Source organism: Staurois parvus, unplaced genomic scaffold, assembly GCF_062004578.1.
Source record: "Staurois parvus isolate SC_StPar_1 unplaced genomic scaffold, SC_StPar_1.0 ptg001459l, whole genome shotgun sequence".
Lineage (NCBI taxonomy): Eukaryota > Metazoa > Chordata > Amphibia > Anura > Ranidae > Staurois > Staurois parvus.
Genome location: NW_028319255.1, coordinates 53,496 through 125,584, shown reverse-complemented (window position 1 = coordinate 125,584; position 72,089 = coordinate 53,496). Strand labels below are relative to the sequence as shown.

The 72,089-nt window shown below is 50.2% G+C and overlaps 1 protein-coding gene across 1 annotated transcript; it reads left to right on the top strand.

Moving 5' to 3' along the window:
- The first annotated feature begins 23,873 nt into the window (after positions 1-23,873).
- Positions 23,874-68,939, top strand: NECTIN4 (nectin cell adhesion molecule 4). The gene is given in 10 exon segments (XM_089662356.1): positions 23,874-23,892; positions 24,007-24,360; positions 35,267-35,424; positions 35,426-35,558; positions 35,662-35,773; positions 54,283-54,434; positions 59,776-59,923; positions 60,802-60,880; positions 61,198-61,266; positions 65,017-68,939. Coding segments are annotated over 10 exon segments (1,524 nt in total). The 3' UTR covers positions 65,317-68,939.
- The last annotated feature ends 3,150 nt before the right edge of the window (positions 68,940-72,089 follow it).

The following is a 72,089-nucleotide window of genomic DNA, read 5'->3' as shown; positions in this document are numbered from 1 at the left end:
GTGCAGGTAGTATCTCAGGTACAGGTTTTATCTCAGGTGCAGGTAGTATTTTCAGTATAGGTAGTATCTCAGGTACAGGTAGTATTTTCAGTACAGGTAGTATCTCAGGTACAGGTAGTATTTTCAGTACAGGTAGTATCTCAGGTGCAGGTAGTATCTCAGGTACAGGTAGTATCTCAGGTGCAGGTAGTATTTTCAGTAGAGGTAGTATCTCAGGTGCAGGTAGTATTTTCAGTACAGGTAGTATTTTCAGTACAGGTAGTATCTCACGTACAGGTAGTATTTTCAGTACAGGTAGTATCTCAGGTGCAGGTAGTATCTCAGGTACAGGTAGTATCTCAGGTACAAGTAGTATCTCAGGTGCAGGTAGTATCTCAGCTGCAGGTAGCATTTTCAGTACAGGTAGTATCTCAGGTGCAGGTAGTATCTCGGGTGCAGGTGGTATCTCAGATACAGGTAGTATTTTCAGTACAAGTAGTATCTCAGGTACAGGTATTATTTTCAGTACAAGTAGTATCTCAGGTACAGGTAGTATCTCAGGTCAGGTAGTATCTCAGGTGTAGGTAGTATTTTCAGTACAGGTAGTATCTCAGGTGCAGGTAGTATCTCAGGTGCAGGTAGTATCTTGGGTGCAGGTAGTATCTCGGGTACAGGTAGTATTTTCAGTACAGGTAGTATCTCAGGTACAGGTAGTATTTTCAGTACAGGTGGTATCTCAGGTGCAGGTAGTATCTCGGGTGCAGGTAGTATCTCAGGTACAGGTTTTATCTCAGGTGCAGGTAGTATTTTCAGTATAGGTAGTATCTTAGGTGCAGGTAGTATTTTCAGTACAGGTAGTATCTTAGGTGCAGGTAGTATTTTCAGTACAGGTAGTATCTCAGGTACAGGTAGTATTTTCAGTACAGGTGGTATCTCAGTTTCAGAAAATATTACCTGCACCTGAGATACTACCTGTACTGAAAATACTACCTGCACCTAAGATACTACCTGTACTGAAAATACTACCTGTACCCGAGATACTACTTGTAGCTGAGATACTACCTGGACCTGAGATACTACTTGTACTGAAAATACTACCTGTACCTGAGATGCAGGTAATACTACCTGTACCTGAGGTGCAGGTAGTATCTCAGGTACAGGTAGTATTTTCAGTACAGGTGGTATCTCAGGTGCAGGTATTATCTCAGGTGCAGGTAGTATTTTCAGTACAGGTGGTATCTCAGGTACAGGTAGTATTTTCAGTACAGGTAGTATCTCAGTACAGGTAGTATTTTCAGTACAGGTGGTATCTCAGGTGCAGGTAGTATTTTCAGTACAGGTGGTATTTTCAGTACAGGTAGTATTTTCAGTACAGGTAGTATCTCAGTACAGGTAGTATCTCAGTACAGGTAGTATTTTCAGTACAGGTGGTATCTCAGGTACAGGTAGTATTTTCAGTACAGGTAGTATCTCAGGTACAGGTAGTATCTCAGTACAGGTAGTATTTTCAGTACAGGTAGTATCTCAGTAAAGGTAGTATCTCGGGTGCAGGTAGTATCTCAGTACAGGTGGTATTTTCAGTACAGGTGGTATTTTCAGTGCAGGTAGTAATTTCAGTACAGGTAGTATCTCAGGTACAGGTAGTATCTCAGGTACAGGTAGTATTTTCAGTACAGGTAGTATCTCAGGTACAGGTAGTATTTTCAGTACAGGTAGTATCTCAGTACAGGTAGTATCTCAGGTGCAGGTATTATCTCAGGTACAGGTAGTATTTTCAGTACAGGTAGTATTCTCAGTACAGGTGGTATCTCAGGTACAGGTAGTATTTTCAGTACAAATAGTATTTTCAGTACAGGTAGTATCTCAGGTACAGGTAGTATTTTCAGTACAGGTAGTATTTTCAGTACAGGTAGTATTCTCAGTACAGGTGGTATCTCAGGTACAGGTAGTATTTTCAGTACAAATAGTATTTTCAGTACAGGTAGTATCTCAGGTACAGGTAGTATCTCAGTACAGGTAGTATCTCAGGTACAGGTATTATCTCAGGTACAGGTAGTATCTCAGGTACAGGTAGTATCTCAGGTACAGGTAGTATTTTCAGTACAGGTAGTATCTCAGGTACAGGTAGTATCTCAGGTGCAGGTAGTATCTCAGGTACAGGTAGTATCTCAGTACAGGTAGTATTTTCAGTACAGGTAGTATCTCAGGTACAGGTAGTATCTCAGTACAGGTAGTATTTTCAGTACAGGTAGTATTCTCAGGTACAGGTAGTATCTCAGGTACAGGTAGTATCTCAGGTACAGGTAGTATTTTCAGTACAGGTGGTATTTTCAGTGCAGGTAGTATTTTCAGTACAGGTGGTATTTTCAGTGCAGGTAGTATTTTCAGTACAGGTAGTATTTTCAGTACAGGTAGTATCTCAGTACAGGTAGTATCTCAGGTACAGGTAGTATTTTCAGTACAGGTAGTATCTCGGGGACAGGTAGTATTTTCAGTACAGGTAGTATCTCAGTACAGGTAGTATTTTCAGTACAGGTAGTATTTCGGGGACAGGTAGTATTTTCAGTACAGGTAGTATCTCAGTACGGGTAGTATTTTCAGTACAGGTAGTATCTCAGGTACAGGTAGTATTTTCAGTACAGGTGGTATCTCAGGTGCAGGTATTATCTCAGGTACAGGTATTATTTTCAGTACAGGTAGTATCTCAGTACAGGTGGTATCTCGGGTACAGGTAGTATCTCAGGTACAGGTAGTATTTTCAGTACAGGTAGTATCTCAGGTACAGGTAGTATTTTCAGTACAGGTAGTATCTCGGGTGCAGGTAGTATTTTCAGTACAGGTAGTATCTCAGGTACAGGTAGTATCTCAGTACAGGTAGTATCTCAGGTACAGGTAGTATCTCAGGTACAGGTAGTATCTCGGGTGCAGGTAGTATCTCGGGTACAGGTAGTATCTCAGGTACAGGTAGTATCTCAGGTACAGGTAGTATCTCAGTACAGGTAGTATCTCAGGTGCAGGTATTATCTCAGGTACAGGTAGTATTTTCAGTACAGGTAGTATCTCAGGTACAGGTAGTATTTTCAGTACAGGTAGTATCTCAGGTACAGGTAGTATTTTCAGTACAGGTAGTATCTCAGGTGCAGGTAGTATCTTGGGTACAGGTGGTATCTCAGGTACAGGTAGTATTCTCAGGTACAGGTAGTATCTCAGGTACAGGTAGTATCTCAGTACAGGTAGTATCTCGGGTACAGGTAGTATCTCAGGTACAGGTAGTATTTTCAGTACAGGTGGTATTTTCAGTGCAGGTAGTATTTTCAGTACAGGTGGTATTTTCAGTGCAGGTAGTATTTTCAGTACAGGTGGTATTTTCAGTACAGGTACTATCTCAGGTACAGGTGGTATCTCAGGTACAGGTAGTATCTCAGGTACAGGTAGTATCTCAGGTACAGGTAGTATCTCAGTACAGGTAGTATCTCAGGTGCAGGTATTATCTCAGGTACAGGTAGTATTTTCAGTACAGGTAGTATCTCAGGTACAGGTAGTATTTTCAGTACAGGTAGTATCTCAGGTACAGGTAGTATTTTCAGTACAGGTAGTATCTCAGGTGCAGGTAGTATCTCGGGTACAGGTGGTATCTCAGGTACAGGTAGTATTTTCAGTACAGGTAATATCTCAGTACAGGTGGTGTTTTCAGTACAGGTAGTATTTTCAGTACAGGTAGTATTTTCAGTACAGGTAGTATCTCGGGTACAGGTAGTATCTCAGTACAGGTAGTATCTCAGTACAGGTAGTATCTCAGTACAGGTAGTATTTTCAGTACAGGTAGTATCTCAGGTACAGGTAGTATTTTCAGTACAGGTAGTATCTCAGGTACAGGTAGTATTTTCAGTACAGGTAGTATCTCCGGTACAGGTAGTATTTTCAGTACAGGTAGTATCTCAGGTACAGGTAGTATTTTCAGTACAGGTAGTATCTCAGGTACAGGTAGTATTTTCAGTACAGGTAGTATCTCAGGTACAGGTAGTATTTTCAGTACAGGTAGTATCTCAGGTACAGGTAGTATTTTCAGTACAGGTAGTATCTCAGTACAGGTAGTATTTTCAGTACAGGTAGTATCTCTGGTACAGGTAGTATTTTCAGTACAGGTAGTATCTCAGGTACAGGTAGTATTTTCAGTACAGGTAGTATCTCAGGTACAGGTAGTATTTTCAGTACAGGTAGTATCTCAGGTACAGGTAGTATTTTCAGTACAGGTAGTATTTTCAGTACAGGTAGTATCTCAGGTACAGGTAGTATTAGGTCACCTTTTCTCAAGCACAGAGAGTATTCCTCCCGGGAAGTTGTGATCAGACGTCCTCATGGCGATGTTACTAGAAAACTTCTCAGTGGGTTATGTCGCTGGGCGTGGTGCCAAGGGCGGGGCCAGCAGCCTTTCTTCAGTGATCAGCCAATAAATGGTGACGGTAATTATACAGTCAGGCGTCTGTCAGACTCCCCATTCTCCGAACCATCAGCTTGCCTGGGAAATGGGAGAATTGCCCAGCCTGGTGAGACAGCCAATCACAGGCATTGCTCACTGGGAACACGGACAGTTCAGCTCTTCAATAATAGTGACTTCTGTAACCTTCCTATCAGATATGAAAAAGACCGGAGCTCTCCTTTAATCTCACAGACCTATGGATGGAGCTTCCCTTTAATCATGCAGAAATCAGGGTGGAGTTTCCCTTTAATCACGCAGAAATCAGGGTGGAGCTCTCCTTTAATCTCACAGACATATGGATGGAGCTTCCCTTTAATCATGTAGAAATCAGGGTGGAGCTTCCCTTTAATCATGTTTCTACATCAGGGTGGAGCTCTCCTTTAATCAAACAGACATATGGATGGAGCTTCCCTTTAATCATGCAGAAGTCAATGTGGAGCTCTCCTTTAAACATACAGGCATCAGGGTGGAGCTTCACATTAATTATGCAGGTGTCATGATGGAGCTCTCTTTTAATTATGCAGACGTTGGGTTGGAGTTTCCCTTTAATCACACAGACATCAGGGTGGTGCTCTCCTTTAATCATGCAGACATCAGGGTGGATTTTCCCTTTAATGACACAGATGTTAGGGTGGAGCTTCCCTTTAATCACACAGATGTCAGGGTGGAGCTTCCCTTTAATCATGCAGAAATCAGGTGGAGCTTTCCTTTAATCATGCAGATGTCAGGGTGGAGTTTCCCTTTAATCACACAGACGTCAGGGTGGAGTTTCCCTTTAATCATGCAGATGTCAGGGTGGAGTTTCCTTTTAATCACACAGACGTCAGGGCAGAGCTCTCCTTTAATCACACAGACGTCAGGGTTGAGCTCTCCTTTAACCATGCAGATGTTAGGGTGGAGCTCTCCTTTAACCATGCAGACGTCAGGGTGGAGTTTTCCTTTAACCATGCAGACGTCAGGGTGGAGTTTCCCTTTAATCACTCAGACGTCAGGGTGGAGTTTCCCTTTAATCACGCAGATGTCAGGGTGGAGTTTCCCTTTAATCACACAGCCGTCAGGGTGGAGCTTTCCTTTAATCACACAGACATCAGGGTGGACTTTCCCTTTAATCACTCAGACGTCAGGGTGGAGTTTCCCTTTAATCACGCAGATGTCAGGGTGGAGTTTTCCTTTAATCACACAGACGTCAGGGTGGAGCTTTCCTTTAATCACACAGACATCAGGGTGGACTTTCCCTTTAATCACTCAGACGTCAGGGTGGAGTTTCCCTTTAATCACGCAGATGTCAGGGTGGAGTTTTCCTTTAATCACACAGACGTCAGGGTGGAGCTTTCCTTTAACCATGCAGATGTCAGGGTGGAGTTTCCCTTTAATCACACAAACGTCAGGGTGGAGCTCTCCTTTAACCATGCAGATGTCAGGGTGGAGTTTCCCTTTAATCACGCAGACGGCAGGGTGGAGATCTCCTTTAATCACGCAGACGTCAAGGTGGAGCTCTCCTTTAACCATGCAGATGTCAGGGTGGAGTTTCCCTTTAATCATGCAGATGTCAGGGTGGAGTTTCCCTTTAATCACACAGACGTCAGGGTGGAGCTTTCCTTTAACCACGCAGATGTCAGGGTGGAGTTTCCCTTTAATCACGCAGACGTCAGGGTGGAGCTCTCCTTTAACCATGCAGATGTCAGGGTGGAGTTTCCTTTTAATCACGCAGATGTCAGGGTGGAGCTCTCCTTTAATCATGCAGATGTCAGGGTGGAGCTCTCCTTTAATCATGCAGATGTCAGGGTGGAGCTCGCCTTTAATCATGCAGACGTCAGGGTGGAGCTCTCCTTTAACCACGCAGATGTCAGGGTGGAGTTTCCCTTTAATCACGCAGACGGCAGGGTGGAGATCTCCTTTAATCACGCAGACGTCAAGGTGGAGCTCTCCTTTAACCATGCAGATGTCAGGGTGGAGTTTCCCTTTAATCATGCAGATGTCAGGGTGGAGTTTCCCTTTAATCACACAGACGTCAGGGTGGAGCTTTCCTTTAACCACGTAGATGTCAGGGTGGAGTTTCCCTTTAATCACGCAGACGTCAGGGTGGAGCTCTCCTTTAACCATGCAGATGTCAGGGTGGAGTTTCCCTTTAATCACGCAGATGTCAGGGTGGAGCTCTCCTTTAATCATGCAGATGTCAGGGTGGAGCTCGCCTTTAATCATGCAGACGTCAGGGTGGAGCTCTCCTTTAACCACGCAGATGTCAGGGTGGAGTTTCCCTTTAATCACACAGACGTCAGGGTGGAGCTCTGTAACTCTGGAGATGGAGGAGGATGAAGCGGGAGCCGCACAGCCGCCATGACAGTCTTCTCAGTGTAGTAGTTGGAGGATCCACAAGAGGATGGAAATCCCAGCAAGATGGTCCATTGGACTGCCGGGCTGCACTCTTACCAGTCACATTGTCCCCAGTTTGCTCTCGGAGGACTACAGAACACCTCCCTCTGTGTCATGAGAAGGGGAAAGGGGGGTGGTGTCTGTAGCCTGAAAACAATTCCTATAGTATAGTGACAACACTGCTTCTCCATATAGTTCAGTGGGGAAGGGTTGTCACCCCAGGACAGGAAGAGTGTTACTGGCAGGATCACCAGGTGAAAGAAGTAACGAATGCAGCCGCCACACCCAATCTCTGACATTTCTGTTCTGGGGAATTCTGACCGTCACCACAGACAGTCCAGATGATGGGAATACAATGCAACCAACAGCAGAAGGTGATCCATTCTAGACTCCAGAACAGGGACTGTCCCAGGGCGTCAGGGACTAGGAATTGGCACAGTTCTGGTCTGTGGTCCCCGGAGCTCCCAGGTCCCGGCTGAGATCAGTACAGAAGGAGCTGGGAGGGAAAGAAAAACACTCAGCAAAAATCTGGCCGATCAGGTTTGTTGTCTCCCTTCTCACGCACGTCTGCCAGGGACGGGAAACAACAAGGCGTGCTGACCGCGTGTGTCATGTGAGCCCAGGTCACCCCAACACTGCCAGCCAATAGAATGCAAGGACACACAGAGAACAATCTATATCAGAGTGGTCCTACATGGGGTGCTATCAGTGGTCCTACACGGGGTGCTATCAGTGGTCCTACACGGGGTGCCATCAGAGTGGTCCTACACGGGGTGCTATCAGTGGTCCTACACGGGGTGCTATCAGTGGTCCTACACGGGGTGCCATCAGAGTGGTCCTACACGGGGTGCTATCAGTGGTCCTACACGGGGTGCTATCAGTGGTCCTACACGGGGTGCCATCAGAGTGGTCCTACACGGGGTGCTATCAGTGGTCCTACACGGGGTGCTATCAGTGGTCCTACACGGGGTGCCATCAGAGTGGTCCTACACGGGGTGCCATCAGAGTGGTCCTACACGGGGTGCCATCAGAGTGGTCCTACTCCAATCTAGGGGGTACCAGCACTGGGACATGCACTGACCTTCCAACAATCTATGGCAGTGCTCAGTGCATTGAATCCATTTAAAGTGAACCACAGCTGCCATCTTTCTATGTTGAAATGTTAACTTTGCTCCCGAAATCTTCCTTCAGTATTGAATTCCTCTTAAAAATATCACGTGTGCCTCCTGTGCCTAGGCACTCCTGTGCCTCCTGTGCCTCCTGTGCCTAGGCACTCCTGTGCCTCCTGTACCTAGGCACTCCTGTGCCTCCTGTGCCTAGGCACTCCTGTGCCTCCTGTGCCTAGGCACTCCTGTGCCTCCTGTGCCTCCTGTGCCTAGGCACTCCTGTGTCCTCATAGCTGTATACCTACAATGTGACATCATGAAGGGTACTGCACCCTCTGACTGCTGATCTCCCCAGATTTGGAGTGAGATTTGGTGATATCGTTACTGTGCTGAAATCTGTACTCCTTGCTGGAGAGGAAGGTGTACCTGTCCAGCTACATTGGAAGGATCTCCCTGCTTCCTCCACCTGTATCATTACCCCTCCAGTCATCAGGAAAGGTAGAAGCTCTGAGATGAGGAAGCAAAGCCCTGCCTCTACCAAGATGGCTGCCTCCATACAAGGACACAGGGCAGAACAAGTCATGATCATTCAGTAAGGGGGAAGAGATCATCTGCAGAGAGACCTTACAGACCATTTGCTGATCTTTCCTGACAAATGTTTCCACAGTTCATGTCTTTATCTTTTCAGATCTTTGAAAAAGGAATAAATCTGCCTAAATATTGTGTGAAGTAACTATATGGGAGAATTATACCAATAATTGTGACATTGTGGCATCCATATCAATTTCAACATGTTACCCCCCCCCCCCCACTATGGTCAGAAGTAGTTTGCACCAGTGTTTGCATTTAGCTTTGAATTTTGCAAGAAGTCATACAATTACCGTTATTTACTCAACTAGATTTAAGGAGGCTTGGATCCCCAGATTTATGGAGGCTTGGATCCCCAGATTTATGGAGGCTTGGATCCCCAGATTTATGGAGGCTTGGATCCCCAGGTTTATGGAGGCTTGGATCCCCAGATTTATGGAGGCTTGGATCCCCAGGTTTATGGAGGCTTGGATCCCCAGATTTATGGAGGCTTGGATCCCCAGATTTATGGAGGCTTGGATCCCCAGATTTATGGAGGCTTGGATCCCCAGATTTATGGAGGCTTGGATCCCCAGATTTAAGGAGGCTTGGATCCCCAGATTTATGGAGGCTTGGATCCCTAGATTTATGGAGGCTTGGATCCCCAGATTTAAGGAGGCTTGGATCCCCAGATTTATGGAGGCTTGGATCCGCAGATTTATTAGGCTTGGATCCCCAGGTTTAAGGAGGCTTGGATCCCCAGATTTAAGGAGGCTTGGATCCCCAGATTTAAGGAGGCTTGGATCCCCAGATTTAAGGAGGCTTGGATCCCCCGATTTAAAGGAGGCTTGGATCCCCAGATTTATGGAGGCTTGGATCCCCAGGTTTAAGGAGGCTTGGATCCCCAGATTTAAGGAGGCTTGGATCCCCAGATTTAAGGAGGCTTGGATCCCCAGATTTAAGGAGGCTTGGATCCCCCGATTTAAAGGAGGCTTGGATCCCCAGATTTAAGGAGCCTTGGATCCCCAGATTTAAGGAGGCTTGGATCCCCAGATTTATGGAGGCTTGGATCCGCAGATTTATTAGGCTTGGATCCCCAGGTTTATGGAGGCTTGGATCCCCAGATTTAAAGGAGGCTTGGATCCCCAGATTTATGGAGGCTTGGATCCCCAGATTTAAGGAGGCTTGGATCCCCAGATTTAAAGGAGGCTTGGATCCCCAGGTTTATGGAGGCTTGGATCCCCAGATTTAAGGAGGCTTGGATCCCCAGGTTTAAGGAGGCTTGGATCCCCAGATTTATGGAGGCTTGGATCCCCAGATTTATGGAGGCTTGGATCCCCAGGTTTAAGGAGGCTTGGATCCCCAGATTTATGGAGGCTTGGATCCCCAGATTTATGGAGGCTTGGATCCCTAGATTTATGGAGGCTTGGATCCGCAGATTTATTAGGCTTGGATCCCCAGGTTTATGGAGGCTTGGATCCCCAGATTTAAAGGAGGCTTGGATCCCCAGATTTATGGAGGCTTGGATCCCCAGATTTAAGGAGGCTTGGATCCCCAGATTTAAAGGAGGCTTGGATCCCCAGGTTTATGGAGGCTTGGATCCCCAGATTTAAGGAGGCTTGGATCCCCAGATTTAAGGAGGCTTGGATCCCCAGGTTTATGGAGGCTTGGATCCCCAGATTTAAGGAGGCTTGGATCCCCAGATTTAAGGAGGCTTGGATCCCCAGATTTAAGGAGGCTTGGATCCCCAGATTTAAGGAGGCTTGGATCCCCAGGTTTATGGAGGCTTGGATCCCCAGATTTAAGGAGGCTTGGATCCCCAGATTTAAGGAGGCTTGGATCCCCAGGTTTATGGAGGCTTGGATCCCCAGATTTAAGGAGGCTTGGATCCCCAGATTTAAGGAGGCTTGGATCCCCAGGTTTATGGAGGCTTGGATCCCCAGATTTAAGGAGGCTTGGATCCCCAGATTTAAGGAGGCTTGGATCCCCAGGTTTATGGAGGCTTGGATCCCCAGATTTAAGGAGGCTTGGATCCCCAGATTTAAGGAGGCTTGGATCCCCAGGTTTATGGAGGCTTGGATCCCCAGATTTAAGGAGGCTTGGATCCCCAGATTTAAGGAGGCTTGGATCCCCAGGTTTATGGAGGCTTGGATCCCCAGATTTAAGGAGGCTTGGATCTCCAGATTTAAGGAGGCTTGGATCTCCAGATTTAAGGAGGCTTGGATCTCCAGATTTAAGGAGGCTTGGATCCCCAGATTTAAGGAGGCCTGGATCCCCAGATTTAAGGAGGCTTGGATCCCCAGATTTAAGGAGGCTTGGATCCCCAGATTTAAGGAGGCTTGGATCTCCAGGAATGTGAAGGTAGTCAATATCGTTACGCTGAGCAGCACAAAGCCAAAAGGACCGATTTGTCTCAGTTAATAGAAAAACCTGTAAATTTACCAAAATGAGTTCTATATGACATGGGAGATATCACCCAGCAACTGTGACCCCAGGCTGTCTATGATCTTGAGGAGTCGCTGAACCTTGTTTGCAACACAAATTGGCCTTTTTCTCGGTATTATACACTATTTCTGATTGGCCATGAATTCCCATTGACAGTCCCAGGCTATGAACAGCTTTTCCCTGAAGCTTTCAGATCATTTTCCTAAAGTTATGTTTAAATCAATGAAAAAATAAAATGTAAAATGATCTCTTCACAAGAGTTCCTGACCCTAAATTGAGGAACGACTCTACTACAGGTCCTGTGTGCACAACGCTACCTAAACCCTAACCTTACATTGAGTTCTGACCAAAAATCCTGTCCTGACCCAACCCCAAGTCCCAACCCAACCCTAAGATTCTACACTTTGCACCAAATCCTGCATTAGGTCCCAATCCAACACCAAGACCCAACCCCCAATGAGCCTACAATCTGCACCAAATCCTGACCCTGCATTAGGTCCCAATCCAACACCAAGACCCAACCCCCCAATGAGTCTACACTTTGCACCATATCCTGACCCTGCATTATGTCCTAATCCAACACCAAGACCCAACCCCAATGAGTCTACAATCTACACCAAATCCTGACCCTGCATTACGTCCTAATCCAACACCAAGACCCAACCCCCAATGAGTCTACAATCTACACCAAATCCTGACCCTGCATTAGGTCCCAATCCAACACCAAGACCCAACCCCCAATGAGTCTACAATCTACACCAAATCCTGACCCTGCATTAGGTCCCAATCCAACACCAAGACCCAACCCCCAATGAGTCTACAATCTACACCAAATCCTGACCCTGCATTAGGTCCCAATCCAACACCAAGACCCAACCCCCCAATGAGTCTACAATCTACACCAAATCCTGACCCTGCATTAGGTCCCAATCCAACACCAAGACCCAACCCCCAATGAGTCTACAATCTACACCAAATCCTGACCCTGCATTAGGTCCCAATCCAACACCAAGACCCAACCCCCAATGAGTCTACAATCTACACCAAATCCTGACCCTGCATTAGGTCCCAATCCAACACCAAGACCCAACCCCCAATGAGTCTACAATCTACACCAAATCCTGACCCTGCATTAGGTCCCAATCCAACACCAAGACTCAACCCCCCAATGAGTCTACAATCTACACCAAATCCTGACCCTGCATTACGTCCTAATCCAACACCAAGACCCAACCCCCAATGAGTCTACAATCTGCTCTAAATCCTGACCCTGCATTAGGTCCAAATCCAACACCAAGACCCAACCCCCAATGAGTCTACAATCTGCTCCAGATGCTGACCCTGCATTAGGTCCCAATCCAACACCAAGACCCAACCCCCAATGAGTCTACAATCTGCACCAAATCCTGACCCTGCATTAGGTCCCAATCCAACACCAAGACCTAAACGTCCAATGAGTTTATATTCTGCACCAAATCCTGACCCTGCATTAGGTCCCAATCCAACACCAAGACCCAACCCCCAATGAGTCTACAATCTGCACCAAATCCTGACCCTGCATTAGGTCCCAATCCAACACCAAACCTAAACGTCCAATGAGTTTAAATTCTGCACCAAATCCTGACCCTGCATCAGGTCCCAATCAAACACCAAGACCCAACCCCCCAATGAGTTTAAATTCTGCACCAAATCCTGACCCTGCATCAGGTCCCAATCCAACACCAAGACCCAACCCCCCAATGAGTCTACAATCTGCACCAAATCCTGACCCTGCATTAGGTCCCAATCCAACACCAAGACCTAAACGTCCAATGAGTTTATATTCTGCACCAAATCCTGACCCTGCATTAGGTCCCAATCCAACACCAAACCTAAACGTCCAATGAGTTTAAATTCTGCACCAAATCCTGACCCTGCATCAGGTCCCAATCCAACACCAAGACCCAACCCCCCAATGAGTCTACAATCTGCACCAAATCCTGACCCTGCATTAGGTCCCAATCCAACACCAAGACCTAAACGTCCAATGAGTTTATATTCTGCACCAAATCCTGACCCTGCATTAGGTCCCAATCCAACACCAAGACCCAACCCCCAATGAGTCTACAATCTGCACCAAATCCTGACCCTGCATTAGGTCCCAATCCAACACCAAACCTAAACGTCCAATGAGTTTAAATTCTGCACCAAATCCTGACCCTGCATCAGGTCCCAATCAAACACCAAGACCCAACCCCCCAATGAGTTTAAATTCTGCACCAAATCCTGACCCTGCATCAGGTCCCAATCCAACACCAAGACCCAACCCCCCAATGAGTCTACAATCTGCACCAAATCCTGACCCTGCATTAGGTCCTATCCCAACACCAAAACCCAACCCCTCAATGAGTCTACAATCTGCTCAAAATCCTGACCCTGCATTAGGTCCTATCCCAACACCAAAACCCAACCCCTCAATGAGTCTACAATCTGCTCCAAATCCTGACCCTGCATCAGGTCCCAATCCAACACCAAAACCCAACCCCTCAATGAGTCTACAATCTGCTCCAAATCCTGACCCTGCATTAGGTCCTATCCCAACACCAAAACCCAACCCCTCAATGAGTCTACAATCTGCTCCAAATCCTGACCCTGCATTAGGTCCCATCCCAACACCAAAACCCAACCCCTCAATGAGTCTACAATCTGCTCCAAATCCTGACCCTGCATTAGGTCCCAATCCAACACCAAGACCCAACCCCTCAATGAGTCTACAATCTGCTCCAAATCCTGACCCTGCATTAGGTCCCATCCCAACACCAAAACCCAACCCCTCAATGAGTCTCTAATCCTACACTGATTCATGACCCTGCATGAAGACCTGACCCAACACCAAGTCTCTGGCAGAACATTGGGCTCTGACCCAACACCGATAAGTGACCCAACTCTAGGTCCTGACCCTACAAGAGTTGTGTTGATTGACAAAGCTTTCAGTAATGTGGGAAATGTATCCTGGGATTTGGAACAAAGAATATACATTTTTAGAGGACACAGAGTGCAATCTTCTCTTTTTCCTTTGATGTTGCTAAAGCTTGGAACAGCCTAAATCTGCCGCCGGTCTGGCTATACATGGACAGACCGGGTTATATCGTATACATATCCCATCCCAATACTTCACCAACACTTGACTACACATTCCTGAACAAGGGACACACAGGTGCAGTTGAGCAGAATCATGAGTTTTGGAAGGTCATCATTCCTTTACCATTCCTCACCATATATAATTTCATGAGGAAATCACTAATTGCATGTGACTGGTGAGGTGTAATTAGAGAAAATCGTCCATTATTAGAGACTATAAGAGGCTAGTGTCAGAAATGTCTCATCACATCAGAGGAGAAGACTGCACTGATTGTCCTGTACGTGGTGGCCACACACACATATCATCCCAAGATGGGTACTCAGGAGTGTGAGTGTCGGGAAAACACTGTGAACAATGACTATAAAAGGTTTATGAGTAGGCAGCAGGCCTTGTGAGGCCTAAATATATATTCCAACAAAATGACAATTATCTTTTAGATTTTATTATAACAGGAAATGGTCACTACAGGGATGTCTGACTGTCAGAGCCCAGACTCAGTCCCCGCTGTACGGCTTCACCCTTCCCAGAGAAGAAGCACGAAAAACAGAACTTCTTCAATGGCCTCAATGTGTTTCACATTATTACATTGCCAGAACGTCACAGCTACTAGTACCAAGCATACTCCAAGTGGCCCACCGCTGTGCCTGAGCCCAGATCTGTAGAGATGCCTTAGAGGCTTCAGCCAAAGGAGGACAATGAAAAGATCTGTGCTGATGGGTGCAGCACAGCGATGGTGTCCTATGTGCCCATAGACAATTATCATGAGTTCTTCCTAACCCTTTGTATATCATCCATGTAACATGTATACATGATCCTGTGTATGTCATCGGAATAGTTCTGGTCCAGTATATGGAGACGCTGTACCCTGCTGCCAATTATCCACTCTGGACAATGAGCACAAGTAAACCATCCATGAGATGCACCCTTGTTTGTGACCAGGAATGGGGGAAGCAGATTGTGTCCGGTCCATTCATCTGTGCTGTGTGCGTCTGAAGACTCCTATAAATTTCATCTTAGTGTAAAAAAATACTTTTAAATATCACCATTTATTTTTAGGGTTAATTCCTCTCTAACTTGATACCTGGTATATCACGAGGTTTCCACAGAAGAACTACATGAGAACTTTTCTGCAATCACCCTGACATACCTGACCCAGAAAGTAGAATCAGTCCTACTTCCCCTTTACTGAACTGTGCATAGGCCACAGTAAAAGGCAGACCCACCTTAGTCCTTGATATGAAGCTCAGAGGGAAACGTTAGCACCTCAGCCACCTAGAAGGAACCAAAATCAGTAGCATAGACAGGGGCTCTTCACTGTAGCCAGACTCTGGATCCCATCCTATCAGGTCACCTAAATGAGGACTGGATGCCATTGTAACTTGATTCACTGATGGGGATATGGGGACTAGACCTGCCTACCCATTGTAGGGTTCCAACCTGGTTGGCATTTTACTTGCCAAGCCACTAAAAATGAGACGTGTTGCCAATGTATGATAGTGCCAGAGATGTGGCAACCAATGGTGGGTTCCAGTTGTGAGGATAAATCAGCAGCAGCTTCTGAGTATGTGTAATGCATAGGCCCCAGACTAGCATGACCCATCACCAGTGGGATGCGGGGGAACACAGTTCCAGCACCTCCAGCACTGAATGTATGTAATAGCAAAGGGTGCTGGTGTGTGCTGGAGGGTCTATTGATGCTGGCTGAGATCTATTGTCACTAGAGGGGATCTATTTTTGCATGGTAGTCTATTGTTGCTAGAGAGGTATCTATTGTTGCTTGGAGGTCAATTGTTGCTGAAAGGGATCTACTGTTAAGGGAAAGATCTGTTGTTGCTGCTGGGGGTCTGTTTTTTTCCCTTGTTGGGGTGGTATATTCTTGCAAGGCTCCATTGTTGCTGGTTGGATCTATTGTTACTGGGGGAGGCTATTGTTACTGGTTGTAGGAAATCTATTTTACTGCCTTTCTTGTAATCATTAACAAATTCCATACAAAATGATACTTGGCTGTGTATTCTCTAAAAGGAGCAGTACGGGAAGGTGGGTAGGGGTAGGAGCCAAGGGTCGGTGCTCGGTGGTGGGTAGGGGTAGGAGCCAAGGGACGGTACCTGGAGGTGGGTAGGGGTAGGAGCCAAGGGACGGTGCTCGGAGGTGGGTAGGGGTAGGAGCCAAGGGACGGTGCCCGGTGGTGGGTAGGGGTAGGAGCCAAGGGTCGGTGCTCGGAGGTGGGTAGGGGTAGGAGCCAAGGGACGGTGCTCGGTGGTGGGTAGGGGTAGGAGCCAAGGGTCGGTGCTTGGAGGTGGGTAGGGGTAGGAGCCAAGGGACGGTGCTCGGAGGTGGGTAGGGGTAGGAGCCAAGGTACCGTGCTCGGAGGTGGGCAGGGGTAGGAGACAAGGGACGGTGCTCGGAGGTGAGTAGGGGTAGGAGCCAAGGGTCGGTGCTCGGTGGTGGGTAGGGGTAGGAGCCAAGGGTCGGTGCTCGGAGGTGGGTAGGGGTAGGAGCCAAGGGTCGGTGCTCGGTGGTGGGCAGGGGTAAGAGCCAAGGGACAGTGCTCGGAGGTGGGTAGGGGTAGGAGCCAAGGGTCGGTGCTCGGTGGTGGGTAGGGGTAGGAGCCAAGGGTCGGTGCTCGGAGGTGGGTAGGGGTAGGATCCAAGGGTCGGTGCTCGGAGGTGGGTAGGGGTAGGAGCCAAGGGTCGGTGCTCGGAGGTGGGTAGGGGTAGGAGCCAAGGGACGGTGCTCGGTGGTGGGTAGGGGTAGGAGCCAAGGGACAGTGCTCGGAGGTGGGTAGGGGTAGGAGCCAAGGGTCGGTGCTCGGTGGTGGGTAGGGGTAGGAGCCAAGGGTCGGTGCTCGGAGGTGGGTAGGGGTAGGATCCAAGGGTCGGTGCTCGGAGGTGGGTAGGGGTAGGAGCCAAGGGACGGTGCTCGGAGGTGGGTAGGGGTAGGAGCCAAGGTACCGTGCTCGGAGGTGGGCAGGGGTAGGAGACAAGGGACGGTGCTCGGAGGTGAGTAGGGGTAGGAGCCAAGGGTCGGTGCTCGGTGGTGGGTAGGGGTAGGAGCCAAGGGTCGGTGCTCGGAGGTGGGTAGGGGTAGGAGCCAAGGGTCGGTGCTCGGTGGTGGGCAGGGGTAAGAGCCAAGGGACGGTACCCAGAGGTGGGTAGGGGTAGGAGCCAAGGGTCGGTGCTCGGTGGTGGGCAGGGGTAGGAGCCAAGGGACGGTGCTCGGAGGTGGGTAGGGGTAGGAGCCAAGGGACGGTGCTCGGAGGTGGGTAGGGGTAGGAGCCAAGGGACGGTGCTCGGAGGTGGGTAGGGGTAGGAGTCAAGGGTTGGTGCTCGGAGGTGGGTAGGAGCCAAGGGACGGTGCTCGGAGGTGGGTAGGGGTAGGAGCCAAGGGACGATGCTCGGAGGTGGGTAGGGGTAGGAGCCAAGGGACGGTGCTCGGAGGTGGGTAGGGGTAGGAGCCAAGGGATGGTGCTCAGAGGTGGGTAGTGGGGTGGAAACAAGGGGTGACTCAGAAGGGGGGAGTTCCTGCATCTATTCTCTGAGAAAAAAAAGCCCTGCCCATCACAGTAGGAATCCCTGGCCATTTCAGGATGCCAGATGAGTCTGTAACCTCCTCGGAGTCTATAGTATTTGTATCTCTCAGCTGACAATCAGGATTATGTGTATTGAAGGATAATTGCAGAGTGTTCTTGGAGCTGGTCCTCCTCACTCAGTATCTGTACTTCCAGCCTGGCCCATGGTGAATAATCAATGATTAACCTCTTACTGGCATGAATCAGGTCCTTGGCTGTCTGCATACCGCCAGGTGCACTTATCTAGTGCAGAGCAGTTATCTGGAAAATCGCTGACTAGTCTCTCTGCACCCCTTTTTCGGTTTTGACAGCTCCTTTGGCAGAAGGATTAACAAGTTTTTGCATGATGCAGCGACGGTGCAATAAATGGAATCTGGGCCAACAGGTTTTTCCTGAGCAAAATACTTCAACATTTTCAGCTTCATTTGGCTGATTGGAAATCTAAATGCAACTGATTGCTTTCTCAGCACACCCAGCCAGGAAACTGGTTTCACAAACAGCCGGTCATGTCCTTACTCATGAGAGGTTTCTCACGAAATGCATCTAGAAATTCCATTTCTACAAAGATCAAGATTTATGTCTGTGAAAATATAAGACAGGCCATTCACAAAGAAGACCATCCACAAAGAAGTCCACCCACAAAGAAGACCATCCACAAAAAAGACCATCCACAAAGAAGTCCAGACCACCCACAAAGAAGTCCATCCACAAAGAAGACTAACCACAAAGAAAACCATCCACAAAGAAGTCCATCCACAAAGAAGTCCATCCACAAAGAAGACCATCCACAAAGAAGACCATCCACAAAGAAGTCCATCCACAAAGAAGACTAACCACAAAGAAAACCATCCACAAAGAAGTCCATCCACAAAGAAGTCCATCCACAAAAAAGACCATCCACAAAGAAGTCCAGACCATCCACAAAGAAGTCCATCCACAAAAAAGACCATCCACAAAGAAGTCCATCCACAAAGAAGACTAACCACAAAGAAAACCATCCACAAAGAAGTCCATCCACAAAGAAGTTCATCCACAAAGAAGACCATCCACAAAGAAGACCATCCACAAAGAAGACCATCCACAAAGAAGACCATCCACAAAGAAGACCATCCACAAAGAAGACCATCCACAAAGAAGTCCATCCACAAAGACCATCCACAAAGAAGTCCATTCTTAAGGAAGACCATCCACAAAGAAGTCCAAACACAAATGGCTAACCACAAAAAAGTCTATTCTCATCAGTTAGCACCTCATCAAATCCATTTTATACCCACAGTTCACAGTCATTATTTAATAGCTTGGGCTATGTCCCCACTTATCTCTGTATAGCTAAGAAAAATCAATCTACAAATGTCCCGATTCATTTGGGAAAAGATGAGGAAGGAAAGGAGTAAAGGCAAAGGGGGAGAAGAGGAATGAAAGGAGAGGTGAGAAGAAAGGAGCAGAGTGGAAAGGAGAGGATAGACATGGAAGAAGGAGACAAATTCAGAAGAAAAATGTGTGTTATTTGCTCAAATAATGGGTGGACACCAGTATTAGGAGTGGAGACCATGAATTGGCATTAATCACCGGATCACCAGCGTCCATATTGTATCACCACAACAGCCGAATCTTTTCACACAAGTCAGACAAAAGTCTCCTCTAAAAATAATCCAGCAGTCTAGAGACTATAAATGGGCCAGCAACATTCTTGATTTATACAAGAGCATGCTTCTGTGATGACGAGACAATGAAGACTCTATGAATACAATAGATGCCATCACAGGGCACCTTCTTATATAAGAGACTGGCAGCTTCTACTGAGCGCAGCCAACAATGGGAATGGGGACAGTTCCTGAGCATAGTCCTTCATACTGGTCAGACGGCTTCCACAAGCCCTAACCTGCTCACCTGCACTACCCCCTCCATAGGTGTGTACCACACTCTCCTTTAATGATCCCTCTCTTTGTTACACACTTAGCCACACAAAATACAAGGATTACTTCCTGCCTGACACCTCTCACACAACCACTTGAAAGCAGGTGAAATGTAATTACCCAACCTATTATTATCATCCTCCTAGGATTCCCTGTATAATGTGTAGAGAGTAAACAGGAAATTGTCCAGTAAGTGAGGAAAATCAGCTTAGAGTGGGAGAGCAAGTGATAATACTGGTAGGGGGCCAGTAGAAAGTAAGTAGGGAGGGCAATCACATGAGCCAGGTCACCTAGACCAAAGAGGAGAACCCTGTGTGAAGGACCATGTGTGAGGGACCCTGTATGACGGACCATGTGTGAGGGACCCTATGTGAAGGACCCTGTGTGAGGGACCCTGTATGAGGGACCCTGTGTGAGGGACCCTGTGTGAAGGACCCTGTGTGAGGGACCCTATGTGAAGGACCCTGTGCGAGGGAGCATGTGTGAGGGACCCTGTTTGAAGGAACATGTGTGAGGGACCATATGCTGGGCCCAAACCTGCATGAACACAGTCTGGAACTGAGGCTTCACAACATTTCCATGTATGAACTCACCTCCTGTCTTGACTACCTGTCCCCAATCCCACCAATATCCCTACTGGGAGGAGATCTTCTCTCCCCCACAATGGTTGGGAATGAATGTTTAGATGAGCAGAACATACTTCAGGCAGAGGCAGTGAGTCAGTCTACAGTAAGTGAACATGAACCTGCTTGGGACTATCAAAGATCTATACAAAAGGGATGGATTCTATGAACTTGGACTTTGGTTGCCCTATTACCTATTTCTACCTTTCTAATTGTAGTGTAACTGTTGTTTTCTTTACATTTTGCTCTTTGGGTATATGGGTGCTGTTTGTTTTTTATGGACTAGTACAATATGCTGGTAACACCTTATAACAACTGAACTTATGGTGCTATGTAAATCACCAATATTCAAAGCAATAAATGCAAATACAAAAAAACACCAGAATGACTTACCTTTCTTCTGTTCTACCCCAACTACTCATCACCATGCAAAATATCACCTTCATCCATTGTCATTCCCTTATCAAGTGTACCCGACTGTCATCACCTCCATCCACCGCCATCTCCTTCCCTATTGTATCTAGTGTACCCGACTGTCATCACCTCCATCCACCGCCATCTCCTTCCCTATTGTATCTAGTGTACCCGACTGTCATCACCTCCATCCACCGCCATCTCCTTCCATATTGTATCCAGTGTACCCGACTGTCATCACCTCCATCCACCGCCATCTCCTTCCCTATTGTATCTAGTGTACCCGACTGTCATCGCCTCCATCCACCGCCATCTCCTTCCCTATTGTATCCAGTGTACCCGACTGTCATCACCTCCGTCCACCGCCATCTCCTTCCCTATTGTATCCAGTGTACCCGACTGTCATCACCTCCATCCACCGCCATCTCCTTCCCTATTGTATCCAGTGTACCCGACTGTCATCACCTCCGTCCACCGCCATCTCCTTCCCTATTGTATCTACTGTACCCGACTGTCATCACCTCCATCCACCGCCGTCTCCTTCCCTATTGTATCCAGTGTAACCGACTGTCATCACCTCCATCCACCGCCGTCTCCTTCCCTATTGTATCCAGTGTACCCGACTGTCATCACCTCCGTCCACCGCCGTCTCCTTCCCTATTGTATCTAGTGTACCCGACTGTCATCACCTCCATCCACCGCCATCTCCTTCCCTATTGTATCCAGTGTACCCGACTGTCATCACCTCCATCCACCGCCATCTCCTTCCCTATTGTATCTAGTGTACCCGACTGTCATCACCTCCATCCACCGCCATCTCCTTCCCAATTGTATCTAGTGTACCCGACTGTCATCACCTCTGTCAACCGCCGTCTACTTCCCTATTGTATCCAGTGTACCCAACTGTCATCACCTCCGTCCACCGCCATCTCCTTCCCTATTGTATCCAATGTACCCGACTGTCATCTCCTCCATCCACCGCCATCTCCTTCCCTATTGTATCAACTGTACCCGACTGTCATCTCCTTCATCCACCGCCATCTCCTTCCCTATTGTATCTAGTGTACCCGACTGTCATCACCACCATCCACCACCATCTCCTTCCCTATTGTATCCAGTGTACCCGACTGTCATCACCTCCATCCACCGCCATCTCCTTCCCTATTGTATCCAGTGTACCCGACTGTCATCACCTCCATCCACCGCCATCTCCTTCCCTATTGTATCTAGTGTACCCGACTGTTATCTCTTTTAGTCACTTCTATCACACTTCCTTGATCCCTCCAAATTAAATGTAGGTATCTGGCTGGGTCACAATTCAGAGCTCTCATCACCTCTGTTCTGCACCACACAACCCTATTTATTTGTTTGAAAACTTTACCATACCTTCCACCCAGTCTTCCCACATAGTCAATAAGTTGTACACCCATTTTAGATATATAATTATCAGTTAGGGAGCTGCATTCAGGTCATACACCTACACTGTCTGGAAGTACATTCATTAGCACAAAATAACAATTCTCAACCAAAAACACACTAATAAGGTGCACCAAAACACCATCATATCCTTCCATGTACCATCAACACACACTATCATCTCCAACCCTAAGGACATTACTACTCTGCCATTCCCTAGCACTACACTCTATCATTCCTCACTATCACATTTCAGTATTATCCACCATAGTACTCTACCATTCCCACCATCATACTCTACCATTTCCCACCATCATACTCTACCATTTCCCACCATCATACTCTACCATTCCCACCATCACACTGTACCATTTCACACCATCATACTCTACCATTCCCACCATCATACTCTACCATTTCACACCATCATACTCTACCATTTCCCACCATCATACTCTACCATTCCCACCATCATACTCTACCATTCCCACCATCATACTCTACCATTCCCACCATCATACTCTACCATTTCCCACCATCATACTCTACCATTCCCACCATCATACTCTACCATTTCACACCATCATACTCTACCATTTCCCACCATCATACTCTACCATTCCCACCATCATACTCTACCATTCCCACCATCATACTCTACCATTCCCACCATCATACTCTACCATTCCCACCATCATACTCTACCATTTCCCACCATCATACTCTACCATTTCCCACCATCATACTCTACCATTCCCACCATCATACTCTACCATTCACACCATCATACTCTACCATTCCCACCATCATACTCTACTATTTCACACCATCATACTCTACCATTCTTCACTATCATACTGTACCATTCCCACCATCATACTCTACCATTCCCACCATCATACTCTACCATTCCCACCATCATACTCTACCATTTCCCACCATCATACTCTACCATTCCCACCATCATACTCTACCATTTCACACCATCATACTCTACCATTCCCACCATCATACTCTACCATTTCACACCATCATACTCTACCATTCCCACCATCATACTCTACTATTTCACACCATCATACTCTACCATTCTTCACTATCATACTGTACCATTCCCACCATCATACTCTACCATTCTTCACTATCATACTGTACCATTTGCCACCATCATACTTTACCATTCTTCACAGCATTCTCTACCATTCTCCATTATCACACTCCATTATTATCCACCATAGTATTCTACTGTTCTCCACTGTCATACTCTACCATTCTCCTCCATAATACTCTACGTTCTCCACCATCATACTCTACGTTCTCCACCATCATACTCTACCATTCTTCACTATCATACTTTACCATTTCCCACCATCATACTTTACCATTCTTCACAGCATTCTCTACCATTCCCACCATCATACTCTACCATTTCACACCATCATATTCTACCATTCCCACCATCATACTCTACCATTTCACACCATCATACTCTACCATTCATCACTATCATACTCTACCATTTGCCACCATCATACTCTACCATTTCACACCATCATACTTTACCATTCTTCACAGCATTCTCTACCATTCTCCATTATCACACTCCATTATTATCCACCATAGTATTCTACTGTTCTCCACTGTCATACTCTACCATTCTCCTCCATAATACTCTACCATTCTTCACTATCATACTTTACCATTCTCCACCATCATACTCTACCATTTCACACCATCATACTCTACCATTCCCACCATTATACTTCACCGTTCCCCACCATCATATTCTCTCAATATCCATCATCTTACCCTACTATTTTCCTCCATCATACCCAACCTTTTTCTACCATGATGTATTAAAAGGGATGAAGTATACATATGAAGGTAAATGAAGAAAAATAAAGAGAGGCTTTCACCCTGTTCTATGCATAGATGTGTATTATTAAATGTCTCTGGTATATGTACCTCTCACATGGGTGTTTACTTCCTCTCTCATAGGGTCTTCTGCTGGAACTGTAAAGACAGAGAAGAGTGTCACCGGAGTACTGGGACTTGATGTCACTCTCACTTGTTACTATGAAGCTCAAGAAGGAGAGAAGGTCTCTCAGGTTGTTTGGTCAAAGAAAATCTCTGGTGGGCAAAGTATTCAGATTGCCACCCTGAATGCAGAGTTTGGGGCCCATGTGTATAAAGAATTTGAAGGAAGAGTAAAAGAAAAGTCCCCATTACAACCGGAGGATGGCACAATAATCCTGAAGAATGCTGTGCAGGCAGATGAGGGCACCTACCAGTGCCGAGTGATCACTTTTCCAGCAGGAAACTTTGAAGCCGATCTGAAGCTTACTGTTCTTGGTAAGAGAAATCGAAAACAGAAAAGTAAAATAGTTATGAAACTTTTTCCCCAAAAAACAACAAAAACATAATTTAGCATATTCAAAGACCAACGGGGTTAATATTCAAGTGCAGGAAGAGCATGCTAAAAATGTAGAACCTTCTCATCATCGTTCTTTCACTGATTGCTGCAGTATAGCAAGCCATTGTATATAGTACCATACAATCCAATTAAAAAAAGTCATGATGACCTGGTAGGCTTGTGCTCAGAATTAGCTCAGATGTTTGGGTGAAGGGTGCCTATACCTACCCAAATACAAGCAGAAATTGTGGTAAGATATGGTTACAATGTAAGCAGATGTAAAGTAAATAAAGACTAAAGCTAACCATTGAAATGTTCATCCATCATGGTGAAACAATTTGTTTGCTTATTCTTTTTTTGTAGAAAAAAACTGTCATTACCCCACTATCATCTCCTTCATCCACCGCCATCCCCTTCCCTATAGTATCTAGTGTACCCCACTGTCATCTCCTTCATCCACCGCCATCCCCTTCCCTATAGTATCTAGTGCACCCGACTGTCATCACCTCCATCCACCGCCATCTCCTTCCCTATTGTATCTAGTGTACCCGACTGTCATCACCTCCATCCACCGCCATCTCCTTCCCTATTGTATCTAGTGTACCCAACTATCATCTCCTTCATCCACCGCCATCCCCTTCCCTATAGTATCTAGTGCACCCGACTGTCATCACCTCCATCCACCACCATCCCCTTTCCTATTGTATCTACTGTACCCGACTGTCATCACCTCCATCCACCGCCATCCCCTTCCCCATTATATCCAGTGTACCCGACTGTCATCTCCTTCATCCACCGCCATCTCCTTCCCTATTGTATCTACTGTACCCGACTGTCATCTCCTTCATCCACCGCCATCTCCTTCCCTATTGTATCTAGTGTACCCGACTGTCATCACCTCCATCCACCACCATCCTCTTCCCGATTGTATCCAGTGTACCCGACTGACATCTCCTTCATCCACCGCCATCCCCTTCCCTATAGTATCTAGTCTACCCGACTATCATCTCTTTCATCCACCGCCATCCCCTTCCCTATAGTATCTAGTGTACCCGACTGTCATCACCTCCATCCACCGCCATCTCCTTCCCTATAGTATCTAGTGTACCCGACTGTCATCACCTCCATCCACCGCCATCTCCTTCCCTATTGTATCTAGTGTACCCGACTGTCATCACCTCCGTCCACCGCCATCTCCTTCCCTATTGTATCTAGTGTACCCGGCTGTCATCACCTCCGTCCACCGCCATCTCCTTCCATATTGTATCCAGTGTACCTGACTGTCATCACCTCCGTCCACCGCCATCTCCTTCCCTATTGTATCTAGTGTACCCGACTGTCATCACCTCCATCCACCGCCATCTCCTTCCCTATAGTATCTAGTGTACCCAACTGTCATCACCTCCATCCACCGCCATCTCCTTCCCTATAGTATCTAGTGTACCCGACTATCATCTCCTTCATCCACCGCCATCCCCTTCCCTATAGTATCTAGTGTACCCGACTGTCATCACCTCCGTCCACCGCCATCTCCTTCCCTATAGTATCTACTGTACCCGACTGTCATCATCACCTCCATCCACCGCCATCTCCTTCCATATTGTATCCAGTGTACCCGACTGTCATCACCTCCGTCCACCGCCATCCCCTTCCCTATTGTATCTAGTGTACCCGACTGTCATCACCTCCGTCCACCGCCATCTCCTTCCCTATTGTATCTAGTGTACCCGACTGTCATCACCTCCGTCCACCGCCATCTCCTTCCCTATTGTATCTAGTGTACCCGACTGTCATCACCTCCGTCCACCGCCATCTCCTTCCCTATTGTATCTAGTGTACCCAACTGTCATCACCGCCATCTCCTTCCCTATTGTATCTAGTGTACCCAACTATCATCTCCTTCATCCACCGCCATCCCCTTCCCTATTATATCTAGTGTACCCGACTGTCATCACCTCCGTCCACCGCCATCTCCTTCCCTATTGTATCTAGTGTACCCGACTGTCATCACCGCCATCTCCTTCCCTATTGTATCTAGTGTACCCAACTATCATCTCCTTCATCCACCGCCATCCCCTTCCCTATTATATCTAGTGTACCCGACTGTCATCACCTCCGTCCACTGCCATCCCCTTCCCTATAGTATCTAGTGTACCCGACTGTCATCACCTCCATCCACCGCCATCTCCTTCCCTATTGTATCCAGTGTACCCGACTGTCATCACCTCCATCCACCGCCATCTCCTTCCCTATTGTATCTAGTGTACCCGACTGTCATCACCTCCATCCACCGCCATCTCCTTCCCTATTGTATCCAGTGTACCCGACTGTCATCACCTCCATCCACCGCCATCTCCTTCCCTATTGTATCCAGTGTACCCGACTGTCATCACCTCCATCCACCGCCATCTCCTTCTCTATTGTATCTAGTGTACCCGACTGTCATCACCTCCATCCACCGCCATCTCCTTCCCTATTGTATCCAGTGTACCCGTCTGTAATCACCTCCATCTCCTTCCCTATTGTATCCAGTGTACCCGACTGTCATCACCTCCATCCACCTCCATCTCCTTCCCTATTGTATCCAGTGTACCCGACTGTCATCACGTCCATCCACCTCCATCTCCTTCCCTATTGTATCCAGTGTACCCGACTGTCATCACGTCCATCCACCTCCATCTCCTTCCCTATTGTATCCAGTGTACCCGACTGTCATCACCTCCGTCCACCTCCATCTCCTTCCCTATTGTATCCAGTGTACCCGACTGTCATCACCTCCGTCCACCGCCATCTCCTTCCCTATTGTATCTAGTGTACCCGACTGTCATTACCTCCATCCACCGCCATCTCCTTCCGTATTGTATCTAGTGTACCCGACTGTCATCACCTCCGTCCACCGCCGTCTCCTTCCCTATTGTATCTAGTGTACCCAACTATCATCTCCTTCATCCACCGCCATCCCCTTCCCTATAGTATCTAGTGTACCCGACTGTCATCACCTCCATCCACCACCATCACCTTTCCTATTGTATCTACTGTACCCGACTGTCATCACCTCCATCCACCACCATCCCCTTTCCTATTGTATCCAGTGTACCCGACTGTCATCTCCTTCATCCACCGCCATCTCCTTCCCTATTGTATCTAGTGTACCCGACTGTCATCACCTCCATCCACCGCCATCCTCTTCCCGATTGTATCCAGTGTACCCGACTGTCATCTCCTTCATCCACCGCCACCCCCTTCCCTATAGTATCTAGTGTACCCGACTATCATCTCTTTCATCCACCGCCATCCCCTTCCCTATAGTATCTAGTGTACCCGACTGTCATCACCTCCATCCACCGCCATCTCCTTCCCTATAGTATCTAGTGTACCCGACTGTCATCACCTCCATCCACCGCCATCTCCTTCCCTATTGTATCTAGTGTACCCGACTGTCATCACCTCCGTCCACCGCCATCTCCTTCTCTATTGTATCTAGTGTACCCGGCTGTCATCACCTCCGTCCACCGCCATCTCCTTCCATATTGTATCCAGTGTACCCGACTGTCATCACCTCCGTCCACCGCCATCTCCTTCCCTATTGTATCTAGTGTACCCGACTGTCATCACCTCCATCCACCGCCATCTCCTTCCCTATAGTATCTAGTGTACCCAACTGTCATCACCTCCATCCACCGCCATCTCCTTCCCTATAGTATCTAGTGTACCCGACTATCATCTCCTTCATCCACCGCCATCCCCTTCCCTATAGTATCTACTGTACCCGACTGTCATCACCTCCGTCCACCGCCATCTCCTTCCCTATTGTATCTAGTGTACCCGACTGTCATCATCACCTCCATCCACCGCCATCTCCTTCCATATTGTATCCAGTGTACCCGACTGTCATCACCTCCGTCCACCGCCATCCCCTTCCCTATTGTATCTAGTGTACCCGACTGTCATCACCTCCATCCACCGCCATCTCCTTCCCTATTGTATCTAGTGTACCCGACTGTCATCACCTCCATCCACCGCCATCTCCTTCCCTATTGTATCTAGTGTACCCGACTGTCATCACCGCCATCTCCTTCCCTATTGTATCTAGTGTACCCAACTATCATCTCCTTCATCCACCGCCATCCCCTTCCCTATTATATCTAGTGTACCCGACTGTCATCACCTCCATCCACCGCCATCTCCTTCCCTATTGTATCCAGTGTACCCGACTGTCATCACCTCCATCCACCGCCATCTCCTTCTCTATTGTATCTAGTGTACCAGACTGTCATCACCTCCATCCACCGCCATTTCCTTCCCTATTGTATCCAGTGTACCCGTCTGTAATCACCTCCATCTCCTTCCCTATTGTATCCACTGTACCCGACTGTCATCACCTCCATCCACCTCCATCTCCTTCCCTATTGTATCCAGTGTACCCGACTGTCATCACCTCCGTCCACCTCCATCTCCTTCCCTATTGTATCCAGTGTACCCGACTGTCATCACCTCCGTCCACCGCCATCTCCTTCCCTATTGTATCTAGTGTACCCGACTGTCATTACCTCCATCCACCGCCATCTCCTTCCGTATTGTATCTAGTGTACCCGACTGTCATCACCTCCGTCCACCGCCGTCTCCTTCCGTATTGTATCTAGTGTACCCGACTGTCATCACCTCCATCCACCGCCATCTCCTTCCCTATTGTATCTAGTGTACCCGACTGTCATCACCTCCGTCCACCGCCGTCTCCTTCCCTATTGAATCTAGTGTACCCGACTGTCATCACCTCCGTCCACCGCCATCTCCTTCCCTATTGTATCTACTGTACCCGACTGTCATCTTCTCCATCCACCGCCATCTCCTTCCCTATTGTATCTAGTGTACCCGACTGTCATCACCTCCGTCCACCGCCATCTCCTTCCCTATTGTATCTAGTGTACCCGACTGTCATCACCTCCGTCCACCGCCGTCTCCTTCCCTATTGAATCTAGTGTACCCGACTGTCATCACCTACGTCCACCGCCATCTCCTTCCCTATTGTATCTACTGTACCCGACTGTCATCTTCTCCATCCACCGCCATCTCCTTCCCTATTGTATCTAGTGTACCCGACTGTCATCGCCTCCATCCACCGCCATCCCCTTCCCTATTGTATCCAGTGTACCCGACTGTTATCGCCTCCATCCACCGCCATCTCCTTCCCTATTGTATCCAGTGTACCCGACTGTCATCACCTCCGTCCACCGCCATCTCCTTCCCTATTGTATCTACTGTACCCGACTGTCATCTTCTCCATCCACCGCCATCTCCTTCCCTATTGTATCTAGTGTACCCGACTGTCATCGCCTCCATCCACCGCCATCCCCTTCCCTATTGTATCCAGTGTACCCGACTGTTATCGCCTCCATCCACCGCCATCTCCTTCCCTATTGTATCCAGTGTACCCGACTGTCATCGCCTCCGTCCACCGCCATCTCCTTCCCTATTGTATCTAGTGTACCCGACTGTCATCACCGCCATCTCCTTCCCTATTGTATCTAGTGTACCCAACTATCATCTCCTTCATCCACCGCCATCCCCTTCCCTATTGTATCTAGTGTACCCGACTGTCATCACCTCCATCCACCGCCATCTCCTTCCCTATTGTATCCAGTGTACCCGACTGTCATCACCTCCATCCACCGCCATCTCCTTCCCTATTGTATCCAGTGTACCCGACTGTCATCACCTCCATCCACCTCCATCTCCTTCCCTATTGTATCCAGTGTACCCGACTGTCATCACCTCCATCCACCTCCATCTCCTTCCCTATTGTATCAAGTGTACCCGACTGTCATCACCTCCGTCCACCTCCATCTCCTTCCCTATTGTATCCAGTGTACCCGACTGTCATCGCCTCCATTCACTGCCATCTCCTTCCATATTGTATCTAGTGTACCCGACTGTCATCACCTCCGTCCACTGCCGTCTCCTTCCGTATTGTATCTAGTGTACCCGACTGTCATCGCCTCCATTCACTGCCATCTCCTTCCATATTGTATCTAGTGTACCCGACTGTCATCACCTCCATCCACCGCCATCTCCTTCCCTATTGTATCAACTGTACCCGACTGTCATCACCTCCGTCCACCGCCATCTCCTTCCCTATTGTATCAACTGTACCCGACTGTCATCACCTCCGTCCACTGCCGTCTCCTTCCCTATTGTATCCAGTGTACCCGACTGTCATCACCTCCGTCCACCGCCATCTCCTTCCCTATTGTATCTACTGTACCCGACTGTCATCACCGCCATCCACCACCATCTCCTTCCCTATTGTATCCAGTGTACCCGACTGTCATCACCGCCATCCACCACCATCTCCTTCCCTATTGTATCCAGTGTACCCGACTGTCATCGCCTCCATCCACCACCATCTCCTTCCCTATTGTATCCAGTGTACCCGACTGTCATCACCTCCGTCCACCGCCATCTCCTTCCCTATTGTATCTACTGTACCCGACTGTCATCTCCTCTGTCCACCGCCATCTCCTTCCCTATTGTATCTAGTGTACCCGACTGTCATCACCTCCATCCACTGCCATCTCCTTCCCTATTGTATCCAGTGTACCCGACTGTCATCGCCTCCGTCCACCGCCATCTCCTTCCCTATTGTATCCAGTGTACCCGACTGTCATCACCTCCGTCCACCACCATCTCCTTCCCTATTGTATCCAGTGTACCCGACTGTCATCGCCTCCGTCCACCGCCATCTCCTTCCCTATTGTATCCAGTGTACCCGACTGTCATCACCTCCATCCACCGCCATCTCCTTCTGTATTGTATCTAGTGTACCCGACTGTCATCGCCTCCATCCACCGCCATCTCCTTCCCTATTGTATCCAGTGTACCCGACTGTCATCGCCTCCATCCACCACCATCTTCTTCCCTATTGTATCTAGTGTACCCGACTGTCATCGCCTCCATCCACCGCCATCTCCTTCCCTATTGTATCCAGTGTACCCGACTGTCATCGCCTCCGTCCACCGCCGTCTCCTTCCCTATTGTATCTAGTGTACCTGACTGTCATCTTCTCCATCCACCGCCATCTCCTTCCCTATTGTATCTAGTGTACCCGACTGTCATCACCTCCGTCCACCGCCATCTCCTTCCCTATTGTATCCAGTTTACCCGACTGTCATCGCCTCCATCCACCGCCATCTCCTTCCCTATTGTATCCAGTTTACCCGACTGTCATCACCTCCATCCACCGCCATCTCCTTCCCTATTGTATCCAGTGTACCCGACTGTCATCGCCTCCATCCACCGCCATCTCCTTCCCTATTGTATCCAGTGTACCCGACTATCATCACCTCCATCTACCGCCATCTCCTTCTGTATTGTATCTAGTGTACCCGACTGTCATCACCTCCATCCACCTCCATCTCCTTCCCTATTGTATCTAGTGTACCCGACTGTCATCACCTCCGTCCACCGCCATCTCCTTCCCTATTGTATCTAGTGTACCCGACTGTCATCGCCTCCATCCACCTCCATCTCCTTCCATATGTATCCAGTGTAACCGACTGTCCTCACCTCCATCCACCGCCATCTCCTTCCCTATTGTATCCAGTGTACCCGACTATCATCGCCTCCGTCCACCGCCATCTTCTTCCCTATTGTATCCAATGTACCCGACTGTCATCACCTCCGTTCACCGCCGTCTCCTTCCCTATTGTATCTAGTGTACCCGACTGTCATCACCTCCATCCACCGCCATCCCCTTCCCTATTGTATCTAGTGTACCCGACTGTCATCACCTCCATCCACCGCCATCTCCTTCCATATTGTATCTAGTGTACCCGACTGTCATCAACTCCATCCACCGCCATCTCCTTCTGTATTGTATCTAGTGTACCCGACTGTCATCACCTCCATCCACCGCCATCTCCTTCTGTATTGTATCCAGTGTACCCGACTGTCATCGCCTCCATCCACCGCCATCTCCTTCCCTATTGTATCCAGTGTACCCGACTGTCATCGCCTCCATCCACCGCCATCTCCTTCCCTATTGTATCCAGTGTACCCGACTGTCATCGCCTCCATCCACCGCCATCTTCTTCCCTATTGTATCTACTGTACCCGACTGTCATCGCCTCCATCCACCGCCATCTCCTTCCCTATTGTATCCAGTGTACCCGACTGTCATCACCTCCGTCCACCGCCGTCTCCTTCCCTATTGTATCTAGTGTACCCGACTGTCATCTTCTCCATCCACCGCCATCTCCTTCCCTATTGTATCCAGTGTACCCGACTGTCATCGCCTCCGTCCACCGCCGTCTCCTTCCCTATTGTATCTAGTGTACCCGACTGTCATCACCTCCATCCACCGCCATCTCCTTCCCTATTGTATCTAGTGTACCCGACTGTCATCCCCTCCATCCACCGCCATCTCCTTCCATATTGTATCTACTGTACTCAACTGTCATCACCTCCATCCACCGCCATCTCCTTCCCTATTGTATCCAGTGTACCCAACTGTCATCACCTCCATCCACCGCCATCTCCTTCCATATTGTATCTACTGTACTCAACTGTCATCCCCTCCATCCTACCCCTTCAGGGGCCACATGATGATACTTGTCCCCAGTGGTCGCCCTGACCTTGTGAGCCTCCTGACACCTCTCACATTCCGGGCTCAGACATATTTCAACAATATAGAATAGGAATGCCAGAAACACAACTCTTAGTAACACCTCTTTATTGGACTTGTTCAAACGAGTAGGGAACAGAAACAATGGGCTCAGGATATACAACCCCAGTTAACACGTACAAAGGGAACTCTGGTGAAATAGGAATAATCAGTTAGCAACGTCTAACATAATATACAGTCATGAGTAGAAAGCCTCAACCATTTAATTGCAACACCAGCAGTAAGATGGGGAAGAAAAGGCTTGTTGACTTATTAGTTCCCTCCAGACCACTGGCACCCCAATGGCAAATGAAGAGATTTTAAGTACCCCAATTTGAATAGAAATGGCCTTAAAAGAGAAAAAATCCTTTAACTACAGATTGCATCTTGAGTCCTGTTATGATTAAAGTTAAGTCTGCTAGCAATAGTGGGGCCCCAAATCATTAGTGAATATTGGTAATTCAATTCAATTAGACAGGCTGAGGACAAAGCGAAGATCTCCTGATACTGAGGTGTTAAGGTGTCTCGAGAGTGATGACAGAAAGAGGATGGGCATCTGTCTAGTCAACAGTCCTATGGACAACACGGCCTCCTAGGAAACAAGAGTTCTTGCCCAGGCTCTTGGCAGGTTGCAGGGATGGGCGGAGCTACCACTTGACGGCCTGTCAGTGCAGTGAGCAGAGATGTCTGTGTGAAGGCCGGACAGTGACAGTCCTGATGCAGAGACTCTGATGTGATCCTGGTGTGGTGATCGTTGTCCGCTGTGCTGATGCTGAACTGATGTGCAGAGTTCTGCAGCAGTAACCTGCAGTGTGCACAGACCTATACCCTGCAGTGTGCACAGACCTATACCCTGCAGTGTGCACAGACCTATACCCTGCAGTGTGCACAGACCTATACCCTGCAGTGTGCACAGACCTATACCCTGCAGTGTGCACAGACCTATATCCTGCAGTGTGCACAGACCTATACCCTGCAGTGTGCACTGACCTATACCCTGCAGTGTGCACTGACCTATACCCTGCAGTGTGCACAGACCTATACCCTGCAGTGTGCACAGACCTATATCCTGCAGTGTGCACAGACCTATACCCTGCAGTGTGCACTGACCTATACTCTGCAGTGTGCACTGACCTATATCCTGCAGTGTGCACAGACCTATATCCTGCAGTGTGCACAGACCTATACCCTGCAGTGTGCACTGACCTATACCCTGCAGTGTGCACAGACCTATACCCTGCAGTGTGCACAGACCTATATCCTGCAGTGTGCACAGACCTATACCCTGCAGTGTGCCCTGACCTATACCCTGCGGTGTGTACAGACCTATACCCTGCAGTGTGCACTGACCTATACCCTGCAGTGTGCACTGACCTATACCCTGCAGTGTGCCCTGACCTATACCCTGCAGTGTGCACAGACCTATACCCTGCGGTGTGTACAGACCTATACCCTGCAGTGTGCACTGACCTATACCCTGCAGTGTGCACAGACCTATACCCTGCAGTGTGCACAGACCTATGACCTGCAGTGTGCACAGACCTCTAGCATGCAGTGTGCACAGACCTATGACCTGCAGTGTGCACAGACCTATACCCTGCAGTGTGCACAGACCTATGACCTGCAGTGTGCACAGACCTATACCCTGCAGTGTGCACAGACCAATGACCTGCAGTGTGCACAGACCTATACCCTGCAGTGTGCACTGACCTATGACCTGCAGTGTGCACTGACCTATACCCTGCAGTGTGCACAGACCTATGACCTGCAGTGTGCACAGACCTCTAGCATGCAGTGTGCACAGACCTATACCCTGCAGTGTGCACAGACCTATGACCTGCAGTGTGCACTGACCTATGACCTGCAGTGTGCACAGACCTATGCCCTGCAGTGTGCACTGACCTATGACCTGCAGTGTGCACAGACCTATGACCTGCAGTGTGCACAGACCTATACCCTGCAGTGTGCACAGACCTATACCCTGCAGTGTGCACAGACCTATGACCTGCAGTGTGCACAGACCTCTAGCATGCAGTGTGCACTGACCTATGACCTGCAGTGTACTCCCCTCAGTCCTAGGGATGGACATGTCTCCAGCCTCTCTTTTATCCCGGACCTCAGCAACGTCTTGGAGTCTATGGTGTAATGAGCCTACAGACCATCTTCTTCTCTTCTTCTTCTCACAGTTCCGCCTTTGCCAACGCTGAACCCCGGGCCGCCGCTGGTGGAAGGAGTGGGCCAGACAATAGCGGCCTCCTGTACGGCAGAGGGAAACCCCGCCCCCAGACTGAGCTGGCAGACAGAGGTGATTGGCACAAACTCATCTCGCACGTTTGACCACACCCCGATCGACCTCGGTGACCAGTGAGTTCTATGTTGTGCCGGTGCGCAGTATGAACGGCAAGGAGCTGACCTGCGTGATATCGCACCCTGGCTTCCAGGAGGAGAAGAGGATCACCCATGTGCTCTCTGTGAAGTGTAAGTACTGGCTGCAAGCCTGCAATGAGAACTGTCTGTGTTGCCTCACTGCAATCAAATCTCTGCATTCTGACACCGTTCCATCTGACATTTTCCCTGGCAGATCTCGCAGAGGCCTCCATACAAGGCCACGAGGGCTGGTTTGCGGGTAAAGATGGCGCTTCCCTCCAATGCTTGTGTGATGGCAACCCACCACCAGTCTACCAGTGGTCCAGGTAAGGCGTTCCATCCACTCTACTAGTGGTCCAGGTAGGGCGTTCCGTCCAGTCTACCAGTGGTCCAGGTAGGGCGTTCCATCCACTCTACCATTGGTCCAGGTAGGACGTTCCGTCCAGTCTACCAGTGGTCCAGGTAGGGCGTTCCGTCCAGTCTACCATTGGTCCAGGTAGGGCGTTCCGTCCAGTCTACCATTGGTCCAGGTAGGATGTTCCGTCCAGTCTACCAGTGGTCCAGGTAGGGCGTTCCATCCACTCTACCATTGGTCCAGGTAGGACGTTCCATCCAGTCTACTAGTGGTCCAGGTAGGGCGTTCCGTCCAGTCTACCAGTGGTCCAGGTAGGGCGTTCCATCCACTCTACCATTGGTCCAGGTAGGACGTTCCGTCCAGTCTACCAGTGGTCCAGGTAGGGCGTTCCGTCCAGTCTACCATTGGTCCAGGTAGGGCGTTCCGTCCACTCTACCATTGGTCCAGGTAGGGCGTTCCGTCCACTCTACCATTGGTCCAGGTAGGGCGTTCCGTCCACTCTACCATTGGTCCAGGTAGGGCGTTCCATCCAGTCTACCATTGGTCCAGGTAGGACGTTCCGTCCAGTCTACGAGTGGTCCAGGTAGGGCGTTCCGTCCAGTCTACCATTGGTCCAGGTAGGGCGTTCCGTCCAGTCTACCATTGTTCCAAGTAGGACGTTCCGTCCAGTATACCAGTGGTCCAGGTAGGGCGTTCTGTCCAGTCAACCAGTGGTCCAGGTAGGGCATTCTGTCCAGTCTACCATTGGTCCAGGTAGGGCATTACGTCCAGTCTACCAGTGGTCCAGGTAGGGCGTTCTGTCCAGTCTACCATTGGTCCAGGTAGGGCGTTCCGTCCAGTCTACCATTGGTCCAGGTAGGGCGTTCCATCCAGCCCACCACTGGTCCAGGTAGGACGTTCCGTCCAGTATAACAGTGGTCCAGGTAGGGCGTTCTGTCCAGTCTACCATTGGTCCAGGTAGGGTGTTCTGTCCAGTCTACCAGTGGTCCATGTATGGCGTTCCGTCCAGTCTACCATTGGTCCAGGTAGGGCGTTCTGTCCAGTCTACCATTGGTCCAGGTAGGGCGTTCAGTCCAGTCTACCAGTGGACCATGTAGGGCGTTCCGTCCAGTCTACCAGTGGTCCATGTAGGGCGTTCCGTCCAGTCTACCATTGGTCCAGGTAGGGCGTTCCGTCCAGTCTACCAGTGGTCCATGTAGGGCGTTCCGTCCAGTCTACCAGTGGTCCATGTAGGGCGTTCCGTCCAGTCTACCATTGGTCCAGGTAGGGCGTTCCGTTCAGTCTACCAGTGGTCCAGGTAGGGTGTTCCGTCCAGTCTACCAGTGGTCCATGTAAGGCGTTCCGTCCAGTCTAGCAGTGGTCCAGGTAGGGTGTTCTGTCCAGTCTACCATTGGTCCAGGTAGAGCACTGTCCAGTGTACGATTGGTTCAGGTAGGGCGTTCCGTCCAGTCTACCAGTGGTCCATGTAGGGCGTTCCGTCCAGTCTACCATTGGTCCAGGTAGGGCGTTCCGTCCAGTCTACCAGTGGTCCATGTAGGGCGTTCCGTCCAGTCTACCATTGGTCCAGGTAGGGCGTTCCGTCCACTCTACCATTGGTCCAGGTAGGGCGTTCCGTCCACTCTACCATTGGTCCAGGTAGGGCGTTCCGTCCACTCTACCATTGGTCCAGGTAGGGCGTTCCGTCCACTCTACCATTGGTCCAGGTAGGGCGTTCCATCCAGTCTACCATTGGTCCAGGTAGGACGTTCCGTCCAGTCTACCAGTGGTCCAGGTAGGGCGTTCCGTCCAGTCTACCATTGGTCCAGGTAGGGCATTCCATCCAGTCTACCATTGTTCCAAGTAGGACGTTCCGTCCAGTATACCAGTGGTCCAGGTAGGGCGTTCCGTCCAGTCAACCAGTGGTCCAGGTAGGGCATTCTGTCCAGTCTACCATTGGTCCAGGTAGGGCATTATGTCCAGTCTACCAGTGGTCCAGGTAGGGCGTTCCGTCCAGTCTACCATTGGTCCAGGTAGGGCGTTCCGTCCAGTCTACCATTGGTCCAGGTAGGGCGTTCCATCCAGCCCACCACTGGTCCAGGTAGGACGTTCCGTCCAGTATAACAGTGGTCCAGGTAGGGCGTTCTGTCCAGTCTACCATTGGTCCAGGTAGGGTGTTCTGTCCAGTCTACCAGTGGTCCATGTATGGCGTTCCGTCCAGTCTACCATTGGTCCAGGTAGGGCGTTCTGTCCAGTCTACCATTGGTCCAGGTAGGGCGTTCAGTCCAGTCTACCAGTGGACCATGTAGGGCGTTCCGTCCAGTCTACCAGTGGTCCATGTAGGGCGTTCCGTCCAGTCTACCAGTGGTCCATGTAGGGCGTTCCGTCCAGTCTACCATTGGTCCAGGTAGGGCGTTCCGTTCAGTCTACCAGTGGTCCAGGTAGGGTGTTCCGTCCAGTCTACCAGTGGTCCATGTAAGGCGTTCCGTCCAGTCTAGCAGTGGTCCAGGTAGGGTGTTCTGTCCAGTCTACCATTGGTCCAGGTAGAGCACTGTCCAGTGTACGATTGGTTCAGGTAGGGCGTTCCGTCCAGTCTACCAGTGGTCCATGTAGGGCGTTCCGTCCAGTCTACCATTGGTCCAGGTAGGGCGTTCCGTCCAGTCTACCAGTGGTCCATGTAGGGCGTTCCGTCCAGTCTACCATTGGTCCAGGTAGAGCACTGTCCAGTGTACGATTGGTTCAGGTAGGGCGTTCCGTCCAGTCTACGATTGGTTCAGTTAGGGCGTTCCATCCAGTCTACCATTGGTCCATATAAATACAATGTGAAAATGATAACAAAACACCCTTACACCTACACTAATTCCAAATTGGAAAAAACTTTCAACCCCTGAAAGCTCAAACTCAAAGATAGGTCCAAAAAAGAATCTACCCTCTTTAAACAAATAGTCTACCTATATGTGCAGCAACAAAATGTTCCCCATATAGTTATATACTAACACAAAGTCATAAAGTCCAGTGTCTCAGTGATCCAAAACAAATAATAAAAGTCCAGTGTCTCGATAAAAAAGAAAATAGTAGAACTAAAAAAGATGTATTTCTTGCAGTGTTGATTGTTGTGAGAAAACCTCAAAAATAAAGAAACTCACAATAGTGCATTACCATAATATAATCAAAGAAAAAAAAAAAAAAAATTATATATATATATATATATATATATATATATATATATACACCTATATATACGTATACATGCACACACAGATGTATATCAAAAGATTGTGCAACATTAAGTGATAAAAGAAAAGTAAACACTTGTGAAAACCTTCCAAAAAAGGTAATAAAACTCTCGTGCTCATAAATTATGAAATCCTGAAGTGATCCACTCAGTGAGATTCCTACCCACATGTGACACTTCTAGTGAGTAAGGCCAATATACCCCCACCAACAGTAGATGGAACCCACGCCTTAATCAGATATTATGTAGAAATCCTCCAAAGGAACTTTCTCCTCCTCTCCTCCTTCACTTTTTGTTAGGGTGATGTTAAAATGTCATCCACATTCACAGATCTATGAAGCATGACGTACCTCCATATATATTCAGAATTTTAATGAATCTGCTTGCATTTAGAGTTAAAAAAATTAGCGGTTTGGACAAACCCCACTAAGTGGGGATTACTAGGCAGTTCCCACAGTTTCCCAGACAGTTCTCACACGAGTATCCAGCGATTCCCCAACAAAGATGGCCGCTGTAATACTTCCGGTTCCTGCTCCTTGCGTATGACGTCACTTCCTCTTGACGCGTTTCGTCACATCCGGGACTTAATCATAATCATCTTAGAGCACTGTCCAGTCTACGATTGGTTCAGGTAGGGCGTTCCGTCCAGTCTACCATTGGTCCAGGTAGGGTGTTCCGTCCAGTGTACCAGTGGTCCATGTAGGGAGTTCCGTCCAGTCTACCAGTGGTCCAGGTAGGGCGTTCCGTCCAGTCTACCAATGGTCCAGGTAGGGCGTTCCGTCCAGTCTACCATTGGTCCAGGTAGGGCGTTCCGTCCAGTCTACCAGTGGTCCAGGTAGGGCGTTCCGTCCAGTCTACCATTGGTCCAGGTAGGGCGTTCCGTCCAGTCTACCAATGGTCCAGGTAGGGCGTTCCGTCCAGTCTACCATTGGTCCAGGTAGGGTGTTCCGTCCAGTGTACCAGTGGTCCATGTAGGGCGTTCCGTCCAGTCTACCAGTGGTCCAGGTAGGGCGTTCCGTCCAGTCTACCAATGGTCCAGGTAGGGCGTTCCGTCCAGTCTACCATTGGTCCAGGTAGGGCGTTCCGTCCAGTCTACCAGTGGTCCAGGTAGGGCGTTCCGTCCAGTCTACCATTGGTCCAGGTAGGGCGTTCCGTCCAGTCTAGCAATGGTCCAGGTAGGGCGTTCCGTCCAGTCTACCATTGGTCCAGGTAGGGTGTTCCGTCCAGTGTACCAGTGGTCCATGTAGGGCGTTCCGTCCAGTCTACCAGTGGTCCAGGTAGGGCGTTCCGTCCAGTCTACCAATGGTCCAGGTAGGGCGTTCTGTCCAGTCTACCAATGGTCCAGGTAGGGCGTTCCGTCCAGTCTACCATTGGTCCAGGTAGGGCGTTCTGTCCAGTGGTTCAGGTAAGGCGTTCCGTTGTACGGACTGGAGCCACTTGTATTATGGAATGTGGGTCCAGCGTATGCAGACAAATCATCCGTCAGTCGTAGAGTCCAGACATGGGAACTGGAGCATCTCCCATCTGGTCACCATGTCTGCTCATTGCCCGCTCTGATGAGAAGACCCAACCCCTCGGGGGAGTGACCCCCAGACTCTGATATTGGGGGGATAATCCCCTGAGCCAATGTGGTGACAAGGAGCCTTCTCTGATCCCCAAGACGCCCTTACACACTCAGGCTGGGGGAGGGGTTCCCGGCAGTACTGGGGGGGGGTAATATATAGCCACCATGTGATAATGGAAGCAGTATTGGGGGGGTAATATATAGCCGCCATGTGATAGTGGGAGCAGTGCTGGGGGGGTAATATATAGCCGCCATGTGATAGTGGGAGCAAGTACTGGGGGGGGTAATATATAGCTGCCATGTGATAATGGGGAGCAGTACTGGGGGGGGTAATATATAGCCGCCATGTGATAATGGAGTAGTACTGGGGGGGGTAATATATAGCCGCCATGTGATAATGGGAGCAGTACTGGGGGGGTAATATATAGCTGCCATGTGATAATGGGAGCAGTACTGGGGGGGGGGGGTAATATATAGCCGCCATGTGATAATGGGAGCAGTGCTGGGGGGGGTAATATATAGCCGCCATGTGATAATGGGAGCAGTACGGGGGGGGGGGGGGTAATATATAGCCGCCATGTGATAATGGGAGCAGTGCTGGGGGGGGGTAATATATAGCCGCCATGTGATAGTGGGAGCAGTGCTGGGGGGGGGTAATATATAGCCGCCATGTGATAGTGGGAGCAGTGCTGGGGGGGTAATATATAGCCGCCATGTGATAATGGGAGCAGTACTGGGGGGGTAATATATAGCCGCCATGTGATAGTGGGAGCAGTGCTGGGGGGGTAATATATAGCCGCCATGTGATAGTGGGAGCAGTACTGGGGAGGGGGGGTAATATATAGCCGCCATGTGATAGTGGGAGCAGTACTGGGGAGGGGGGGTAATATATAGCTGCCATGTGATAATGGGAGCAGTACTGGGGGGGGTAATATATAGCCGCCATGTGATAATGGGAGCAGTGCTGGTGGGGTAATATATAGCTGCCATGTGATAATGGGAGCAGTACTGGGGGGGAGGGGTAATATAAAGCCGCCATGTGATAGTGGGAGCAGTGCTGGGGGGGTAATATATAGCCGCCATGTGATAGTGGGAGCAGTGCTGGGGGGGGTAATATATAGCCGCCATGTGATAGTGGGAGCAGTACTTGGGGGGGGTAATATATAGCCGCCATGTGATAGTAGGAGCAGTACTGGGGAGGGGGGGTAATATATAGCCGCCATGTGATAGTGGGAGCAGTACTGGGGAGGGGGGGTAATATATAGCTGCCATGTGATAATGGGAGCAGTACTGGGGGGGGTAATATATAGCCGCCATGTGATAATGGGAGCAGTGCTGGGGGGGTAATATATAGCTGCCATGTGATAATGGGAGCAGTACTGGGGGGGTAATATATAGCCACCATGTGATAGTGGGAGCAGTACTGGGGGGGGGTAATATATAGCCGCCATGTGATAGTGGGAGCAGTACTGGGGAGGGGGGGTAATATATAGCCGCCATGTGATAATGGGAGCAGTGCTGGGGGGGGTAATATATAGCTGCCATGTGATAGTGGGAGCAGTGCTGGGGAGGGGGGGTAATATATAGCCGCCATGTGATAGTGGGAGCAGTACTGGGGAGGGGGGGTAATATATAGCCGCCATGTGATAGTGGGAGCAGTGCTGGGGGGGGTAATATATAGCTGCCATGTGATAGTGGGAGCATTGCTGGGGAGGGGGGGTAATATATAGCCGCCATGTGATAGTGGGAGCAGTGCTGGGGGGGTAATATATAGCCGCCATGTGATAGTGGGAGCAGTGCTGGGGGGGGGGGGGTAATATATAGCCGCCATGTGATAGTGGGAGCAGTGCTGGGGGGGGTAATATATAGCCGCCATGTGATAGTGGGAGCAGTGCTGGGGGGGAGGGGAATATATAGCCGCCATGTGATAGTGGGAGCAGTGCTGGGGGGGGTAATATATAGCCGCCATGTGATAGTTGGGAGCAGTGCTGGGGGGGGTAATATATAGCCGCCATGTGATAGTGGGAGCAGTGCTGGGGGGGGGGTAATATATAGCCGCCATGTGATAATGGCAGCAGTGCTGGGGGGAGGGGAATATATTCGGTCTCGATGACGTCATGCCGCCGGAGGCTTGGATGTGAGTTCAGATGGAAGACGTCATCGGGGACGAGACACAAATCGCTGATTCATCCAGAAAGAGAAGCGGTGAGACGAGCCGCGACACGCCTGGACCCGGAGATACCATGTGCGGCTGGGAGTCTGGGTAGCCTCGTTTCTGGGGTCCCGGGGTTCCATCAGGTCCCCATAGATGGTCCCTATGGTCAGCAGACAGGAGGGGCCCCAGGGCCCCTGGTTCCTCCGTCATGTCTGGACACCCTGTGGCCCTCCGCCAGGCCTGTCATGTGTGGGAATTGGAGCAGCTGGAGATTCTGGTCGGACCAGTTGATGATGTCATGGGATGATCACACCTTTGTGTGCGAGCCGCAGCTTGTGTCCCCCGCCGGGCTGAGGAACCCTTTCATCTCCGGAGAAGAGCAGGACTGAGGGGCCCTATTATCCGCCACACCCGGGACTTCCCTGCCCCCATGTCCCCCTGCAGACAGCAGGGATTGCCCAATGATCAGCAGTGGAAAATCAGCAGCTCGGCATCTCAAAATGTATTCCATTGGCAGCTCATCCGGACATAGGACCCCATATTACATGTCCCCCCCCCCCCGCCAGACAAGGGCTGAGCTGCCATAGGACCCCATATTATGTGACCCCCCTGCCGCCAGACAAGGGCTGAGCTGCCATAGGACCCCATATTATGTGACCCCCCCCCCGCCAGACAAGGGCTGAGCTGCCATAGGACCCATATTATGTGACCCCCCCCCGCCAGACAAGGGCTGAGCTGCCATAGGACCCCATATTATGTGACCCCCCCCCCCGCCAGACAAGGGCTGAGCTGCCATAGGACCCCATATTATGTGACACCCCCCCCCCCCCCGCCAGACAAGGGCTGAGCTGCCATAGGACCCCATATTATGTGACCCCCCCCGCCAGACAAGGGCTGAGCTGCCATAGGACCCCATATTATGTGACCCCCCCCCCCCCGCCAGACAAGGGCTGAGCTGCCATAGGACCCCATATTATGTGACACCCCCCCCGCCAGACAAGGGCTGAGCTGCCATAGGACCCCATATTATGTGTTCCCCCCCCCCCCCGCCAGACAAGGGCTGAGCTGCCATAGGACCCCATATTATGTGACCCCCCCGCCAGACAAGGGCTGAGCTGCCATAGGACCCCATATTATGTGACCCCCCCCCCCCCGCCAGACAAGGGCTGAAGCTGCCATAGGACCCCATATTATGTGACCCCCCCCCCCCGCCAGACAAGGGCTGAGCTGCCATAGGACCCCATATTACGTGTCCCCCCCCCCCCGCCAGACAAGGGCTGAGCTGCCATAGGACCCCATATTACGTGTCCCCCCCCCCCCCCCGCCAGACAAGGGCTGAGCTGCCATAGGACCCCATATTATGTGTCCCCCCCCCCCCCCCCCACACACACACTGAATGGAGCTCATGCAGGTTTCTGTGTGACCAATGGCTGAGCTCTATGTGGGATGATAATGACCTCCCAATACAGGAGATCTAACAGAATATTCCAAGTGACATTCACCCGAGATCAGATGGGGAATCACATTCACCCGATATCAGATGGGGAATCACATTCACCCGATATCAGATGGGGAATCACATTCACCCGAGATCAGCTGGGGAATCACATTCACCCGATATCAGATGGGGAATCACATTCACCCGAGATCAGATGGGGAATCACATTCACCCGATATCAGATGGGGAATCACATTCACCCGATATCAGATGGGGAATCACATTCACCCGAGATCAGATGGGGAATCACATTCACCCGAGATCAGCTGGGGAATCACATTCACCAGATATCAGATGGGGAATCACATTCACCCGAGATCAGATGGGGAATCACATTCACCCGATATCAGATGGGGAATCACATTCACCCGAGATCAGATGGGGAATCACATTCACCCGAGATCAGATGGGATATCACATTCACCCGAGATCAGCTGGGGAATCACATTCACCCGAGATCAGATGGGGAATCACATTCACCCGATATCAGATGGGGAATCACATTCACCCGAGATCAGATGGGGAATCACATTCACCCGAGATCAGCTGGGGAATCACATTCACCCGATATCAGATGGGGAATCACATTCACCCGAGATCAGATGGGGAATCACATTCACCCGATATCAGATGGGGAATCACATTCACCCGAGATCAGATGGGGAATCACATTCACCCGAGATCAGATGGGGAATCACATTCACCCGAGATCAGCTGGGGAATCACATTCACCCGAGATCAGATGGGGAATCACATTCACCCGAGATCAGATGGGGAATCACATTCACCCGATATCAGATGGGGAATCACATTCACCCGAGATCAGATGGGGAATCACATTCACCCGAGATCAGCTGGGGAATCACATTCACCAGATATCAGATGGGGAATCACATTCACCCGAGATCAGATGGGGAATCACATTCACCCGATATCAGATGGGGAATCACATTCACCCGAGATCAGATGGGGAATCACATTCACCCGAGATCAGATGGGATATCACATTCACCCGAGATCAGCTGGGGAATCACATTCACCCGAGATCAGATGGGGAATCACATTCACCCGAGATCAGATGGGATATCACATTCACCCGAGATCAGCTGGGGAATCACATTCACCCGAGATCAGATGGGGAATCACATTCACCCGAGATCAGATGGGGAATCACATTCACCCGAGATCAGATGGGGAATCACATTCACCCGAGATCAGATGGGGAATCACATTCACCCGATATCAGATGGGGAATCACATTCACCCGAGATCAGATGGGGAATCACATTCACCCGAGATCAGATGGGATATCACATTCACCCGAGATCAGCTGGGGAATCACATTCACCCGAGATCAGATGGGGAATCACATTCACCCGAGATCAGATGGGGAATCACATTCACCCGAGATCAGATGGGGAATCACATTCACCCGAGATCAGATGGGGAATCACATTCACCCGATATCAGATGGGGAATCACATTCACCCGAGATCAGCTGGGGAATCACATTCACCCGAGATCAGATGGGGAATCACATTCACCCGAGATCAGATGGGGAATCACATTCACCCGAGATCAGATGGGGAATCACATTCACCCGGGTGGCGTGCTGTACACATGGGAAGAGTAGATGTCATACATGATGGCGGCTGGGAGAAGGATTGGTTTCAGGGATGATAGGGAATGAGCAGCTGCCTCCTTCCCCAACACGGGATCCTGGACTACATACAGTACTCCCGGGATGAGGCTCGGGTCGGGACCAGAACTACATACAGTACTCCTAGGATGAGGCTCGGGTCGGCACCAGAACTACATACAGTACTCCTAGGATGAGGCTCGGGTCGGCACCAGAACTACATACAGTACTCCCGGGATGAGGCTCGGGTCGGGACCAGAACTACATACAGTACTCCCGGGATGAGGCTCGGGTCGGGACCAGAACTACATACAGTACTCCCGGGATGAGGCTCGGGTCGGGACCAGAACTACATACAGTACTCCCGGGATGAGGCTCGGGTCGGCACCAGAACTACATACAGTACTCCCGGGATGAGGCTCGGGTCGGCACCAGAACTACATACAGTACTCCCGGGATGAGGCTCGGGTCGGCACCAGAACTACATACAGTACTCCCGGGATGAGGCTCGGGTCGGGACCAGAACTACATACAGTACTCCCGGGATGAGGCTCGGGTCGGGACCAGAACTACATACAGTACTCCCGGGATGAGGCTCGGGTCAGGACCAGAACTACATACAGTACTCCTGGGATGAGGCTCGGGTCAGGACCAGAACTACCTACAGTACTCCTGGGATGAGGCTCGGGTCAGGACCAGAACTACATACAGTACTCCTAGGATGAGGCTTGGGTCGGGACCAGAACTACATACAGTACTCCGGGGATGAGGCTCAGGTTGGGACCAGAACTACATACAGTACTCCCGGGATGAGGTTGGGACCAGAACTACATACAGTACTCCCAGGATGAGGCTCGGGTCAGGACCAGAACTACATACAGTACTCCCAGGATGAGGCTCGGGTCGGCACCAGAACTGCATACAGTACTCCTGGGATGAGGCTCGGGTCGGCACCAGAACTACATACAGTACTCCCGGGATGAGGCTCGGGTCGGGACCAGAGCTACATACAGTACTCCCGGGATGAGGCTCGGGTCGGCACCAGAACTACATACAGTACTCCCGGGATGAGGCTCGGGTTGGGACCAGAACTACATACAGTACTCCGGGGATGAGGCTCGGGTTGGGACCAGAACTACATACAGTACTCCCGGGATGAGGCTCGGGTCGGGACCAGAACTACATACAGTACTCCCGGGATGAGGCTCGGGTCGGGACCAGAGCTACATACAGTACTCCCGGGATGAGGCTCGGGTCGGCACCAGAACTACATACAGTACTCCGGGGATGAGGCTCGGGTTGGGACCAGAACTACATACAGTACTACCGGGATGAGGCTCGGGTCGGGACCAGAACTACATACAGTACTCCCGGGATGAGGCTCGGGTCAGGACCAGAACTACATACAGTACTCCGGGGATGAGGCTCGGGACCAGAACTACATACAGTACTCCGGGGATGAGGCTCGGGACCAGAACTACATACAGTACTCCCAGGATGAGGCTCGGGACCAGAACTACATACAGTACTCCCGGGAAGAGGCTCGGGTTGGGACCAGAACTACATACAGTACTCCCGGGATGAGGCTCAGGTTGGGACCAGAACTACATACAGTACTCCGGGGATGAGGCTCAGGTTGGGACCAGAACTACATACAGCACTCCTGGGTTGAGGCTCGGGTCGGGACCAGAGCTACATACAGTACTCCCGGGATGAGGCTCGGGTCGGCACCAGAACTACATACAGTACTCCGGGGATGAGGCTCGGGTCGGGACCAGAACTACATACAGTACTCCCGGGATGAGGCTCGGGTTGGGACCAGAACTACATACAGTACTCCCGGGATGAGGCTCGGGTCAGGACCAGAACTACATACAGTACTCCTGGGATGAGGCTCGGGTTGGGACCAGAACTACATATAGTACTCCCGGGATGAGGCTCGGGTCGGCACCAGAACTACATACAGTACTCCGGGGATGAGGCTCGGGTCGGGACCAGAACTACATACAGTACTCCGGGGATGAGGCTCGGGTTGGGACCAGAACTACATACAGTACTCCCGGGATGAGGCTCGGGTCGGGACCAGAACTACATACAGTACTCCCGGGATGAGGCTCAGGTTGGGACCAGAACTACATATAGTACTCCCGGGATGAGGCTCGGGTTGGGACCAGAACTACATACAGTACTCCCGGGATGAGGCTCAGGTTGGGACCAGAACTACATACAGTACTCCCGGGATGAGGCTCGGGTCGGGACCAGAACTACATACAGTACTCCCGGGATGAGGCTCGGGTTGGGACCAGAACTACATACAGTACTCCGGGGATGAGGCTCGGGTTGGGACCAGAACTACATACAGTACTCCCGGGATGAGGCTCGGGTCGGGACCAGAACTACATACAGTACTCCCGGGATGAGGCTCAGGTTGGGACCAGAACTACATACAGTACTCCCGGGATGAGGCTCAGGTTGGGACCAGAACTACATACAGTACTCCCGGGATGAGGCTCGGGTCGGGACCAGAACTACATACAGTACTCCCGGGATGAGGCTCGGGTCGGCACCAGAACTACATACAGTACTCCCGGGATGAGGCTCGGGTTGGGACCAGAACTACATACAGTACTCCCGGGATGAGGCTCAGGTCGGCACCAGAACTACATACAGTACTCCCGGGATGAGGCTCAGGTTGGGACCAGAACTACATACAGTACTCCTGGGATGAGGCTCAGGTTGGGACCAGAACTACATACAGTACTCCCGGGATGAGGCTCGGGTCGGGACCAGAACTACATACAGTACTCCCGGGATGAGGCTCGGGTCGGCACCAGAACTACATACAGTACTCCCGGGATGAGGCTCGGGTTGGGACCAGAACTACATACAGTACTCCCGGGATGAGGCTCAGGTCGGCACCAGAACTACATACAGTACTCCCGGGATGAGGCTCGGGTCGGGACCAGAACTACATACAGTACTCCTGGGATGAGGCTCAGGTCGGCACCAGAACTACATACAGTACTCCCGGGATGAGGCTCGGGTCGGGACCAGAACTACATACAGTACTCCCGGGATGAGGCTCGGGTCGGGACCAGAACTACATACAGTACTCCTGGGATGAGGCTCGGGTCGGGACCAGAACTACATACAGTACTCCCGGGATGAGGCTCGGGTTGGGACCAGAACTACATACAGTACTCCCGGGATGAGGCTCGGGTCGGGACCAGAACTACATACAGTACTCCCGGGATGAGGCTCAGGTCGGCACCAGAACTACATACAGTACTCCCGGGATGAGGCTCGGGTTGGGACCAGAACTACATACAGCACTCCCGGGATGAGGCTCGGGTCGGGACCAGAGCTACATACAGTACTCCCGGGATGAGGCTCGGGTTGGGACCAGAACTACATACAGTACTCCCGGGATGAGGCTCGGGTCGGCACCAGAACTACATACAGTACTCCCGGGATGAGGCTCGGGTCGGCACCAGAACTACATACAGTACTCCCGGGATGAGGCTCAGGTTGGGACCAGAACTACATATAGTACTCCCGGGATGAGGCTCGGGTCGGGACCAGAACTACATACAGTACTCCGGGGATGAGGCTCGGGTTGGGACCAGAACTACATACAGTACTCCCGGGATGAGGCTCGGGTTGGGACCAGAACTACATACAGTACTCCCGGGATGAGGCTCGGGTTGGGACCAGAACTACATACAGTACTCCTGGGATGAGGCTCGGGTCGGGACCAGAACTACATACAGTACTCCCGGGATGAGGCTCAGGTTGGGACCAGAACTACATATAGTACTCCCGGGATGAGGCTCGGGTCGGCACCAGAACTACATACAGTACTCCCGGGATGAGGCTCGGGTCGGGACCAGAACTACATACAGTACTCCGGGGATGAGGTTCGGGTTGGGACCAGAACTACATACAGTACTCCCGGGATGAGGCTCGGGTCGGGACCAGAACTACATACAGTACTCCCGGGATGAGGCTCGGGTCGGGACCAGAGCTACATACAGTACTCCCGGGATGAGGCTCGGGTCGGCACCAGAACTACATACAGTACTCCGGGGATGAGGCTCGGGTTGGGACCAGAACTACATACAGTACTACCGGGATGAGGCTCGGGTCGGGACCAGAACTACATACAGTACTCCCGGGATGAGGCTCGGGTCAGGACCAGAACTACATACAGTACTCCGGGGATGAGGCTCGGGACCAGAACTACATACAGTACTCCCAGGATGAGGTTCGGGACCAGAACTACATACAGTACTCCCAGGATGAGGCTCGGGACCAGAACTACATACAGTACTCCCGGGAAGAGGCTCGGGTTGGGACCAGAACTACATACAGTACTCCCGGGATGAGGCTCAGGTTGGGACCAGAACTACATACAGTACTCCGGGGATGAGGCTCAGGTTGGGACCAGAACTACATACAGCACTCCTGGGTTGAGGCTCGGGTCGGGACCAGAGCTACATACAGTACTCCCGGGATGAGGCTCGGGTCGGCACCAGAACTACATACAGTACTCCGGGGATGAGGCTCGGGTCGGGACCAGAACTACATACAGTACTCCCGGGATGAGGCTCGGGTTGGGACCAGAACTACATACAGTACTCCCGGGATGAGGCTTGGGTCAGGACCAGAACTACATACAGTACTCCTGGGATGAGGCTCGGGTTGGGACCAGAACTACATATAGTACTCCCGGGATGAGGCTCGGGTCGGCACCAGAACTACATACAGTACTCCGGGGATGAGGCTCGGGTCGGGACCAGAACTACATACAGTACTCCGGGGATGAGGCTCGGGTTGGGACCAGAACTACATACAGTACTCCCGGGATGAGGCTCGGGTCGGGACCAGAACTACATACAGTACTCCCGGGATGAGGCTCAGGTTGGGACCAGAACTACATATAGTACTCCCGGGATGAGGCTCGGGTCGGGACCAGAACTACATACAGTACTCCCGGGATGAGGCTCGGGTTGGGACCAGAACTACATACAGTACTCCGGGGATGAGGCTCGGGTTGGGACCAGAACTACATACAGTACTCCCGGGATGAGGCTCGGGTCGGGACCAGAACTACATACAGTACTCCCGGGATGAGGCTCAGGTCGGCACCAGAACTACATACAGTACTCCCGGGATGAGGCTCGGGTTGGGACCAGAACTACATACAGCACTCCCGGGATGAGGCTCGGGTCGGGACCAGAGCTACATACAGTACTCCCGGGATGAGGCTCGGGTTGGGACCAGAACTACATACAGTACTCCCGGGATGAGGCTCGGGTTGGGACCAGAACTACATATACAGTTGTGGCCAAAATTATTCAACCCCCAATGCTGTAAAGGGGTTTAGGGACTATAGTGTACATTTGGAATTGTATTCAGAATCAAATCCTACAAGGACGTTGTAACTACCCAAATGCAACTAAAATGACATCAATTGTTTATGTAATACAGTAGTAAATGGTTCTTATGTGGTTTCTTCATTGCCACAATTATTCAACCCCTTAAAGACTACCACTCTGAAGAACAGAGGTTCATACAGGTGCTTTCCATCAGGTATTGAAAACACCTGTGGATGTCACCGAGCAGCAATCAAGCATAATAAGCACCAATTAGGCAGCTTTAAAATGACTGTGATACTCAGCTCCTTCTAGACATTTACTGGTGTGGTTACAAACATGGTGAAGGCAAGAGAATGGTCCAGGAAGACAAGAGAAGAGGTGATTTCTCTTCACAGGAAGGGCAATGGCTATAAGAAGATTGCAAAGATGTTAAACATACCAAGAGACACCTTAGGAAGCATCATTCGCAAATTCAAGGCAAAGGGCACTGTTGAAACGCTACCTGGTCGTGGCAGAAAGAAGATGCTGACTTCGACTGCTGTGCGCTACCTGAAGCGTAGAGTGGAGAGAAGTCCCCGTGTGACTGCTGAGGAACTGAGAAAAGATTTGTCAGATGTGGGTACAGAAGTTTCAGCCCAGACAATAAGACGCACACTGCGTAATGAAGGCCTCCGTGCCAGAACTCCCAGGCGTACCCCCTTGCTGTCTCCAAAGAATAAGAAGAGTCGACTGCAGTATGCCAAAAGCCATGTGGACAAACCACAAAAGTTGTGGGATAGTGTTCTGTGGACTGATGAAACAAAATTAGAACTGTTTGGGCCCATGGATCAACGCTATGTTTGGAGGAGGAAGAACAAGGCCTATGATGAAAAGAACACCTTGCCTACTGTGAAGCATGGTGGAGGGTCAATCATGCTTTGGGGCTGTTTTGCTTCTGCAGGTACAGGGAAGCTTCAGCGTGTGCAAGGTACCATGAATTCTCTTCAGTACCAGGAGATATTGGATGGAAACGTGATGCAGTCCGTCACACACCTGAGGCTTGGGAGACGTTGGACCTTTCAACAGGACAATGATCCCAAGCATACCTCCAAGTCCACTAGAGCATGGTTGCAGAGGAAAGGCTGGAACATTTTGGAGTGGCCATCGCAGTCACCAGACTTAAATCCGATTGAGAACCTCTGGTGGGACTTAAAGAAAGCAGTTGCAGTGCGCAAGCCTAAGAATGTGACTGAACTGGAGGCCTTTGCCCATGAAGAATGGGCGAAGATACCCGTAGATCGCTGCAAGACACTTGTGTCAAGCTATGCTTCACGTTTAAAAGCTGTTATAACTGTAAAAGGATGCTGTACTAAGTACTAAGATTGAATGTCACTTGGGGGTTGAATAAAACTGATAATGCTGTGAGCACAGAAAAGACATTTGTGGTTATTTCATTATAACTGTTATGTTATATTTGTCTGACCTACAAGTGCCTCTTTAATGTAAATGTAAGCAAGATGACTGAATGATCAAAAGCAATGTCAAACTGGCCAAAACACTCAATTTCAGTGGGGGTTGAATAATTTTGGCCACAACTGTAGTACTCCCGGGATGAGGCTCGGGTCGGGACCAGAACTACATATAGTACTCCCGGGATGAGGCTCGGGTTGGGACCAGAACTACATACAGTACTCCCGGGATGAGGCTCGGGTCGGCACCAGAACTACATACAGTACTCCCGGGATGAGGCTCGGGTCGGCACCAGAACTACATACAGTACTCCCGGGATGAGGCTCAGGTTGGGACCAGAACTACATATAGTACTCCCGGGATGAGGCTCGGGTCGGGACCAGAACTACATACAGTACTCCGGGGATGAGGCTCGGGTTGGGACCAGAACTACATACAGTACTCCCGGGATGAGGCTCGGGTTGGGACCAGAACTACATACAGTACTCCCGGGATGAGGCTCGGGTTGGGACCAGAACTACATACAGTACTCCTGGGATGAGGCTCGGGTCGGGACCAGAACTACATACAGTACTCCCGGGATGAGGCTCAGGTTGGGACCAGAACTACATATAGTACTCCCGGGATGAGGCTCGGGTCGGCACCAGAACTACATACAGTACTCCCGGGATGAGGCTCGGGTCGGGACCAGAACTACATACAGTACTCCCGGAATGAGGCTCGGGTTGGGACCAGAACTACATACAGTACTCCCGGGATGAGGCTCGGGTCGGGACCAGAACTACATACAGTACTCCCGGGATGAGGCTCGGGTTGGGACCAGAACTACATACAGTACTCCCGGGATGAGGCTCAGGTTGGGACCAGAACTACATATAGTACTCCCGGGATGAGGCTCGGGTTGGGACCAGAACTACATACAGTACTCCCGGGATGAGGCTCGGGTTGGGACCAGAACTACATACAGTACTCCCGGGATGAGGCTCGGGTTGGGACCAGAACTACATACAGTACTCCCGGGATGAGGCTCGGGTCGGCACCAGAACTACATACAGTACTCCGGGGATGAGGCTCGGGTTGGGACCAGAACTACATACAGTACTCCCGGGATGAGGCTCGGGTTGGGACCAGAACTACATACAGTACTCCCGGGATGAGGCTCGGGTTGGGACCAGAACTACATACAGTACTCCCGGGATGAGGCTCGGGTTGGGACCAGAACTACATACAGTACTCCCGGGATGAGGCTCGGGTCGGGACCAGAACTACATACAGTACTCCCGGGATGAGGCTCGGGTTGGGACCAGAACTACATACAGTACTCCCGGGATGAGGCTCGGGTCGGCACCAGAACTACATACAGTACTCCCGGGATGAGGCTCGGGTTGGGACCAGAACTACATACAGTACTCCCGGGATGAGGCTCGGGTCGGGACCAGAACTACATACAGTACTCCCGGGATGAGGCTCGGGTCGGGACCAGAACTACATACAGTACTCCCGGGATGAGGCTCGGGTCGGCACCAGAACTACATATAGGATTCTATAGACGTCAGTCTGAACTTCTCTCTGATTTTGTCTTCCAGGGAGAACGGATCTCTTCCCAAGGAGGTGAACTTTGATGGCAACAGACTGAAATTCCCGGGGCCCCTGAGTGTGGCGGACGCAGGTCTCTATATCTGCCAGGCATCCAATGGCGTGGGCAGCAGACAGGCCAGTGTCAGCGTCTATATATCCGGTCAGTATACAGCCCAGAGGGGTCTGAGGTGTCTAATATGTATATATACAGTATATATGTGTGTAGTGACATCACATATGAAGCCCCGCCCACTTCATACACCCCCCCCATCTATACATGAGCACAGAGCTCACCCAGATGATGTGATATTGGGGATCATATCGATGGTGATATTTTGGGGGTCCGGATCACTAGCCGGTCACGTCTTCCTAGGAAGAGAAGCAAAGCAGCTCATCTGCAGCATAAAGCAACAAAACCGTCCAAAAACGGGTCCAAAACACAGCTCACCGCCAGCATACACTTGTCCCACAACAGGGTGTAAAGTCCCCACCGGCCCCAGAGGTCCAGAAGAGGTCCCCCCAGTCCACCAGCCCCCCGCGTCCATCAGCCCCCCGCTATCTCTCACCTCATGGAGACCTGTGGGCTGATTCCTGCCCTATCCGCCCTCCCTGCAGGGGGGTTAACCCTTTCAGGACTGAAGGACCCATAGTCAAAGTTGGAGGGTCTTTCCCACCCAAAATCTCTGCCAGATTCCGGAACCCATGAAAACTGCTAATCAGTGTTCCCTCATTAATTGATCCCCCAAGAACCCCCCACCGTGCATGGGTGAGAACCCCTGGGTACCCCCTTAAAGGCACTACAACCCAAACAATGGGGACTCATATCTTACCCATCTCTGAGGTCCTATACACCTAATAAATGACATGAGATGGGATCACTGACTGCGCTACAAACCCCTCCACCGCCCTGGAGGTGCAGAGAGCGCCCAGCATTGGTGTGAATGGAAACTCCCACTGTAACAGTACAATGTGTGTGCAGTGTGTGTGCAGTGTGTGTGTATGCAGTGTGTGTGTGTGTGTGTGTGTGTATGCAGTGTGTGCAGTGTGTGTGTATGCAGTGTGTGTGTGTGTATGCAGTGTGTGCAGTGTGTGTGTATGCAGTGTGTGTGTGTGTGTGTATGCAGTGTGTGTGTGTGTGTGTATTGTGTGTGTATGCAGTGTGTGCAGTGTGTGTGTATGTTTGTATGTGTGTGCAGTGTGTGTGTATGCAGTGTGTGTGTGTGTGTGTGTGTGTGTGTGTGTGTGTGTGTGTGTGTGTGTTGTGTGTGTATGCAGTGTGTGTGTATGTTTGTATGTGTGTGCAGTGTGTGTATAAGCAGTGTGTGTGTATGCAGTGTGTGCAGTGTGTGTGTGTGTGTGTGTGTGTGTGTGTATGCAGTGTGTGCAGTGTGTGTGTGTGTGTGTGTGTGTGTGTGTGTGTGTGTGTGTGTGTGTGTGCAGTGTGTGTATGCAGTGTGTGTATATAGTGAGTGTATGCAGTGTGTGTGTGTGTGTGTATTGTGTGTGTATGCAGTGTGTGTGTGTATTGTGTGTGTATGCAGTGTGTGTGTGTATAGTGTGTGTATGCAGTGTGTGCAGTATGTGCAGTGTGTGTATAAGCAGTGTGTGTGTATAGTGTGTGTATGCAGTGTATGCAGTGTGTGTGTATATGCAGTGTGTGTGTATAGTGTGTATATGCAGTGTATGCAGTGTGTGTATAGTGTGTATATGCAGTGTGTGTATTGTGTGCAGTGTGTGTGTATAGTGTGTATGCAGTGTATGCAGTGTGTGTGTGTGTGTGTATGCAGTGTGTGTGTGTATTGTGTGTGTATGCAGTGTGTGTGTGTATAGTGTGTGTATGCAGTGTGTGTGTGTATGCAGTGTGTGTGTGTGTATAGTGTGTGTATGCAGTGTGTGCAGTATGTGCAGTGTGTGTATAAGCAGTGTGTGTGTATAGTGTGTGTATGCAGTGTATGCAGTGTGTGTGTATATGCAGTGTGTGTGTATAGTGTGTATATGCAGTGTATGCAGTGTGTGTATAGTGTGTATATGCAGTGTGTGTATTGTGTGCAGTGTGTATGCAGTGTATGCAGTGTGTGTATTGTGTGCAGTGTATGCAGTGTGTGTATTGTGTGCAGTGTGTGTGTATAGTGTGTATGCAGTGTATGCAGTGTGTGTATAGTGTGTATATGCAGTGTGTGTATTGTGTGCAGTGTGTGTGTGTGTGTGTATGCAGTGTATGCAGTGTGTGTATAGTGTGTATATGCAGTGTGGGTGTGTGTATGCAGTGTATGCAGTGTGTGTATATAGTGTGTGTATAGTGTGTATATGCAGTGTGTGTATATGCAGTGTGTGTGTATATGCAGTGTATGCAGTGTGTGTATAGTGTGTATATGCAGTGTGTGTGTGCGAGTTCAGACACCAGCGAGTATTCTCTCTAAGTAGGGCTGCCCCCTGGTGGGTATAATTGGGACTTGTTGGCCATGTTATCCTCCGTCACGCCAGGAAGTCTGCGCTGTGCTCAGTCTCTGTGTGACTCTTCTGATGACTCTGCAGGAATATGATTCTCGCTGTGTGCTCGGGGGTCTGTGTACAGCTCATTATGACCCCCAATGCAGCGTCACAGAGCTCACAATTTGGGCACGGTGGGTGAGGTGTGGTTGGGGTGGGGAGGGAACTTCAAAGTGAAGTCTACATGAAAAGCTAGAATTAGAGAGAAGAGACATGAAAGTCTTCTCTGCCCACCTGATGGAGGATTGGAACCTCAGACAACACGATACAAGAAGGTGGTCCAGAGACAGGCAGATGTCCCCATCACACTCCAAGCCCTAAATCCACACTCCCAGACAAAACTCCACATTCTGGGACCCAACTCCACACTCCTGGACACAACTCCTCCAAGACCCAACTCCAGATTCCAAGACTCAACTCCACACTCCAAGACTCAACTCAACACTCCAAGACCCAACTCCAGATTCCAAGACTCAACTCCACACTCCAAGACCCAACTCCAGATTCCAAGACTCAACTCCACACTCCAAGACCCAACTCCAGATTCCAAGACCCAACTCCACACTCCTGGACACAACTCCTCCAAGACCCAACTCCAGATTCCAAGACCCAACTCCACACTCCAAGACCCAACTCCACACTCCAAGACTCAACTCCACACTCCAAAACTCAACTCCACACTCCAAGACCCAACTCCGCACTCCAAGACCCAACTCCACACTCCAAGACTCAACTCCACACTCCAAAACTCAACTCCACACTCCAAGACCCAACTCCGCACTCCAAGACCCAACTCCGCACTCCAAGACTCAACTCCACACTCCAAGACTCAACTCCACACTCCAAGACCCAACTCCGCACTCCAAGACTCAACTCCACACTCCTGGACACAACTCCTCCAAGACCCAACTCCACACTCCAAGACCCAACTCCACACTCCAAGACTCAACTCCACACTCCTGGACACAACTCCTCCAAGACCTAACTCCACACTCCAAGACTCAACTCCAGACTCCAAGACCCAAATCCAGACTCCAAGACCCAACTCCACACTCCAAGACTCAACTCCACACTCCAAGACCCAACTCCACACTCCAAGACTCAACTCCGCACTCCAAGACCCAACTCCGCACTCCAAGACTCAACTCCACACTCCAAGACTCAACTCCACACTCCAAGACCCAACTCCACACTCCAAGACTCAACTCCACACTCCAAGACCAAACTCCGCACTCCAAGACTCAACTCCACACTCCTGGACACAACTCCTCCAAGACCCAACTCCACACTCCAAGACTCAACTACAGACTCCAAGACTCAACTCCACACTCCAAGACCCAACTCCACACTCCAAGACTCAACTCCACACTCCAAGACCCAACTCCACACTCCAAGACCCAACTCCACACTCCAAGACTCAACTCCACACTCCTGGACACAACTCCTCCAAGACCCAACTCCACATTCCAAGACTCAACTCCAGACTCCAAGACCCAGCTCTACATACCAAGACCCAACTCTAAACTTAGAGTCCCAACTCCACATTCTGAGACCCAACTCCACACTCTAAGACCCAACTCCACACTCCAAGACTCAACTTCACACTCCAAGACCCAACTCCACACTCCAAGACTCAACTCCACACTCCAAGACCCAACTCCACACTCCAAGACCCAACTCCACACTCCAAGACTCAACTCCACACTCCTGGACACAACTCCTCCAAGACCCAACTCCACATTCCAAGACTCAACTCCAGACTCCAAGACCCAGCTCTACATACCAAGACCCAACTCTAAACTTAGAGTCCCAACTCCACATTCTGAGACCCAACTCCACACTCTGACTTCTAACTCCTCACTCCAAGACTCAACTCCACACTTCGAGTTCTAACTGCACACTCCGAGTCCCAGCTCCACACTGAGACCCAACTCCACACTCCTGGACTTAACTTCATACTCCAAGACCCAACTCTACACTCCAAAACCCAACTCCACACTCCAAGTCCCAACTCCACACTCCGAGTCCCAACTCCGCACTCCGAGTCCCAGATCCACACTCCAAGACCCAACTCTACATTCCAAGACCCAACTCTACATACCAAGACCCAACTCTACACTTAGAGTCCCAACTCCACATTCTGAGACCCAACTCCACACTCTGACTTCTAACTACTCACTCCAAGACCCAACTCTACACTCCAAGATTCCACTCCACATTCCAAGTCTTAAATCCACATTCCCAGAAAAAACTGCTCCAAGACCAAATTCCACATTCCAAGTCCCAGATCCATACTCTCGGATCCTACTCCACATTCTGAGACCCAATTCAACACTCCCATACCTACCTCCACACGCCAAAACCCAACTCCACATTACCAGACCCAAATCCACACTCTCGAACCCAACTCCACGCTGTTCGACCCAACTTCACACTCTTGGACCTAACTTCACGCTCTGAAACCCAACTCCGCACTCTGGGACCCAACTCCACACTTCAAGACCCAAACCACACACTCTGAAACCCAATTCCACGCTCCGAGACCCAGCTTCACATTCCAAAACCCAACTTCATGCTCCGAGTCCCAAGTCTTCAAGACATCTCCTGAGGTTTGTCTAGTTATAGTTTCCTAGCAGAACTTCTTGTTCTGTCTACTTTTTGTGGCCAGTATTGAGCCAAATGAACATGTCACCTTCCTGCAGGTAAGTTTTCATAGTGTACAGTAAATAATGAATTGTGGAGTGATACACTAAGCAGGGCCAGGTTAGGATGCCAGAAATCAGCACAGAGACATTTTGTCTGTAGGTCACTCCATTATATTTCCATCATTTGGCCCCTGTAGACGGCCTCCATTAGAATTACTGTCCGGGAATGAATGGGTTAATATCATGTGATCACGTCATATCCCTCTCCTCTGAGCCCAAGTGGAATACAAATCATCAGTCTAGTATTACCAATAGCTCTTCATACTTCACCTCATGGGTCATCTTCATCCTTCTTTTCATCCACAGAGAATGAGCCCAGGAAGGTGGACCTTATGTCTGTGTCACTGGTGTCGGTGGCTGTGGTGACCGCCATCCTGCTGGTGATCCTGGTGATAACGGTTGTTCTGGTGAATCGCCATCATAAAAGGAAAACAAAGAGACTCTCCGAGAAAATGTATGTTCCAGGACCAGGAGTCTTCCTTCCCCTTCTACCATCATATATGCAGCCAGGGGCAGATGGGGGATACAACTAGGGCAGATAGAATGGGAAGATACAACCAGGGGCAGAAAGGAGAATATTTGGGGGTCTGGGGCCCTCTGTAGTGGAGGTGTGGGATATGAGGGTCTGGGACCCTCTGTAATAGGAGCAGAGGATCTGGTGGTTTGGGGTCCTTTGTAATAGAGGCAAAGGATCTGGGGCTCTCTGTAATAGAGACAGGAGAACTGTGGCCCTTTGAAGTAAAGGTAGGGGATCTGGGGGTCTAGGGCCCTCTGTAATAGAGGCAGGGAATCTGGGGGTCTGGGGCCCTCTGTAATAGAGGCAGGAGATCTGGGGGTCTGGGGCCCTCTGTAATACAAGCAGGGGGTCTGGGGTCTTCTGTAATAAATACAGGAGACCTGGGGGTCTAAAGACTCTGTAATAGGGACAGAGGATCTGGGGCCCTCTGTAATTGGGACAGAGGATTTGGGGCTCTCTGTAATGTAGGCAGGGGATCTGAGGGTCCAGGGCCTTCTGTAAATGGGACAGTGGATCTGGGGCCCTTGGTATTAGAGACAAGGAATGTGGGGGTTTGGATCCCTCGGTATTAGAGACAGGAGATCTGGGGTCTGGGGCCCTCTGTAATTGGGACAAACAAGATAGTGGTCTGGAGCCCTCTGTAATGGAGATAGCGGATCTGGGACAGGGCATCTGGAGGTCTAGGGCCCTCTGTAATGCCAGGTGTTGTACAATGTATGGGTCCAGTTAGGCATGTTATCCCACCATACAGGACAAGCTCTGATGTCTCCTGCTATCCGCATACCATAGTCAGTAAATTGTTTCATGTTTTTCAGAGAGGAACTTTCTACGTTATCCCGACAGACATCGAGGAGAAGACTTTCCACCTCGGCCAGCACAGACACTCGGATGCAGGTGAGGGAAGGGCACCACCTCACACTATATATTCCTTTCCTGAATGGTTCCTGGTGGGACTTGGTGTGGAATGGTTCCTGGTGGGGCTTGGTTTGGAATGGTTCCTGGTGGGACTTGGTGTGGAATGGCTCCTGGTGGGACTTGGTGTGAAATGGTTCCTGGTGGGACTTGCTGTGGAATGATTCCTGGTGGGACTTCTATGTTTTGTACTCAGGACTTCTCTATTCCTACCGACTGCCGGCACTAATGATGAAGACCAAGCAACAGTTCTGATGGAACCCCAACCAGATAACTGCTGTCTTTCTCTTCTGTTTCAGCTGGAAGAAAGTCTCCATATGAGGCATCACCCCGACAGCCTGAGGGACCCCAGTATCAGCTCAATAATGGTGAGGACCCTCCCCCCACATTCACACCCTGCCAGGGGCCCTCTGATCGAGGCCCATTATATGTACCATGTCTCCCCCTGGTGGACACAAAGCTAACTGACAGATTTTCTTTACAAAGATCGAATTTCTTGGACATCGTGTTGAGCAGATTTGTGCCGCGTATATTATGGGGATAGAATTGTCTTCCAGCAGTTATCAATTCTCAGATTTATTCTCATATTGGACCAAGACAGCCCAACCTTCCCAGTGATGATATATACCAATACTAATTATACTGTACAGACCATAGGGCCAACGACTATAGGGGCAGGTTTATGGGCTATACGGGGGCGACTGTATGGATTATAGGGGGCGACTGTATGGTTTATAGGGGGCGACTGTATGGTTTATAGGGGGCGACTGTATGGGCTATAGGAGGTGACTGTATGGGCTATAGGGGTGACTGTATGGACTATAGGGGTGACTGTATGGGCTATAGGGGGCGACTGTATGGGCTATAGGGGTGACTGTATGGACTATAGGGGTGACTGTATGGACTATAGGGGGTGACTGTATGGGCTATAGGGGGTGACTGTATGGACTATAGGGGTGACTGTATGGACTATAGGGGGCGACTGTATGGACTATAGGGGGCGACTGTATGGTTTATAGGGGGCGACTGTATGGTTTATAGGGGGCGACTGTATGGGCTATAGGAGGTGACTGTATGGACTATAGGGGTGACTGTATGGACTATAGGGGTGACTGTATGGACTATAGGGGGTGACTGTATGGGCTATAGGGGGTGACTGTATGGACTATAGGGGTGACTGTATGGACTATAGGGGGCGACTGTATGGTTTATAGGGGGCGACTGTATGGGCTATAGGAGGTGACTGTATGGACTATAGGGGTGACTGTATGGACTATAGGGGTGACTGTATGGACTATAGGGGGTGACTGTATGGGCTATAGGGGGTGACTGTATGGACTATAGGGGTGACTGTATGGACTATAGGGGTGACTGTATGGACTATAGGGGGTGACTGCATGGACTATAGGGGTGACTGTATGGACTATAGGGGGTGACTGTATGCACTATAGGGGGTGACTGTATGGACTATAGAGGTGACTATAGGGGTGACTGTATGGACTATAGGGGTGACTGTATGCACTATAGGGGTGACTGTATGGACTATAGGGGGTGACTGTATGCACTATAGGGGGTGACTGTATGCACTATAGGGGTGACTGTATGGACTATAGGGGGTGACTGTATGGACTATAGAGGGTGACTGTATGGACTATAAGGGGTGACTGTATGGACTATAGGGGGTGACTGTATGCACTATAGAGGGTGACTGTATGGACTATAGAGGGTGACTGTATGGACTATAGGGGGTGACTGTATGGACTATAGGGGGTGACTGTATGGACTATAGAGGGTGACTGTATGGACTATAAGGGGTGACTGTATGGACTATAGGGGGTGACTGTATGCACTATAGAGGGTGACTGTATGGACTATAAGGGGTGACTGTATGGACTATAGGGGGTGACTGTATGGACTATAGGGGGTGACTGTATGGACTATAGGGGGTGACTGTATGGACTATAAGGGGTAACTGTATGCACTATAGAGGGTGACTGTATGCACTATAGAGGGTGACTGTATGGACTATAAGGGGTGACTGTATGGACTATAAGGGGTGACTGTATGGACTATAAGGGGTGACTGTATGGACTATAGAGGGTGACTGTATGGACTATAGGGGGTGACTGTATGGACTATAGGGGGTGACTGTATGGACTATAGGGGGTGACTGTATGGACTATAGGGGGTGACTGTATGGACTATAAGGGGTAACTGTATGCACTATAGAGGGTGACTGTATGCACTATAGAGGGTGACTGTATGCACTATAGAGGGTGACTGTATGGACTATAAGGGGTAACTGTATGGACTATAGGGGGTGACTGTATGGACTATAAGGGGTGACTGTATGGACTATAAGGGGTAACTGTATGCACTATAGGGGTGACTGTATGGACTATAGGGGGTGACTGTATGGACTATAGAGGGTGACTGTATGGACTATAGAGGGTGACTGTATGGACTATAGGGGGTGACTTTATGCACTATAGGGGGTGACTGTATGCACTATAGAGGGTGACTGTATGGACTATAGAGGGTGACTGTATGGACTATAGGGGGTGACTGTATGGACTATAAGGGGTGACTGTATGGACAATATGGGGTGCTTGTATGGACTGGTGACTGTATGGACTATAGGGGGTGAGAAAAAGGAGAGAAGCGCCTCTAAGTGCAATAAGTCTTTTAATTCAAGTCTAAGTGTAGAAACACTCACATGTGTGAAGTAATCATAAGCATAAAAACCGTGGTAACAATCGTTAGCGGTGGGGTGGTGACCCGGGTGAAGAGCCGTCATCTCTCTGCGATGTGGGGAGGTCAGCTCTCGGCTGGAACAGCGTGGTGGCTGGAGGGGGAACAGCGGTGAGGCCAGCCTTCATGCACGTCCTCCCTCAGAGCCGGATGGAACGTAGCGGCGGCGTGGCCGTGATGACGTCAGATCCCAGGGTGCACTGCGACGCGTTTCGGAGCATGCACTGGCCGTGGAAGGCGGAAGTGCACTCCTTTTTCAAGCAGGCCTATAAGGGGTGACTGTATGCACTATAGGGGGTGACTGTATGCACTATAGGGGGTGACTGTATGGTCTATAAGGGGTGACTGTATGGTCTATAAGGGGTGACTGTATGGGTTACATAGGGGTGACTGTATGGTCTATAAGGGGTGACTGTATGCACTATAAGGGGTGACTTTATGGGTTACATAGGGGTGACTGTATGGGCTATAGAGGGTGACTGTATGGACAATATGGGGTGACTGTATGGACTATAGAGGGTGACTGTATGGACAATATGGGGTGACTGTATGGACTATAGAGGGTGACTGTATGGACAATATGGGGTGACTGTATGGACTATAGAGGGTGACTGTATGGACTATAGGGGGTGACTGTATGGACTATAGGGGGTGACTGTATGGACTATAGAGGGTGACTGTATGGACTATAGGGGGTGACTGTATGGTCTATAAGGGGTGACTGTATGGACTATAAGGGGTGACTGTATGGACTATAGGGGTAACTGTATGCACTATAGGGGTGACTGTATGGACTATAGGGGGTGACTGTATGGACTATAGGGGGTGACTGTATGGACTATAGGGGGTGACTGTATGGACTATAGGGGGTAACTGTATGGACTATAGGGGGTGACTGTATGGACTATAGGGGGTGACTGTATGGACTATAGGGGGTGACTGTATGGTCTATAAGGGGTGACTGTATGGACTATAAGGGGTGACTGTATGGACTATAGGGGTGACTGTATGGACTATAGGGGGTGACTGTATGGACTATAGGGGGTGACTGTATGGACTATAGGGGGTGACTGTATGGACTATAGGGGGTGACTGTATGGACTATAGGGGGTGACTGTATGGACTATAGGGGGTGACTGTATGGTCTATAAGGGGTGACTGTATGGACTATAAGGGGTGACTGTATGGACTATAAGGGGTGACTGTATGGACTATAGGGGTAACTGTATGCACTATAGGGGGTGACTGTATGGACAATATGGGGTGCTTGTATGGACTGGTGACTGTATGGTCTATAGGGGTGACAATATCTGTTAATAGTTCTTTTCCTCTTCTGCATACTGAGCCCCATTTTTGTCCCTTGGCAGGGGGAAGAGATGGATCGGCGTAGTTATTCCACCCTGACGACTGTGCGGGAGACAGAGACCCAGACGGAGCTCCTTTCCACAGTACCGGATGAGGAGGTGAAGGAGGAGAGCGAGGGCGAGCAGGAGGAGGCGATGGATGATAAAGAGCTGGAACACAGTGAACGAGGCAGCACTGAAGTCATAGAAAACCAGCCATTCATCAAACAGGGAATGATGCATTTCTATCAGGAGAATGGGACCTTACGTGCCAAGCCAAGTACCAATGGGATCTACATCAATGGTAGAGGGCACCTGGTATAACTGGACCACCCAGACTGAACATCAATGGTATGGGGCACCTGGTATAACTGGACCACCCAGACTGAACATCAATGGTATGGGGCACCTGGTATAACTGGACCACCCAGACTGAACATCAATGGTATGGGGCACCTGGTATAACTGGACCACCCAGACTGAACATCAATGGTATGGGGCACCTGGTATAACTGGACCACCCAGACTGAACATCAATGGTATGGGGCACCTGGTATAACTGGACCACCCAGACTGAACATCAATGGTATGGGGCACCTGGTATACCACCCAGACTGAACATCAATGGTATGGGGCACCTGGTATAACTGGACCACCCAGACTGAACATCAATGGTATGGGGCACCTGGTATAACTGGACCACCCAGACTGAACATCAATGGTATGGGGCACCTGGTATAACTGGACCACCCAGACTGAACATCAATGGTATGGGGCACCTGGTATAACTGGACCACCCAGACTGAACATCAATGGTATGGGGCACCTGGTATAACTGGACCACCCAGACTGAACATCAATGGTATGGGGCACCTGGTATACCACCCAGACTGAACATCAATGGTATGGGGCACCTGGTATACCACCCAGACTGAACATCAATGGTATGGGGCACCTGGTATAACTGGACCACCCAGACTGAACATCAATGGTATGGGGCACCTGGTATAACTGGACCACCCAGACTGGACATCAATGTTATGGGGAACCTGATATAACTGGACCACCCAGACTGAACATCAATGGTATGGGGCACCTGGTATAACTGGACCACCCAGACTGGACATCAATGTTATGGGGAACCTGATATAACTGGACCACCCAGACTGTATGGGAGAAGGACAAAGAGCCATACCAATAAACTGAAGACACCCTTACTTCTCCCACACTGACGGTCCTCATAGTGCCGCCATCTGACTGTATTTTTGCTGGTCACACATAAGCTACGGTGGCCATTATTGTTATCCCAGGTGAAGCCCCAGACTGCAGTCAGTATTGCTCAGGTTACATTGCTGGTGCGATGGAGATTATATGCCTTTATAATGGACATGACCGCACTGGGACTCTCTGACATGTCTGGGTTTTTGCAGATGTTGTACAACACAGAATGGGGTGTGAACCCAGATAATGGGAATGCAGCCTCTTCACTCTCAGCCATCAGTCTGTGGACCCTTTAATACCTGTCTACAGGATATCTCACCATGTGCCTGTCCAATCTAGGCAAAGGCTGAACATACTGCCAAATGGGAGCCACACCATGACATGGACCTCTTCTGTACAATATGACACGGATCTCCTCTGTACAAAATGCCATGGACCTCCTCTGTACAATATGCCATGGACCTCCTCTGTACAATATGCCATGGACCTCCTCTGTACAATATCACATGGACCTCCTCTGTACAGTATGCCATGAACCTCCTTTGTACAATACGCCATGGACCTCCTCTGTACAATATAACAGGGATCTCCGCTGTACAGTATGCCATGGACCTCCTCTGTTCAAATACGCCATGGACCACCTCTGTACAATAAAACATAGACCTCTTATGTACAATATGACATGGACCTCCCCTGTACAATATGACATTGAGCTCTTCTGTCCAATATGACATGGACCTCTTCTGTACAATATAACATGGACCTCTTCTGTACAATATAACATGGACCTCTTCTGTAGAATATGACATGGACCTCTTCTGTACAATATAACATGGACCTCTTCTGTACAATATAACATGGACCTCTTCTGTAGAATATGACATGGACCTCCCCTGTACAATATGACATGGAGCTCTTCTGTCCAATATGACATGGACCTCTTCTGTACAATATAACATGGACCTCTTCTGTAGAATATGACATGGACCTCTTCTGTACAATATAACATGGACCTCTTCCATACAACATGACATAGACCTCTTCCATACAACATGACATAGACCTCTTCCATACAACATGACATGGACCTCTTCCATACAACATGACATGGACCCTAACCCTCTTCTGTCCAATATGACATGGACTTCTTCCATACAACATGACATGGACCTCTGTACAATATGACATGGAGCTCTTCCTTACAATATGACATGGACCTCTTCCATACAACATGACATGGACTTCTGTCCAACATGACATGGACCTCTTCTGTCCAATATGACATGGACTTCTTCCATACAACATGACATGGACCTATTCTGTCCAATATGACATGGACCTCTTCCATACAACATGACATGGACTTCTGTCCAATATGACATGGACCTCTTCTGTCCAATATGACATGGACCTCCTCTGTCCAATATGACATGGACCTCTTCCATACAACATGACATGGACCTCTGTACAATATGACATGGACCTCCTCTGTAGAATACATTTTTGGTCCTGATCCTAGCAGTGTTTGAGGGGAGCCACTTCCACACAATAAAAAGCTCCCTAGGGAAGTGTCACAGGGGTCCCTCAGCACATTAAAGGTAGTTCCGGCCAAAACCTCATTTTGTATTGAAGAGTGTAGGAAGGGTTAGAACCTCTATCAAGTATTTATTGCTATTTGTGTCCCCATCAAAATGTAAATCTCCCCAAAATAGTTGAACAGCCCACCTCTGACAGTTGTCACCAGAACAATGTCACCCTCTACTGCTGTTCTGGTGGCAACTGAGAAATGTTAGCTTCCCCCAGGTAGTGAGTTCTTTCTCCTCGATGGGGACACGGACGTAATATGAAGCTGACAGAGGATTTAACCCTTTCACATGGAGTCTAGATTTACACTTTCACGTGTATGGGTAATGTGAAGGCCATCTCAGCCCTTCTTGGTCATGGTTGGTATAAATGGTGCTGCCACAGATTCTTGGACATGGTGTCACCCCTCCTATCAGCCTGTCTGTGTTCCCATTGGATGATCTCAGAGAAGGGCTCAGACCACACACAGCCTTCTCTTGTACAAGTTAATAAGCTGAGGTTTGTAGGTCACTGAACGGCCCCCGATGTAAGTAAGTTGAACCCTTTCCTTGGAGAATCGTATTATTGATATTTGCTCTGTGTAATGTATAAGAAGCCTCTCCAGGCAGCGTCCCTCCCCCCAAGCACCGGATATTGTAACTGCCCCAAGGAGGGTGAGGATGGGGCAGATGAGTGCCGCTCAGGGAAGGAACTGATGTTCATGGAGAACAGATTGTGAAAGAGGGCTGGAGGAGACAACTGATGGATCTTCTGCCCAACGGCTCATCATTGACCAGCTCCCAGCCTGTGAGATGCAGTAAGGCGGAGGGGTGATGAAAAGGATAACTGCCGCTCATCTGTAATGCTCCCACTTCTAGTTGCTATAGGAGACGGCACTTTATACGTCATCCTCATCCTTACTATCTCTGTAGATTGATTGTGTCCCTCAGGGGCCCCATTGGGATGGACTGACCTGTACATAGCTCTGTAAATAAGTCGTCAGTCAGGAAGTTGTATTTATATGCAATGTATATATTTTCTACTTGTTGTATTTATATCAGGGTGTCGAGGATTGGCCGCCATCCCGCGCAATTCTCTACAAAACTGATTGTTACATGAAGATGATTGTTTGTAAATGAGAAATAAGGGGGATGTGAACCGTCCTGTGTGTGTCTGTCATTTCCTCACCTGGTACCACCCATGTGCCAGAACCGGACCTCACCCATCCAACACCGGCAGCATGAAGGGGAGGAGGGGCAAACTGAGAGCCATGGGGGAGGGACATACCGAGAGCCATGGAGGAGGGGCATACTGAGAGCAGAACTGCGGAGGAGGGGCATACCAAGAGCAGAATAGCAGAGGAGGGGCATACCGAGAGCCATGGAGGAGGGGCATACCGAGAGCCATGGAGGAGGGGCATACTGAGAGCCATGGGGGAGGGACATACCGAGAGCCATGGAGGAGGGGCATACTGAGAGCCATGGGGGAGGGACATACCGAGAGCCATGGGGGAGGGGCATACTGAGAGCCATGGAGGAGGGGCATACTGAGAGCCATGGGGGAGGGGCATACCGAGAGCCATGGAGGAGGGGCATATTGAGAGCAGAACTGCGGAGGAGGGGCATACCAAGAGCAGAATAGCGGAGGAGGGGCATACTGAGAGCAGAACAGTGGAGGAGGGGCATACTGAGAGCCATGGAGGAGGGGCATACTGAGAGCCATGGAGGAGGGGCATACCGAGAGCCATGGAGGAGGGGCATACTGAGAGCAGAACAGCAGAGGAGGGGCATACCGACAGCAGAACAGTGGAGGAGGGGCATACCGAGAGCCATGGGGGAGGGGCATACCGAGAGCCATGGGGGAGGGACATACCGAGAGCCATGGAGGAGGGGCATACTGAGAGCAGAACTGCAGAGGAGGGGCATACCGAGAGCAGAATAGCGGAGGAGGGGCATACTGAGAGCAGAACAGTGGAGGAGGGGCATACTGAGAGCCATGGAGGAGGGGCATACCGAGAGCCATGGAGGAGGAGCATACTGAGAGCAGAACAGCAGAGGAGGGGCATACCGAGAGCAGAACAGTGGAGGAGGGGCATACTGAGAGCCATGGGGGAGGGACATACCGAGAGCCATGGAGGAGGGGCATAGCGAGAGCCATGGAGGAGGGGCATACTGAGAGCAATGAAGGAGGGGCATACAGAGAGCAATGGAGGAGGGGCATACTGAGAGCCATGGAGGAGGGGCATATTGAGAGCAGAACTGCGGAGGAGGGGCATACCGAGAGCAGAATAGCAGAGGAGGGGCATACTGAGAGCCATGGAGGAGGGGCATATTGAGAGCAGAACAGTGGAGGAGGGGCATACTGAGAGCCATGGAGGAGGGGCATACTGAGAGCAGAACAGTGGAGGAGGGGCATACTGAGAGCCATGGAGGAGGGGCATACTGAGAGCCATGGAGGAGGGACATACTGAGAGCAGAACAGTGGAGGAGGGGCATACTGAGAGCAGAATAGCGGAGGAGGGGCATACTGAGAGCCATGGAGGAGGCGCATACTGAGAGCAGAACAGTGGAGGAGGGGCATACTGAGAGCCATGGAGGAGGGGCATACCGAGAGCCATGGAGGAGGGGTATACCGAGAGCAATGGAGGAGGGGCATACTGAGAGCAGAACAGCAGAGGAGGGGCATACCGACAGCAGAACAGTGGAGGAGGGGCATACCGAGAGCCATGGGGGAGGGGCATACTGAGAGCAGAACTGCAGAGGAGGGGCATACCGAGAGCAGAATAGCGGAGGAGGGGCATACTGAGAGCAGAACAGTGGAGGAGGGGCATACTGAGAGCCATGGAGGAGGAGCATACTGAGAGCAGAACAGCAGAGGAGGGGCATACCGAGAGCAGAACAGTGGAGGAGGGGCATACTGAGAGCCATGGAGGAGGAGCATACTGAGAGCAGAACAGCAGAGGAGGGGCATACCGAGAGCAGAACAGTGGAGGAGGGGCATACTGAGAGCCATGGGGGAGGGACATACCGAGAGCCATGGAGGAGGGGCATAGCGAGAGCCATGGAGGAGGGGCATACTGAGAGCACAACTGCGGAGGAGGGGCATACCGAGAGCAGAATAGCAGAGGAGGGGCATACTGAGAGCAGAACAGTGGAGGAGGGGCATACTGAGAGCCATGGAGGAGGAGGGGCATACTGAGAGCAGAACAGTGGAGGAGGGGCATACTGAGAGCAGAACAGTGGAGGAGGGGCATACTGAGAGCAATGGAGGAGGGGCACACTGAGAGCAGAATAGCGGAGGAGGGGCATACTGAGTGCAAAAGGGCAGAATGGGGGAGGGGAGGCATATCAGGGGCAGGTGGGTCACACTAGAGGAGGAAAGGGCATACCAGGGGAGGAGGGGCATACTAGGAGAGGAGGGGCATACCAGGGGAGGAGGGGTATACTAGGAGAGGAGGGGCATACCAGGGGAGGAGGGGTACATGAAGTGGCCGCCCGTTCTGCCTCCACATCCAATCCTGTCACAGATCTTGCATTGCATGTTTTTTTCTGAACTAAAATGAACCCTCGTCCCATCATTCCTCGTCCCATCATTCCTCACCCATTATTCCTCGTCCATTATTCCTCGTCCCATCATTCCTCGTCCCATCATTCCTGATCCCATCATTGCTCATCCCATCATTCCTCGTCCCATCATTCCTCGCCCATTATTCCTCGTCCCATCATTCCTCGTCCCATCATTCCTCGCCCATTATTCCTCGTCCATTATTCCTCGTCCCATCATTCCTCGCCCATTATTCCTCGTCCATTATTCCTCGTCCCATCATCCCTGATCCCATCATTCCTCGTCCCATCATTCCTCGCCCATTATTCCTCGTCCATTATTCCTCGTCCCATCATCCCTGATCCCATCATTGCTCATCCCATCATTGCTCGTCCCATCATTCCTCGCCCATTATTCCTCGTCCCATCATTCCTCGCCCATTATTCCTCATCCCATCATTCCTCATCCCATCATTGCTCGTCCCATCATTCCTCGCCCATTATTCCTCGTCCCATCATTCCTCGCCCATTATTCCTCGTCCCATCATTCCTCACCCATTATTCCTCGTCCATTATTCCTCGTCCCATCATTCCTCGTCCCATCATTCCTGATCCCATCATTGCTCATCCCATCATTGCTCATCCCATCATTCCTCGTCCCATCATTCCTCGCCCATTATTCCTCGTCCCATCATTCCTCGTCCCATCATTCCTGATCCCATCATTGCTCATCCCATCATTGCTCATCCCATCATTCCTCGTCCCATCATT